The following is a 60,948-nucleotide window of genomic DNA, read 5'->3' on the forward strand; positions in this document are numbered from 1 at the left end:
AAATCCTTTTGCAATGGCCTTTGTGAGGAGGTGGAATGTCCAAACAAACAGTTTCCCAGGGTTTGGGTAATTCAGAGAGGGATCCCAATAGGCTGTTGAACTCTGCAACTCATTACTGACTGAGCTGAGCTGATTTACAATCACTGCACAATATGATTTGTGGTTAACTGGCATTTTATGACCTTTTGGAGTTGAAGTGAGCTACACCTAAATTTGCTCAGCGTAAAACTAATTACTCTATCTAATGAGTCTTGAAAAAACAAATACAGTATCCAAGTAAAGATGATAGTGAAGATCATTTAATTATTTTATAAATACTTCTTTCTTTATTTCAGTATACAAAATAACAGTATGTACATCCACACAAAAGTGGTTTACAAAAATCCATGAGTTCAGCTCATATGCTCTGAAAAATAGAATATATTTGGAATTGCCTGCATGTCAGACAAAAATGAGATAATGCACCATTTCAGAAAGTCCTCTCAATCCACAGGGATGCATCCATGTCACGATCCACACGGGATACATGCCGTGAGTCCAAAACATCAACTGCAGATATGTTCCGTGAATGAAAAATGCTCAAGTTCCCTTTATGTTGCTTTTCTTCCTCTATAGTCCATTGCTGAAGAGGAAAAAAGTTGGAAAAGTACCTAAAAAAAAGGATGGATCCACGGGAACCCTTCGATTTCTGTGGATTAAAGCCAAACGTAAGCCTTTGTCTAGTCGGGAGAGAAGGCGACGTTCTCTCCTCCAGCATCGAATCCAATATTGTTTCTTTTTATTAGAGATAGAATGAAATAGACTTGGACCCAGTAGCCCTGTTTGGGGGATTTATAATCATTAATAAGAGAAAGAAATTACCCAGGAGGACGGCGGTCTACGCATGAACTGACTGGCACTGTCTCCACACTCCAGGTTTGTGAAGCGCAAAAGCTCAGAAGCCCAGTTGGTAGTTCGGGGATTTTGGTGGGAAACAAAAATGACACTGACACAAGAAGGGACCGCTTCTCACTGAGAGACGCGTGCTAAAGCTTAAGACAGAAGTAAGCCTTCTCTGTATTTTTAGTGCTTTGGTTAATCGGAAGCCTCGGCCGGCTGGCTGCTGGTCGGGCCGGCAGGTTGGTGGACTCATTTGCAGACGTATCTCTCCACGTTGCGCTCGCACATCTTGCAGGTTACGTAGCAGCACCAGTGATACTTGCAGTGGCAACGCTCCACCAGCTTCTCTGTGTACGCGTTGTAGCCACGGCCGCAGCACATCAGGTCACAGCTGTCACTGCCTGACGAGGTTTTGTTGCACTGCCTGACAGACATGAAAAACATGCAGTTAGACTGTGACTTTAATTTTCCGTTGCAATAGCTGATTTCTGTAGCCGAGGCAAGGACAAAGGAGGCGCATTTTGGAGCGAGCAATCAGCCGTGAAAGCTAAAATATTTCCAGTTCCTGCCCGAGACAATTAAGCTAACAGCTCCATTCTAAAACGTTTTGCACAATCTCGCAGCCTGTCGAGAGTCAACAATAGTCCTTTAAAATGGTTTGACCGAACTCTGCGCTTTAACCTTTGCGCTCTCCTTCTCCCAAACATTTTTTTCTTCCATTTTTTCTTTTTGTTTCCTTGTCTTTGGCCGGTGGATGCTCTGGAGCCTCTCGTTTAGAAGCCCGGGGCATCTTTTAGAATGAGCAGAGAATAGCCCCGCCATAAATCACACCGAGTACACAGGCCTGCCCTCCCTCTCTTTATCTGGCCCTCTTCACATTATTGCTTTGTTTTATGATGGCAAAGTGTTAATGACCAGCAGGGTGAGAGAGCTACCGAGCTAATGGCTGCTGCGCTGCGAGTGAAAGAAGGGGAGGAAGAGGGACAAGAGTCATTGAGAATGCAAGACAGGTTTATGACATCGGTGGGAGCTGCCACCCCGGACAGTTATGTTTTGTCAGAAGTATCTTCTGTGGTTTCACATCTGCTGGTTTAAAGTCATTTGAGACAAAAGCCCAGCCTCTTTCTGGGGACGTGACTCTTTTGCACCGGTGATCACGCTTTATCCATTATTTTACAGAGTGCGGCTCACATTAACTTTGCCTGTCCCAGATTGTCTCAGAGAAAAACTGGCAAACCGTTGCTGCTGCTTTAGTCCAAAGACATGCATGTCAGGTGACTCGAAATTGGCCCTAGATGTAAGTAAAGTCTATAAAATAAAGAATGCAAGTAAATGTGGCTTGTAATGCAAATCATGTTGAGGGTCACAAAGACTAGAAAAGTGCCTTTAAATGCTCTTTCATTATATATACCTGACCACAGAGCAGCCATGAGGACTCAAGCACAAAAACGCTTAAAGTCAAGCAGCTAAAACGATAAAGAACAAAACAGCTCCTCGACTATGAAGCCGGGAAGCAGGAAAAATCTGCCTACATACTAACAGAAATGATTAATAGGCACACAGGAATGCTTAACAGTTAGCATCAGATCAACACTTAAATTAATAACAACAGCAAAACAGCTGTCTGGTGACTTTGCAGGAGCGCTAATGCTGCACTGTGAGGCTGCTGCAGTTATCAGCCTGCCAAAAGGATGCAGCAAGCACAGTGAGTGTCCTTGACATGAAGCATGTCCATGTTTATCTGTACAGTGACATCAGGCTGAAGGACGCATGATTTGCTAGTCACATGCTATATGTGCACACATGTCTGGTGGTCTTATTTATATATTTATATCCTCCATAGCTCATACAGCCAGGATTGTATTCTGGTATAATGGAAGTATTCCAGTCCACAAAACTACATGTGTTCCTGTAAACCAGTGCGCATCTCGTCTCACATACCATAAAAGAGAGGCATGGCACTCCTGAAACCCTGAAATCTGCTGGGGAATTGTGCAACAACAAACATTTTAAAACCTTAAAACAAAAAAAGTCTTTTTGAGAGGCTTTTATAAGCATTCAATGGTCATTGTTCTTTTATCAGTTTAGCTTAAACGACACTTCTGAAAGGACTTGAAGTGAATCTGTGTAAGATCAGGTCTTTACAGCAGGAACTTTATCCTCCTGTACTGTAATTCACAAAGAAATAATGGACCTGAACGGTCTCCAGCAACATACACTAGAGAAATTAAATAAACTTATGTGTGTCTTATTATTCTGGCATCTCTTAGCCCAACCTCTCCCTTTAACTTCTAACAAAGGAGCACCCTCCCTGTCAAATACTGAAGGTGAGCAGTCAAAGTAAATCTTTATCTGTGTGGCGCAATGAAAGATTTCCCTGTTTGTGTGGCCCTCTCAAATCAATATCAGCTATAGTGCCCTCGGCCCTAAGAATAACCACATTCGTATTCATTTCAGATAGCGGGACAAGGACTCCAGTCACAGTGGGCCTTTCAGTGGCACATGCTCAGACACACCACAGACGAGGCTCTCTCAGGGGCAGGCACTTGTTATCAGCCAGCCTGTAAATCAAACACTGCCACCAAGCAGGACAGCACTTGAGTCAACATCCTGGATGAGCGGACATTCAGAGCTGATCATTTCCTCTTTGTCAGCTACATAGCTGTGGTGTTCATTTGACTCATGCTCAGAGAGCTATAATAATCCCCCCCCCCCCACACACACACACACACATACGCACAAACTGGTGCATCGTGGCTGTCTTACCTGCCCTGCGTTCCAACAGAGCCCTGTTTTTCATTCCTGGAGCAGAAGTCCGGAGAGCTCTGCAGGTAGACGAGCTCATTGTCCCTCACTGGCCTGATGTCAATGTCTTTGGGCACCAGCTGCTTACGTGTCCCCATGGGCCGGTGAACCACTTTGGTGGCAGACAGGTACTTGGTCTTAAGGTCCATGGCGATATCCCTAAGGTCTTGCAGTCCTTTCCAGCAGGTCCTTATAGAGCAGGATCCAGACACACCGTGGCACTTACACTTCATCACTACTGACTCTCTCAGTACCTAGACATGAAGATGGAGGGAGTTAAACCACGACATACGGGACAGGCAAATATGGAAACGAGTCTGCATTTTTTTCACTCTTCTACTCTGTACCTGTCTGCCAACTTCACTGTTGTGTAGGTGCATCAGTTTGTTGGCGTGAGAGCTTGAGCGCTTCATCTTCATGGGAGCATCAGAGAATTTGGAGCCCATAATCAAACCGTAGTGCAGGTTGTCACCACAGCCGCCCCAGCGATAGCCGGGCTCTGGAATCTCAGCCGGGACGGGACCACACGAGCAAAGCCGCAGATCTCCAGTGGTGCACGCCCGCGCTATGGTGTGGCTGATGGTAGCCGCAGACAGGGCGTAGACGAACGCAGCCTCCCTTGTTCCTGATGGAAACAGAAACAGCAAAGGTGAAAAGGCAAAATATGCCACGTAAAATAGCAGCGCTGACATTCAAAGCAGTTCAAAAGACAACTTTTGCTCTCAAATCAAGTGTTTGGAAATCAGTAACCCTTGTTAGTATGAAACCAGTGATTACACTCCCTATCATCGTCACCAGGCTAAAGACTAGTGCGATGTCATCGGACAGCTTCTTCTTCTCCAAGAGTTTACAAACAAGAAAAATGAAAGTAATAAAACTTAGTGATACTATAATCAAAGAAGTAACCACGAGGTTTTAGGCCTGTGCTTCAGGCTTTCCTTTTAGTAAAGCTAATAGGACATACTGGGTCAGGTGACCCTGACCCTTTATTTTGTTATTCTGCTATAAAGCTCAGGCTGCTGGGGGATTCCCACGAGTTTATAAGCCTTTACTGCTTGTTAACTTTTCTCTCTGTGTTTTGCCGTTTTCTTCTTGTCCTATTTTTGCCATCTCTTGTAAATAACTCCGAGATAGCTGCTCCTTCCTCACCATATCCCAACAAACTAAATGTGGAGCGCAGAGTATACTTATTTAGAGCAATGTATCACCAAATCTAAGGGTGAGTCTGAAATTTCGATATATCTTCGTGATAATGTGAGCTTCACATGTACTGTGTCGTGCTATCCTCCTGTGAAATTCAAAATAACTGAAAAAAGTAATAAATAAAACCAGAGAATCGCCTTCCACCCACTTCCCCTCATCTCAGTAGTTTTTGTTGTAGCTGGATTTAATTTTCTCTGTGGTAGTGGCCATCGCATTTATGCAGAAATCTGCATACATTCTGACTTTGTGGTGACTTGTGATTTTCTTTTGCACATAGCCAATGAAAATGTGGAGTCTTCTCTCATTATGTGGAACCTCACAAGAAAAAGTACCTTAAAGTCTATTTACACAGACATATAACGCTCAAATTTTCCGTATAATCGTTGCAAGATTATATATGTAAAATGATTCTTTTAAACAAGACAAAAGAAAAAGACTCATCAGGTTTCTTCTGCATGGCCACCTTCTCTACAGTCTGTGTTCAAGCTCTCTATCTCTCTCTGTCTCAAACATCGGTGGTCATGCTCTAACACAGAGTGAGCGCTGATGTAATTGGTGGTGATGTGCGCACATGGGAAGCACACATGCTATAGGATGGGGGGCAATTGCAAATAAGGGGAAGAAATCACGTATGAGCGTGGGCTGTTAGATCAAAGACAGAGATGAGCCATTTCCTGTTCATTTGGCAAATGGCAGCCATGGCTACCCCTCTCGCCCCATCCAATCCCATCCACACCTGTTGCTGGTTCAAAAATACTTTTAGCAAAATAAAACTGTCACACTGTAAGCAATAGTGCAGCATGAATTTCTTTTTAGGAGATTTCAGAAATAGCGACATAATTTATATATCGCTGAACGTACAGCTCTGCAGGAACACATGCTGGCAGGAAAAGAAAGTCTTTAAACTAAAAATTGTTTACAAAAGGCCAAAATCTGTGTCAGGGGTTATTTTTAGACAGGAACCACATATGCAGCAGACATGTGTATACCTCCCCCGAGCCCGGACGCTTCCTCCTGTTAAAAAGGGAGTTTTTCCTTCCCACTGTCGCCAAGTGCTTGCTCATACGGCACGGCCTGATTGTTGGGGTTTCTCTGTATTATCGTGGGGTCTTTACCTTATAACATAGAGCAGCTTGAGGCAACTGTTGTTGTGATTTGGCTCTCTGTATCAAACTATATAGAATCGTGGGCATAAAACACGAGGAGCATGTTTTTAAAGGCAACAGCCCCTTCTGCCCCGTTCTTCTGTTCGGTTTATAAAGCGTACCTCGGTCGAGGTCTGGTCGGTACTTCGGGGCATCGATGGGTATGTCAATGGAGGAGCAGTTCCAGCGCATGTCGGCGAAAGTCTTCTGACACGTCTTCTTGACTTCTCGAGCAGCTTGGATGATGGTCTGCATGAGTTCCAGGTTGCTGCGACACAGCTGAGCTTGGGAGGACACCATGCCGGGCAGTTGCTTACAGTGCTGGGTCTGGTTGATGTGTAATGATGCGGGAGTATGAGACAGCGCTCTGCGTGGAGTGGAAAGAAGCAGAAACAAAAGCTTTTGTGTCAGCATACATTATTTAGTACTTATTCTTTTCATTGCCATGGTGACGGCAACAAAGGCTTGTTTTATGACTTGTTAAATTATCGCGTTTGTGGAAATGCAGGCACGCCGTGAGTTTTATTTGGAATGGTGTGTAAGCAATTTGAATTCCATGCGCAGGCACAATTCAAGCCCACAGTGAGACACGTTGGCTGTTAACAAACAATTGGAAAACTGCAGCAGATAACGCTCCGGGCAGGGAAACGTTTTTGGCATGCGTTGCAGCAGAAAACCATCTTATCACGGTGAGAATTCCAGAGGAAAGTCAGCTGCAGATTCATAAAATACACGTGACACGTTCTTGGTCTTTGGTTAAAGTGCACGAGAGGCCTCGAGGATATGCCAAAAAATCTAGAAGCCAGATAGAAAATTGTAGATCCCCTTATCGTCTGAGTGTTTCTGCAGGAAGCATTGCCCTCTGTGGCCTCGGTTTGACATAAATCACTATCAAAGGGAGCACATATTTGATTTGAACAATTTACTGGGAATGAATGTGACAGAGGAAGCACAGGTGGAGCAGGTTAGATCTGTGGGATCTGTCCCTTTGCACACTGCTGATTGGTTTGTGAGAACCGAGCAGGGCAGCCTGCACCATGGCCTGTTTTGCATTAGGAGGCCGAGGAGCCGCCGCTCTGTGCCCCATGAAAAGCTGTGACTCCACTGGGCTCGCAGTAACCTGGTGTTGTGCCGGTGTTGTGCCAAAAAGTGATCGTCTGCCAAAAACTGATTTCCGGTATTTGCCAAAAACTGATTGCTCGTATTTAAACTGCTATAAGTAACTTGTTGGACTATAATATGTGAAACATATGTCAAATGCATCCCTCATGGATGATATAAAGTTATCTTGAGCCACAAACAACATTCGTGTAACAAGGTAGAAGCTGCTATCAGTTTTTGGCAGTGACTTTTATATAACCTTTATTTATGCAGTTAAAAAAATCTCATTAACATTAAAAATGTCTTTTGTAAGAGTAAGTTGGCCAAGAGGAAATATTACAATAGTTCAGTAAAAATATTGTAAGTGGGGATGAAGGACCGGATTGGTTATAATGTAAGTACAATAACACAGAGTTATAAAGATACTTGAAACACAGATAATGTTTTAATTCTATAAGCCCCCTTTGTAAACCCTGTTCACCAAGTCTATTTACCAACATAAAGATATTACACAGAAAAAAATGACACAGAAACATTGGAAATCAGTTTTTGGCACCCACAGGTGTTTACAGCCGCATCCGTTTGGCATTGCACCTCCGTCCTTATGAAGACTGTAAGACTTCTCACTGGGACTTGGTGCGTGCCATCCCACCGCTCGTTGGCACATCTGCTCAAGCGCTCCCACTATGAGCATTGCAACTTTTCATTCTGATAGGAAGTCACAGATATTTTTGCTACAGCTAAATGCAGACTTTTCCCAGAAGGTCAGAGAAACAAGACAAACACCAAAAAAAGACGGAAAATGTTAACACACAAAGCGACATGAAAACGGTGAAGAAAACCTTCCAGGGTTCGTAAGATTGACGAACATAAATAAAACCTGGATGTCTGTGGACTTGTTCGTTGGGAAGTTATTGTTTGCATGTACCAGAAAGTAGTTGCAATGGTCCTTTCTTTCAGCTTGCACTGCGTCTTTCTGCAGCGAGCTGTTTTTTATGATTTGAGGAAAAAACTGGACAACACGCAGAAAGCAGTGACATCACTGTCTGCGCCACCATGAGGCCTCGCCAGCCCGATTTTATTTCCTGCTCTCTGCCTTTGAATACTGTGGATGGTAAATTAAAACTGAAATATTCATGCAGTCTTTTCTTCTTTTTTCTTACTTAGGCCACATTACAATCAATAACACAAAATAGTTGCTGGCATGGTTTCATACGCTGGAGCACTCATCACCACACATGGACAGAGCTCCCCACCACCACCAGCAGAAACAGTGCAGGAATGCTGGGGCCCATTTCAAAGCTGCCATGAGCCCTCCCCTCTATGAAACATGCAGCAAAGAGCAGTGTGGTGTATCTTCATGATGTCATCTGTTTTGACGCTCCTTGAAAGCAAAGCGTTGTGTAAAAATGGCAAAACGACAGAATACTTACAGCCATTTGATGCCAGAGCAGACCTGAGACAGCATCAGAGCCGCGATCACACCAAGAGGCAGGACATGAGAGCTGCCCCTCATGGTTGGACAGTAGCTCCGGCTTACGCAGGACACAAAACACAAAAGACTCGATGAACTTCTCGGCTCAGACTCAAAGGTCAGCGCTCACGGCACGATGCCCCTTCTTCTAAACCCTGTGATAAATCACAAAGAAAACATCAGTGACTTAGAGCTGCCGTGATGCGCCAAGCTGAAGCATTTCCAGACTTTTTGTGAAGAGGGAGATGAAAACACTGCGTGTTTGAGTTTTGAAGCAATGATCATAAAAAGGGATGAGATGAGTTTTCTGACAGCAGTCTCACACACGCACAATACCAAAGACAGACAAAATGGAAATGAGTAAGCCTGCGCTTCTTAAGAAAACAGTTTGGCATCAATGTAAGCACTCAAGGACAGGACAGATAAAATCCATTCAGCTTAAATATGCAGATACACACACTAGAAACTAAAGAAGTCAAAATTATTTCTTGCCTACTTTTGGTTATTTTGGAAAAACCTGGAAAAGACAGTTAATCATTGATACTAACCACAAAGCGCAGGATCATTCCTGATGTGATGTTTAGGGAGATATTTTTTTTTTGGTTCGAGGCAGAAGGAGAACCTTTAATTAAACGCTCTGGAGAAAGTAATATTTTTAATTTTTATATTTAAGATTTTTTAGTTTTTTTGCTCTCTTCGGCTGTAAAAATTGCGGAAAAATCTCAACAATTTAGACTGGCATTAGGAGAACACCAGCGAGGATCAAGGCAGAGATGGAGGGCCAGCGGACAGGGAGCGCGTCACAGGCGTTTATCTGCCCGCTGATTTGAAAGCTCTTTGAAGGCAGCCTAAAGTGAGCGCGTTATCGCTGCAGGTAATAAACGGCTGATAAACGGCGCTCTGTGAAGGCACAGTTCCGCTCCTCGCCGCTCACTGGCCCCTTCAAAATTACACATATTAATTAGCGGTGTGACTAATAACCTTTCAAACGCCTACTTTATGCTCTAAGATTTTTTTTTAAATCGAATAAAAAAAGTTTCCAGAACAGCGTCGGCCCTTGTTTGCAGTTTGGCGTCAAATGCGTAATTCCCTCTGTCCAGATTTACTTCTGCGGGCCCTGCTGGTTAAAGCGGTCTAAGGGGCAGCTCGTGTTTCTCTCTACGGCTGATAACCTTTTTTTTTTTTTAACTCTCTCTCTCTCTCTCTCTCTCTCTCTCTCACACACACACACACACACACACACACACACACACACACACACACACACACACACACACACACACACACACACACACACACACACACACACACGAGCCCCTCATCACGCCGAGATAGGCTAAGCGAGCCAGGGCGCATCGTGGATTATTTAGTCCTTCTTTTCCCCCTCGAACGACTGTGGCCTCTGAAGCTTGGCTACTAACACTCAATGCAAAACAATCATATTTTAATGTAATTAAATCTAATGTCATCTTATCATCAGTCTGTAACGCTGTTAGTCAAATCTCACGACGCACGCTGATGTCGACGTTTTTATATTTTAAACACCAAATTTAAATTTTAATCTGTGCCAGCAAACCAAAGTAACAGGGTTCAATAGTCTTCATATATTTTTAGTAAAAATTCCTCCTGCCGTTTTTTCCCAGCAAAAACTCCCTTCCTCTATTTCTATCCTAAACTTTTACGCACTGAGTTCTCAGACAGCCCGTGGGGCTTTTTCTGCAGCCAAACTGGGGCTCACCTTTGCCGTCGATCTCGGCTTTCCCGTTCAATAAATCAACAGAAGCGGAGAAAAGTCCAGTCCCAGTCTCAGTATCCTTTCAACAGAGCTGTCCGTGGCGCAGTCAGCCAGACGCTTTAGTAAAATCCAGCACGGGGTGGCAGAATAGCTCCGGGCAGGTACGCATGGTGTGTACCACAGCCGTGTCGGTCAGTGAGTGCGAGCGGGACAGAGCAAGGTTGGGCTAGAGGAGAATGAGTGAGTGAGCCTGAATGAGGGCAGACTCAGCTCTAAAGTACCCCTGCCCCACTTTGATCTCACTGCTGATGTCAGACCTGCATTAGCATAAGAAAGCAGTCCAGAGCCGAGCATGCAGGGCTACTGGGAAATGTTGCTGGACTGAAAGTGCTCCGGAACAGGGAGCTGGACTGACTTACAGCGTGTCACTGATGATGAATGGTCCACGCGCTGATCTTATTTTAAAAGCATTTACAGTGTCTCAGGCTTGTCATGCTCCCGCGACATCCCGGTATTCCTGAAGCTTTTTAAACACAGCCTGTGGCTGCTCATCAAGACCCGCGGAAATATTCTCACCTCAAATATTAGACTTCATATGAACAGATTGTTTGTGGATTCTTATTCTCATGCCAAAATCCTGCTCTGTTCTCATGTTTTAAAGTAATAACGTATTTTATTATGACTTATTTATTATATTAAATGTGGTTAAAAATAGAAAGAAATTCAAAAACTGTGTCAAACTGGTGTGTGGACACTTTTATTTTCTATACTTGTCTCATGCTTTGCATCAAAGTCAAGTCACCAACTATACAACAGGGGCATGGCAGGAGAATATCTCTGTTTGGTCCTTCTCTCTTTTTTGTGTTTGTAGTAAATCTTGGAAATAATGGAATAAAGGAAATGTCCTAGCGGTGGACACGCCCTGACGTGAAATATAAATCTTCACTAAAACTTTTAAATTGGAACCAGTGCGAAAGGTAAACGATGCTCTGAATTCACAGTGACAGCTTTTATTTATTAAGAGTGGATCCCATAAAAATGTTACAATATATATACTATAATACAGTGTGACATGATATTGTGGTACTCACACACACACACATATGCACACAGACAGAAATGCGCTCCAGCTTATATTATTTGAGAAAAAAAAATCAAATAAAAGCCTCCTAAAGTTACAGCAAGCTTTCCCTCACTGGCTGATTTCCTTAAATCTTAACCACACTGAAAGTGATACGTCGCCGAGCCAGCTGTGGGAAAGTAATGTATAGTTTCCCTGAGACTCTCCTGCACCTCCAACGCCCAGACAAGAAGCCAGTACTGAGCTGTTGTCCAGACCTTGACCTTGCAACTGGTGCAGCTAAGCACGGCTGGCCTGGTGCACTGCAGGGAGCAGCAGGCCAGGTGCTGTCATGCTGTCCTCTGGAGCATTTACAGACCACAACGAGCCCTCTGCCTCTGCTCTCTGTAAAAATTTGTTTGCCAAACAGATCAAGGCATACGATAGCGTTGCATGTATGTATCTTTTTCACGGGACAAAGGTATGCGATCCTCGGTTCCAAGAGAGATTCGATGTGTTTTACATGGCAGTCAACTGTGAATGGGCACGGCGTCGGGGTGTGTGTGGGAGTCGTGGAGCTTCCAGCAGGACCGGGCCCGTCTACAGAGACATTTTACACACAGGCTCTCCATTCCTGAGTTTAAGATCAACACGCCGGCCCTTGATCTCCACATCTTGTCTTCCAAGCAACTCTTCTGACTACAGAAGAGAGCCACTGGAGTTCATGATAGCGAAATAACTCATGTCATATACCAGCAGAGGAATGACAGATAATCTACATCTCAGATGAAAACCAGCTTTACGCAGATAGGGTTACACTTACACGCTCTTTTTTTTAACTGTCACTGTAATCAGCTTTAGACATGCTGGGATCACTGGTGAGCACCAGTGTCTATGGAAATACCTTCTATAATTACAGTTCCCAAAACCGGCATTTGTATGGCACTGTTGTTTAACCCAGTGGTTTGAGCCTGAGCTTGGGAGTTTATTTTCAAATGAGCCAAGCAGCAAATGAGATAAATCCCCTCAGATTACAGTGAAATACTTCAAAAAACCAAAACATGTAAAATGTGCATAAATAGAAAGGGTCATTTATCAGCCGCGGAGAAATATTGTATGTGCAAATTGCACATCGCAGTTTTTGTTTTGCAAAACTTTCACCACAGTGTAAATGTTTGAGTTTTTTCTTTCTTGTTTTTGCTCTGTCGCGGAGTGGCCCGACTCCGGCTCAATAAAGTATTAATGTCTGATGAAGAATGAGTCTCACAGCGCTGGGCCATTGTCTCGTGGATCTCAAGAGGATCGAGCCAATATCGTGAGTCAGGAGGCTCACTGGGGGAAGTGGAATAAGGACACTCGACTTTCACCCAGGAGGATCAGGGGCTGAATGGGTGCAGAGCTGCTATTATGCCTGGGGAAAATATTCCCATGCTGCTGCTGAGTTGCAAAACTAAACCTTCGACCAAGGGCGCAGTGCAAAAGAAAAAAGTTTCATGTTAAAATAAAGCGCAGAATTAAATCACGCGTTCTTAATGTTTCAAGATGATGTAAAATAAGATGAGATCTCTTTGATTTTAGTACAAATGAAAAAGCTCAGTCATGTTTTTATTTTTTAAATCTGGTCCCTTTCATTTTGTCTGTTTGCTAAAATGACAGAAATATGCAAAGCGCTGTGATAAAAACGATAAAGGTTTAACTGATGAGGTGGCCCTATACACATCTGCCTGTTCACCAGTGTAATTGCTCTCACAACAGATAGCATTCCATATTCAAATTCAAACCAGGAGTCTGATTAACAGCATTCATGATGAATGCAATAAAGCCAAAAACTTGAAAGGGAACGTTCAAATGGAAACAGTGAACCGTATCGTTTAGTTTTCATTTTGCCTCTCATCACCAACCAAACACTGAACAGCGCAGGGCTCTGCTCTGACTGACTGTCGACGAATAACGAGAACGGGATGTCAAAGCCTCCTCGGAGGGGTGAAAATCATCCAATCTGACGTGGCGAGAGACCGTGACAGCTTCACATCAGTCAGGTGAAAATCCCATCACTCTGTGGTGTCCCCGCTGTGAAGGCCTGCCAGAGCTCACAGTGGGGCTCACCTCAGAAACGGCGACCTTTGTAAAGTCTGTGCCTCGCAGCACAAACCTGGGCCCACATCTTTCGTTTGCCATGTGTTTACAACCCTGGTCTGTAGTGGGCTTTGAAGACGGGGCCCTTTCATCAAGCGACAGATGGGATGCACTTTTTGAAACATGTCATGTGGTCCTCCAGGAGCGCTCGGACTGCGCTTCAACCACGATGAGCTATGTGTTCGCGAAGCCACCGCACGATCATTCCCGAAATAAATACCATCACTATGGATGCGGTGACCTGAGCTTGGGGCATAAAACTCGCCTACATTATGGGTTAACCATCCAAAGGAGGAGTGGATTCCAGTAATGCAGCTAATCAAACGCATTGCAGGCCTGCCATATCATCAGAACATCATAAATATCAGAGCTAAACGAGTCCAGTTGTGGCACGGAAAAGAGCAAACACGCTCAAATACTTCTTTTTCTCTGCAGTGAGCACAAAACACTGTCACCAAAGATGGAAATGAGAAGATCAGGACAATTAACGATTTCATCACAAATGCCTTTTTTATCCTCTCCCGCTTCACGTTATCCGAGCTATACTTGAACACAGAGCCGCAACCTACAGCTGCGAATTACAATATGTGTCTATAATCCATTAAAACGTCTCAGGGTCTGTTCTGTTATTTACCGTCTACAGAGCAGCTGCAGGATTTGTCTCCTGACATCACCGCTACAGTCTGACTCGTCCCTGCTCGGCCAGTTCGAGCCATCAATTAAAACGGAGCTCGAAAACGAACAAATGTGGATTCTGTTTTTTGGGGCTTGGGGGGATTGAGTTCCCCCTTTAGAAAAAGAGACATTTTTCCCCGTGTCGAGGACAGCAGCGCCGCCTCGCACGGATCCTTAATCACTGCGTGTGTGACGCCATCTCAGTGTGTCTGCAGAGGTGCTGCTGAAGAGCAGCAAAAGGTGCTGAGGGCAGAGGGGATTGAAGTGAACCCTGTGGGTGGGGAGATGACTTCAGCAGCTTGGGACGCGCCGTCTCTCCGCCCGCACCCCTCCTGGTAAACAGAAAACCCAAGAGCGATAGAAGAATCACTAGGACAGGCACCAGCCTGGCTGCAGGCCTCCAAACAGCACAATAGATAAATTGTGCAGATACATCTGGTTCTTATGAATATACCCCTTTAGATTGTGGTTGATGGAGGCGTGAGAGCACCAGAGCATCCTTATAAATGATCAAAGCCAACTTCTTCAAGGAATACAAAAGAATTTGAAATTGCGAGCTGTGTGCCCGTTGCTCTGCGGAAACGGTTCAGGGCAAACACCAAGTCGCGCTTTGCGCAGGTTCAGGAAGCGAGCCGACCTGACACGGGTCACTTCAGAGACACAAATGAAGCTTGTGAGCATAGAATCATTATTCATGATCAGAGGATGTCTTCTACAACTTGCTGGTAAAGGAGCACACTCAAGTACAATCCTCCACATATTACTTACTGTCTCAAACAATATAGTTTTACAATGGCAAGTACAGATGAAGTGTTCTTGAAAAATAAAATCAATAAGCTGACATCTGAATAATTCAAACCAAAAGTTTTGCTCTTAGTACAAGAAGGATCTGAATTCTTGCCCCTGCTGCCAATTTTCCCTGAAAGGGAACCTTGAAATAAAATCCACTTAAGCCCTCTGTCTTTCCCCCCAGAGTGCAGTTAAATCCTTGCTGTGTATGGACATAATTACAGAGTGTCACGGATCTTACATCAGCGCAGAACCCTGACTTCCAGCAGGAAACTCGGTCCACGGGTCAATTAAGGCAATAGGATGTGCTCTTTATGCTCAAACGTACGGGCCACACCTGAGAGTAACAGCGTCCAGCTCCACATCCAGCATGTAAATAAATAAAGCGCAGCTTGTAGGAGGTGTACAGCTCACAGGGGAGTGTGGAGAGTTATTGCAAAACAGCATATATGCGTGCTGCTGCAGCGAGGCCCTCAAACCCTGTGGCTGGTGGCCCACAGCAGAGGCAGAATCAGCAGCTGAGAGGGGACAGAGAGCCTCCTTACACACCGAGCTGGGCACCGACAATTGGGCCATTGTCAGGGAGACGTGCTGTTCCTGCTCATAGGAAGAATACATGACTATTTAAAAAAAATGTTAGATGATAGAAGCTTTTCATGTCAGCAAACGTGTTTCAATAAGTCACGAAACCTGGAAATGTAGCCACTTTGTCACAGAAACAATCAGACACAGAAGTAATTTAGTCAAATCAAAACACAAACTGAAAATCTGATCAGATCTGAAACAAGCTCTGGTGTTTGTCGGTATAGATTCTGTCAGTAAATAAGCAGGTTCCCAGGAAGACTTGGAATAACCCAGAGGAAATTAAAATATTGTGCAACGCCACTTTAAATTTAGTTTATAATGTGGAGCAACAATATTGCCATTGTTCCAACAGCCAGACAGAAAGTATTAACCTCCTGCTCAAACAAAGTCTTAAATGCTAACAGCTACATAACCTTGTTTCTCCAATTTCCAGCGCGGCAGGGTTTTTTTTTTGAAATTTTTGCTTCTTCACCATGTTGGAATTAATAGCAAATAATTGACAAGAAAGTCAGACAATGCCCTGCAGCAGACCTACACAATGCATCTACACTGAAAGCATCACACATTAACCAAAGCGTAGTTGTAACAATGCAGGCAAAGAGCGCCGATTTGCATCACTAGCGGAAAGTAGCCGGCAGTCTCTTACATGCCGAGCGTTGCAGTGCTTTTACTCATAGCTGGAGGACAAACAGAAATTGTGTAACACACATTTACCTGCTGTCCACAGATAACTTAGTGGTTGTATGACCTTAATAACAAACCTCCCTTTAAACCCACATCCTTGTTGATCAGTAAGTGAATCATGCAAGTCACGCTCCACTGAATACAACAGTCTGACCAGCATTTAGCAATCATGGATGTATCATCAAGTAGCTTCAGGAAGAACGCATAGTTATTATAAAACCTGGCTCAGAAGAAAACATACACATTATAACCAACCCCACACATCCCAGCATTCATCAGTCACTTCATACCAGTCAAGTATTTCTGATGGCCCCATTGCGCCATCTTGTGTTAACACACTGATATGGCAACAGGCTTAAAGCAGTTCTTACCTCATGTACAAAGACAGGAAACCACAAGTCCAAGACCCAAAGCATCTTTTTGGAGCATTTTATTACTTTTTTGACAAATATATATGAAGGTTTTCCTATTAAGGAAACATTCTTTCAAAGATAAGTTTACAGCAAATTCATTCCTGCAAAGAGACAGGAAACAGATATGATGGAGCTAACCATTTCTATTTGTGCCCAGTAAAATGCAAGGGTGCAATTTAATCATTAGAATCAACTGATAACAGTGACACAAAAATCAGTATAGTCATTTCTGATAATGAAAAACAAACAAACCCAAAAAACAAGTATTTTTGAATGCCAATGGGACGTCTTTAAACATCCGTGTTATGATTTGGTGGGGTGAATTATTAGTTTTGCATCAAGGCACACAAGCATTGATAACTGTCAGTGGAGCATCATTTGTTTTCTTGATTTTTTTGCCAAGACACTGGTCCCACTTGGCAGTACAGCTGTACAAACTACAGAATAAAAACAAACCAAAAAAGCATAAGATAGGACATTGCATGATTATAACCAAAGGGAATCTCAAAGAATTCGGATCGATAAATGTACACAGCAATATTGAGTTCAGATCTTGGGACCTCCACCTGTGTCGAGTTCTTCAGTATGGTAGGGGGTGACATCGCACTGACTCTCACTGCTCAAATGTGCTAGCCGCTACAGAGGATGCAGCTCAGCGAGGGATCTCTTTTCCTGTTCACAAAACTCCTGTAAACTCCTCCTTCCCTGCCTGAAGTTGCTCTCCCTCCTTGAAAACGGTAAGATGACCTGAAGTCGGAGGAGAGTTTCAATGTTGCTGAAACTTCTAATGTGTGACGTCTTGAGTGTGTCGAGCACAGTAGTTGGAAGATAGCCTGCCAGAGGATCCAGCCATTTCTCCTTCCATGACTTCATCTCAGAGTGAAGGGAGGCCTGATCTGGCAGGTCCTCCTTGTACAGGCGGAACACAAGACCACTAAGAATGCTGGTTTCTACTTTGGACATTGCGTAAGGCACAATCTCCAGACACCTTAAGGTATCCAACACCTTTTCTGCAAAGAGGTCATCGATTTCTGCTATTGAATGCTCTACAATTTTCATGCTTAAAGATTCTTTGTAAAACTCGCTCAACGGCTCGAGGAGCGCTGAATGCAACATCGTAACGTGGAGTTTAGACGCCAGGGCAACAGCTTCCTCAAACCACACTTTGTGATGGCTGTCAAGATCACTCTTCAGTTTACTGAGGGATGCTTTGACATCAGGCAAGTTGTTCACGGCGAGCAACATATCTAAGGGTTTGCCCTGAAGCGACTGGCTTAGCTTTTTTGTAACAACCAAGACGTTCTTCTGCACCACCGTTGACAGAATGAACTCAAAGTTTCTGATTGTGTCAAAGAACTGAGATGCTTGTTGCTGGTTTGAAGTACTGCCCTCCACTTTCAGCTCATTCAAGCACAGCATGATTGCTTCTAGGATATCTACAATCACCTCGTGCATGTCGTGACTCTTCTCCCAGTTCTTCATGAGCCTGTCCCTCAACTCGTTGCCCTTTCCCTCATCGCGCCGGAACACTTGAATGATCACGTCTTCCAGCTTGTTCTGGCGTTTCGCGTCTTCTGTGAGCCAATGCAACAGCTTACCGATGAGAACCGCTCCATCGGCTGCCTCTTCGGCGGGACAAGACCTAGCGAGCCACACGTTGAGAGACAAAGCAGAGCTGACAGTTCTAATGGCATGCGGGTATTTCTTAGCTATCGCTAAACTTACAGCCCTCATCTGAGCTCCCACTTCACCAACACTCAGCGAGGCCTGACCTCTACAGTACTCCATGTTGAGCCCCCACTTCTCCGACAGGGCGTTTTCGATAGCATTCGCAAGGGTGGCTGGGTCTTCGCTAAAGGGGATAAAGGCCAGCGTTTCCTCACACTGGATGTCCTCTTTGTTCAAGTACCTGATGCACAACGGGACATAGAGCTCACCGTCAATTGCAACTGATTGCTCAGTTATAACTGTGAAGAACTGAGAGTCCCAGAGTTCCTTGAGGATTTCTTCACGTAGCTGGGGTTCGTAGAAGGACACGGCTGTTCTCGGTCCTGGAACCATCTCCGGTATCACGTCATCCTCGGCGGATTTCACCTCACCGTCTTTGGCTTTCTCTGCTACACTGGAGCCATCTGACTCTGTTGGGGCTGCTGGTTTTCTTTCAATGGCGGCTATTTAAAAGATAACAAATGTATTCAAATATTAATTAACACACACACACAAATTTCTACTCTTGGTGTCTGTTAGAACTACTCTACCGATATTTTGTTGCCAATAAAGCACTTACCGCTGTCCAGCCTGTGTTTTTGCAGAAATTCCATTACCTGAAAATAAATGTACAACCATGTGAGTTGTTTGTTGTTTGCAGTTTGTTTGTTTGACTAATGCAGCTATGGCTGCATTAGTCGTTTGAGCTATAAAATAGCAGCTTTTTCCAAACTGGCAAAGAGTCTTGACTTGAACACTTGGTGGGATGAATTAACGGCAGAGCTAGTTAATCAAAATGAAGAGTGTATTAAAGTTACCTGGGACAGGCATGGGCTGCTCTCTGGATCAACCTCCACGCACTTCTCAATGACCTCTGGCAGCCTCGTTAGTGTTGTGCAGTGAGAGAGGAGCATCACATGATCTGTTTTGCTTCCTTTGCATACAGTGTTTCTCAACAGGTCCCTCATCGAATTCAGGGTGGTCTTCATCAGATCACACTCCATACTGACACTAGGCAGGACAGCTACTAGCCTAAGCAGTAAGGTAACAGTTGGATGGCTCTTGGACTCGGGGTGGACTAGCGTTTCAGCGATGGATGTTGGAAGAGCAACATCTTGGTAGTTCTCCCTCCACATGGCTGCCCAGGTGTTGAGCTCTTGTTCGGCAACTTCGGGCTCGGGTAGATCTGTAAGGTAGAGACTGAAAGGCTTGTATGTGGACTCGGACAATACAGGCTGTGGATTGCAAGAAGGCAGCAACGACAGGACTGACAGAGCCTTTAGGTGGCTGTCTGAGAAGCTGTACTTCATTTCATCAATTAGACTTTGCAGAAGAGGGATGCTGAGATTTTCTCTGTAATATATTTCCGGTGATTCATAGCTGTTGGCTTCCTCTGAGAAGCACACTTGCTCCGGAGCGACCCTGGTCGCCAGCTGGAATGCTTGCTCAAACCAAGTGGAGTGCATAGCGCTAACATTTTCTAACATTTTGTTGAGAATCTCTATGACGGAGGGGATTTTTTCCACTTCACAGAGAATATCAGCAGGGTTTCCACAGCGAAAAACAGTGCTACAGTTACGAAGAGGAGCGCACGCGTTCTTCAGTATTACAAGGGTGACGATGTAATCCATATTTCTCAGAGCAGTAGACAAAACTTGCGCATGCATTGATTTGGCACCTGTGGCAGTAGAGCTCACAGCGTCTAGGCAGCTAAGAACACCCTCTAATGTGTCAGCGAGTATGTCAAAGAAGTCCTCCCTCTTTTTCCACCTCGAACAACAGGTTTCTGGAATTTCCTCCAGGGCCTCCCTCGGCATATTTAAAAGCCCGTCGATAGCCTGTGCCAACTGTCTTTCCAAACTCGGAGACTCGTCAAAGAACAGCAGCAGGTCTTCTGTAACATCCAGCATTTTTGCAACCGATGAGCAAGGCACACTTCTCGCCAGCCAATGGGCAAGGCCACAAGACTCACTGGGTGTCACAACACAAAGCGGGTAGCTCCTGAGGAATTCCAAAGACATTTTCTTCAAGCTTTGATAACCTGGGCCCAGCTGCATGAATGCCTGCCCCCGGCACTGCGACATAGGCAAGCTCCAGTCTTCCGTGAGAATCTTTGCAAGGTTGTTCGCTTGTCTATCAACATGGCAGTTTTCATCGAACGGCAGAAAGCCCAGGAGCTCGACTTTTGGAGCCGACTCTCCAACGTACCTCACAAAAACAGGTAGATGGGTCTTGTCACCAATTTTAACAGCCTTGTCTGTGATGAGCGAGAAGAAAGGAGACTCCTGTATTTCTTTCAGTATGACGTCTCTGATTCCATTCATGAGGAGCTTCACCATTTCGTCACTGCCTATAGAAGATGTGTTTTTTCCCTCACATCCAAACCAGTGACACATCCTTAATTCCTGGACAAAAAGTTCTTGGTCTTCTTCTGAGAGCTCACAAAGAGTGCTATTCTTTTTCCCCAGTAGTGCAGCCAGCCGGAAAAGTGTTGCCAGACTCTGACGATTATCACCTTTGCTCCCATTCTCATCTGCCAGTTTCAGCTCGGGCTCCTCCATCTTGTCTGGAGATTGGGGGATTTGGAGCTCCTCAGCCTCCACCTTTATGTATTCAACTAATAAACGAGAAAAAAACAACAACACAGTGACTTTGACAAGTATTAGAAACATGGCAAAAAAAACCCATAATGTCTCACAGCAACCGTACCTTCCATATTATTTTCAGTGTTCTTGTTGAAGCTCTTGGATTCCTTATCCTGTAAGAATACCGAGGTATATTATTCCAGTGTTCATTAAAGAAACCCAAAATAAAACAAACTCTATTAAAAAAAAACAGAAGCACATACCAGACAGATACCCTCCAAGGCTTGTGGCGTAACCTTCAAACACTGGGTCACCATGCGGTCCAAGTCTCTGCTGAAGTCCGTGCCCACCTGCAGCAGAGCCAAGCACGGCGACCTATCTTTGGGATTCGTATCCCTCAGGTACTCTTGGAACTTCTTGTGGCGCATTACAACGCCGCAGTCCTCCAGCGCTGTGCTGGGCAGCACCGACATAATCCTCAGCAGTGTGTTGATGTTCCCAAAGTACTGCATGAGCGGCAGGCGTAACGTGTGAAATATGGAGCTCGGGATGGTCACGGACGCCACTTTGGTCTTCCACGTCACTCTCCAACAGCACAGCTCGGTGAAGAAGTTGTCAGCGTCGGGCAGATCGCTGCTGTAGAGGGGCGGCTTTGATTTCAAGCTCTCAAACACGTAACTCACTGTGACCGAGCACGGGACCAGGGACAGGAAGTTCAGAGCTTCTTTGTGGTCTTCTGAGAAATGATCCTTCACAGTATTGATCAGGTTGTCTACCAGTGGCACGCTTAGGCCATCTTTATAATAACCGACCGGCTTTATCATGCTGTCCCGTGGTAAAGAGTTCTCAGGCACTTCAATCTGCACTCTCAGACTCTGTGCCATCGCACAGGCCTCGTCGAACCAGTTCTGGTGAAACACCTTCATGTTTGTTTTCACTCGGTTCAGAGTGGCCACAATACCGCTGATCTGACAAAGCTGGGATGCAGCAGTGAACTGGTCCTTCTGGATACCAGCACTCAGCTCTCTGGTAAAAGAGGACGCGTTCTTCAGCACCACCATGGCGATGATGAAATCAAACTCCATGACCTTGTGGAGAAGTGCTCCAGCTAGTTCCGATACAGACGCTTTCCATCTCTGTGGGTTGTTTTTGACTTTCTCCAGACATTCGACCAGAGGCTCCAGCATCTGCACAAACACCTCGTAAGAGTCGTGCTTCTCTTGCCAACAGGAACAGAACTTGCCCTGCAACTCCTGGACTTTTTCGTAGCTCTCTCTGAGACCAAAGTCTATCACGTGGTCGAGCTGCTTTTCTAGAGCAACGCTACTGCCAAAAAACATCAACACCTCTTCAAATGTATCCAGGGCTCTTTTAACAGCAGGCACTGGGATGGATTTTGACCACCACGTGTTGAAAGAATAGCAGGAGCAGTGTGTGCTTATAGCCAGAGGATACTTCTCTTGCACTTTGCAAGCAAAGGCTTTCAGCTTGTAGGAAACATCACCAGAGCCCAGGTACGCTTGACCTCTGCAATTTTTCAAATCGAGATGCCACTCCATGGTGACTATTCCCATAAGACGCTGTACCATGACATCGCATTCCAGATCCGCCTCGAGGAATCCCATCAGCTCTAAGCGCATGACATCGAAACTGTCCACAAACCGCAGAAAGAGCGGAAGATAGTCTCTCTCGCCCAGCTTCACAACGCGGTCAATAAACAAGGAAAAGAACGAGCTCCCCACCTCCATGATGATTCCCTCCCTGACAACGTTCTCGCACACACTGAGAACTTCTTTCATTTCAGACTTGGTCACGTACTCGACTTCTCCATCCTGAGGAGGACAGGCGTCACCGTGGAGCCTGCTTTGGCTGCTGTATGCAGAGGTCACTGCAGCCTGTAGCGCCGACTTCAGAGCTTCTCTGTCGGTTTCTGCACATTTCATCTCCACAAGCCTGTCTGGATCCATCTCCAGGTTTATGAGCTGCAGTTCTTCCTCAGTGTCCTTCTCTGCGTGGTTTCCAAAGGAAGTCACTGAAACAACAGGAACAATGTTTCTGATTTGATTTTGAAAATTTGAATTTGAAATATAAATGAATGTAATCGGAGTAAAGTTTTACACTTCAACCTCATTGAGTTAGTTTGGAGTTAGGGCTGTGCGATATGACCTAATTTTTTACATCCTGATATAAGACATTTGTCGTCCCACTTTACACTCGACTTGCATGAAGTGTTTTCAGCTGGGCATCATGTACCTGGCGTCGAGCATACAAACTTATGTCTGAAAAAGCATAGTTTTAACAGCCATTTTCTTTGTGAGTCTTTATTACACGGCATGCTGCGGGGAAAAAGCGTGCTCTAACGTTTGAGTCTGAGGTTATCTGGAGCACCTGACGGCTCTTTTTTTTGCTTCTCGTCCGTAAACTCTCTCCACACTCTTTCACGTGATTCCTGCATAGGTGGTTGAAGAGGTTTGCTGTGTTTGAGTCTGAGGTGGGGGCCGGCTTCCTGCATAATTTGCAGAGTACAGTTTTCTGGTCCGTGTCAGACTTTTCATAACCAACCCATGTCCGTGCTACAGAGGCAGCCCCTCGTTTAGGAATAAGGTCCTGGTTTGTTTTGACTGGTTTTTCCGTTTGTCATCATTTTAGTTTATTTTGAAAAGACTCAACAGGATCTTCAGCTTTATTGTGAAAGGTTTATGTGGAAAATAAACAAGGGGACGGCAGAGCCACACGCTGGGTTTATCGTCGTTGTTGCTAACGACAACACATAAAAACAGTCGCTTGTCCGTCCGTAGTGTGGTTATTTTAAATATAAGAGAAAGAGAGAACTTTAAGAAATTAATATAGCTGCTGCAGTGACCATCAAAACGATAAAATATTGCCATAAATAGTTTATTTTGTGACACCATGAAACAAACGATAGCGTGATATGAAACGATGTTTTTATATCGTCATCAGATACATATCATCATATCGAACAGGCCTATTTGGAGTCACCAAAGTTAAATAGCAAACAGTTGATTTAATGTGGTTAATTTGTTTTATTACATAATGAGATTACTCTATACTCTAAACCAGCAACCTTTCTTTGTGCTACGGACCAGTTTAATGTCGGTCAATATTTTCACGGACCGGCCTTTAAGGTGTCGCGGATAAATACAACAAAATAAAATGATACAACAAGACAAAAACGCTGGTATTTTGTAAATATAATAATAAATGCGAATTCAGTGTGTAATTGTGTAACTTTATTAGCAGCGCCCTCCTGAAATGCACCAACAACACTGAGAGTAACGTCCTCCTCTCTGCCCCTTAATGCTCTCTGGACGCTATGGTAACGTGTAAATATTTCTTAAATAAGACAACTACACCAGGGGAAAAGACCCAGGGAAAGCGAGTTAATGATAAAAACCCTGAAAACCATAAATTTCACACCTGAGCCACAACTCTCGCAGCCCGGTACCGGTCCGTGACCCGGTGGTTAGGGACCGCTTCTCTAAATGATGGTGTGCATATTTGGCTTACATTGTTGAGTCAGTGACTCGTGTACGTTGCAGTAGTTTCTTGGAGGAGGCCGAGCATGGAGCTGGTTCAAGTGCAGAGGCCAACCATGCTGACCGTATTTTGTTGTGAATAAAGTTCTGTTTAGTTGACTTCTGTTACAGGACCACTTACTTACTTACATTGTGCACAATGAGCACTTTTCCTATATACAGCTGCATTTAACTATATTCAATGGCTGATAAATAATGTGTGAACAACAAGCAGAAAATTATTTCATGATTTGCTTTTTCATAATCTCACCTTGTGGAGGCTTCTCTTTTGTATCATCATCCTGTAACACAAACAGGCACCAATGTGACGTCATGTCAGGATAAATAAACGATCACCACTGATTAAAGTCAGATATGAAATTTGCTCAGCTTATCAACTCACCATTTTCAGCATCAGTAGGATGTCTGGGTGCTTCTGGACATACGAATCCACCATTTGTTCAACACTGAAGTGCACGTCCTGGTTAACGTAGACGTACGCCATGCTGCACTGTCTTTGATCATCTGGCGTGGCTGTCAGGTACGAGTGGCAGCGCTCCAGCACCATGTGGTATTGACCATACACGTCTGCCTCCGCGTTTACGCAGGGAACAGTTCCCAAGACCCTCAGCAAGCTCTGCACGTTCGGGTAAAATCCGATATCTGGAATCTTGAGGGTAGCAAAGACCGTGGTTGGAAGAATCCTGCGCTTGCTCGCGTGCCTCCACTTCACTTCCCAGCAGCCGAGCTCTTCGTAGAACGTGTCGGGCCGCGCGAGGTTGTTCAAGTTGGCGTCTGCTACTTTATCCCTGCGGATGCTGAAATTATGGTCGGCCATGTAAGACGGCACCAACGAGAGCCATCTGAGAATCCTCACCATCTCTGTGCTGAACACTCTCTTCACCTCTGCGACGAGGTACTGCAAGATGGGCCGGCTCAGAGTTTCTCTGTAAAAGTCTTCCAGCGGCGTCTCGGTGGCGTCCCCTTGAGCCATCTCCGGTTTGGTGACCTCCACTCCCAGCTTCTTCGCTCGACCGACTGCGTCTGAAAACCATTTCCTGTGGAATATTGCAAGCTCTTGTTGGTATTTGCTTACCAACTTTAAGGCATTGGAAATTGTGTACTGCAAAGTACTGCTGATGCTAATTATTCCCCTGAGACTTGAGTTGAGTATGCTCACACAGCAGAGGGTGTTCTTCAGAACAACGAGTGTCATAATGAAATTGAAATTCTTCAAAATGGGCTTGAGCTTGGCCATCTGCTCAGCAGTGTCTTCATCTACCTTTGAAATGATCTCATTGATGCAGTTCAGGAATGGCTCAAGAATATCTAGCATGGTCTGGAAGCCATCAGTGCCGTATTCCCAGTTCCCACTAATAGCTGCCTTGATCCTGTCCACTTCCCCTTTTATGTGCCCGTATGTCATCTGGATCTTTCCCTCCAGTCGCTTGCACAGCTCTGGTGTTCTCCTGAGTAACGAGGCCACTTCCTCTACAGTGTCTGCAACCGTCTGGATGGAGGGCACGGGCATGCAGCGAATGATCCATATGTTGAAAGCGTACGGGTCGCTTGGCGACAGCACGACTTGTGGAAACTCCTGCAGAATTCGGCAAGTGAGATCTCGCATTTTCTGACACATGCTACCTGTAACGAGATAAGTGAGTCCTCTGCAGTGCTCCATTCTGAGCCCCCACTTGTTTCGCAGCTCAGACAGGAGCATGTAAAACAGATTCTCTCCATCCATGTCGCACGGCAAGAACCCGACGAGGTGCTTTTGTGGAAACCCAGCTACTGTGACGGACCTGATGAACACCGGGATCTGCTCCTTTCCTTCTATCTTGGTCACATCCTGAAGCAGAATGGAGAAGAACCTTGCCAGCCTGAGGCTGTTCTGGATCTCCTCTCGCATCAGACCTTCGCTGAACTGCAGGATCTCTTTCTTGTCGATCTTTTCCAAACAGACCTGACTGAGCGCCCGCTGACCCCTCGCGCCTCCGATCGGCTCGTCGGCATTGATGTTTGCACCGTTGATGCTGAATCCCGTCAATGCCAGGATTTCCTTAAAGTAGACTTTCAGAGTCTCTTTTGCTTTGGAGGTGGCTGCATCCTCTTGGGTTTGGTTTTCTTTTTGCAGTTCACTTGCTGCGCTGTTCTCTCCACATCCGCTCTCTTCTTTCGTCTCCTCCGTTACTTCTGCGGCTGTGTTTTCTTAAGCATGAGAAGACATACTGATTTCAAAAACACTTATTCAGTCCGTCAGCGTTTACAACACGAGCACATTCGTTAAAATACACGAAAAAATGAATCGAAGCAGTTACTGTACCTTTTGTCTTTTTCACAGCAGTATCATCCTCTTCTGACTAGTTTGGTGAAATGGATAATTAAACATTTTTAGGATGTTAATGTTTGATTTAAAAAACATTCCAACAAGAGCAATTCAAAGACCTGGACAGACACTTACAGGATCTCTGGCTCGCTTCCTGCTGTAGGTCGACTGATTGTTCGCAGGCCTTGTGACGTCAAATATTGTTGGAACAGCATCTTCCTTTAACACACAACTGGATGAACTCTGACAAAACAAACATGCACACAAACAAAAATATGAAGCATCACACTGATGCATTTCTCTACTATCAAAATGTCAATACAGGGGATTATAACAAAGAAATCAAAATGATCTGACATTTGTAAACAAAGCAGATTTTTGCACTTATAGTTTGAGTGGTGTTGATAAAACTGAAGAATCTTTTATAGTTTTATTAAGTTGCATTATGCTGATTGCACAGATGTGCTTGCAAAAAAGCACTTGTGTTTGACATCAATAAGCTGCACAAACATGGGGATTTTTAATCTCCTGTTGTATGATATCAGGCTGCCCACGTGTACCTAATGAACTGGAATTCTCTACTAGCACCTACTCGCCCCACACCGAGTGTCACCTCAGTGTGGGTGGGGCTGAAAGCCCTGTGACATCATTTGCATACTACATCCTTACAATCCCTCTGGATTCTGTCGGTGGCACAAAAACCTCTGCTTGCTTGGAACCCCGGCTGTGTAGGTACTAAAACAGTACCCGGTACCAGGTTCTACCACCTAATGGAAAAGTCTAAAAACCGAGTAGGTGTTACTGCAAAAGAGCCTTTTGTTTAGTTCGTTGATCTTAACTGAGAGCAATGAGCAGCAGACCCGCTTCTCACCTGGTGAGAGATCATAGACGGCTCAAAGTGCTTTGCACAAAGTCTGTAAAGCTTATGCAGCTGTTCAGGAGGTTCTGAAGCCAAATCTGGACGAAGACAGTTCTCCAACCATTGGTTGCAGCTGCAAAACACAAGAGGACAAAGGTGTCAGTTGTTGGAGGCACAAACAAATACAGAGTAAAACGGACACCAGCGAAACACCGAGCAGAAACAAAAAACCCATAAAAGCCCCCAAACATCATTTGGGTTCTCAAAGCATTGAAATGTCTTAGGATGTACTTAATTATGCGCTGTATCCAAGCACGGCCGTCACCCACCCAACTCCCCTGATGAACTTCACTCACAGTGAGCATAATGAACAGTTTGTCACAGCGCCCAAACCCGCCTCTCTCTCTCACACACACACACACACACACACACACACACACACACACACACGTATTTGGAAAGCTCTCTTAAGGGGCACAATGAGGTTCATGATTTTATGCATTGTGGTTTAACTGAGGCCATTTCTGGAAGCAGTGGCACACACACACACACACACACACACACACACACACACACACACACACACACACACACACACACGTCGCATAGATTAATGAATTACTTAACGCAGGACAGCAGCTGCTGAAGAGCATTTGGAGTGTAGTGTTTGGGCGCTGTTCCCGTGCTATGCTCAGGCTCACCTAGCTGCTAGGTGATCACAAATAAACTGGGGTCCACCTTGTAGATGTGGCACAGTTCAGATCACCTGGCCTAAGCAGCTCCTGTTTACTTTCACTTCAACGCTGTTCACTGTGAAGCAGAACTATGACTGCACTGCTTGTGTTTTTATGAACACTGAAACTTACAGCCAATGCAGTTTTATTCTTTATTTCTTCAGAGCGCATAATTGCACTTTGCCTCACTGGTGGCACTACTGGAACAAATTAAATGAATTAAGTGTGAATGACTGCCGTGGCTGATTCACATGCGCTCGTTTCCCTCTGACACAGCCTTATTATTATTCATCTCTACTAAATTGCTTTAGTAGTGCATTATTAGCTGTTTTGACATCAGATGGGCGCTTATTTACACTTAAGCCAAAGCTGAAGGCAAACTCCTTTAAATATGTCTTAGACCTCATGATCTGCTAGTAGGCAGTATTTCCTCTGGCATGGAGGACTTCCTGTCCACAGACACTGTACCTTGATTCAGTCAGCTAGCGTGCATCTGTCACTCAGCCACAGTCCTTATTAATTCTCGAATTTATTTGTAAGTCGGTCAACAGAGCCAGTTATGATTCACGACAACAAAAAGCTAAAAGGACGGACGAGATAACTATTAATTCACAGGGCGATCACGTGGACACTGCTTAAATATTGTAATATTTATACGCTACACAATGAGCTGCGATGGAAAATTACTATGGAACTGCGCAGCTTTGTGAGCAACAACCAAAACACCACCAAAAGCATTATTAATTACAGGTGTTTTAATTGTGCTAAGCTAACGCGAGTCATTCTCATATTGCCGCACCGCTGGGATGGTAAGTGCTGTGCACTGATGGTGATTTAAATAGAGCACAAAAAAAAGTTTTTAACTAAGGCTTCTCAGCGTGTGTGAAATGACTGAACTTAAAGGAAATTCCCAAAAGGCCGTTTTTCACGTCGGTGTCCGTTTCTGAGGCTGAACGAGTGACCGGAGTGTTATTTCACACGGACTTTTCTTTCAGGAGTAACGTTAAGTCTGCGCCATTTTCCACCGAGTTGTGTCACTATTAGCCAACATGATGTTAGGCTAACGCCAGTGCTAACAGCCTGTAGCCAACACATTTATTCTGCATGCTCAGCGACTCGTTTCTCTAGCTGCATCTCAATGAAATAAGCATAAGTCTTACCGCTCCGGATCCAATGGAAAGCTAAAAAGTGGAGTGGTCTTTTCGGATCCCCGCTGCTGGTAATCACAGTTCGCTGCGGCGCAGCAGTCAGTCATTTTGGATTGCAATGAAGCTAGCAAGCAAGTTAGCTAGCTTAGCTGGCGGTTGCAAGCTGGCAAGCCTACTGTGAGCAAACCTGTAGGACAGTCTACAGAGTCATGCCTTGGGCAAAACCTGCAACCAACACAGTTGACTTTCACTGTTATTCTCGCTTATTGCCTCTTTGCCAGACTAAGAACCTACTAATTCCATGCTTTCAAAAGTTGATGCTGCGTGCTGAGCCAAAGTCGCCAAAAGCGTGTTATCCCATCAACCAGGAACTGAGTGCTGCAATAAAAATATTCACCAGCAGAGGGCAGAATACCATGACCAAAGAGCCTTATTGTCAAGATGATTTACTCCCTATTCTGATGTAGCCTGAAAATGCGCGCAGGAATTAAATAAAAGTAAGGTTTGTTTTGTTGGGATATACAAATAAACGAGGTTTAAATTCACAACTTTTGGCATGGCGTCGTTAAAATCCTCCGTATGCATCAGCTACTGGTACAGTTCAATAAAATGGCATTACACAAACATCAAGCACAGGTGTCGTACTTTTCTTGTTCTAACTGAACACTCTTTGAATTTGACTTGGCGCTTCCTTTTCTTTGAGCACATTTGATTGTTTCTTTCATTTCAGTGAAATACCTCCTGTCTGTGAAACGCCAGACAATTCATTAAATAAAATGTGGAAATAAATCATTTATGAATAGTTTTCCAAAATAAGAATTAATACAAATTTGACATATCTAATAATTTACATTTTTAATTACTCAATTGTTTCTGTGCTGCATCATGAATTAATTCTATCCTTCGACCTTAGCCATCAAAGTAATCAGCCTTTGAATTGGCCGGGAGTTGTTTTTTTCAGTCGGCGTTTGTCAGTTTAAAGTGCAGAGTTTGTCCTTGCATACTCACTAGTTCCTCTTTGGCAAGTACACTCAAGAGTCCAGACTTCTGAGGACACAGCAGCAGGTTTGATGACTATGGCTCACCTTAAGTATACTTTACTGGCTTTTTACCCTTATAAGTAATATTTACAATGAACATAGCATGTAATTGACCTAATTGTCTTCTTTTAGGTTATATATACAATTCTACAGGCACTCCAGCAAGTTGTTTGGCTATAAAAGAGTCCATCCATCCATCCATTTGCTTCCGCTTACCCTTTTCAGGGTCGCGGGGGGTGCTGGAGCCTAACCCAGCTGTCATAGGGCGAGAGGCGGGGTACACCCTGGACAGGTCGCCAGTCTGTCGCAGGGCCAACACACAGGGACAGACAATCATTCACACTCACTCGCACATTCACACCTAGTGCCTATTTGGATTTTCCAATTAACCTATCCGCCCATAAAAGAGTCACTGATGTTAAATTATTATGGAGTGAACACTGGGTTTATTTAGAAGAAGGCGATAAAGAACTATGCCAAAATTCTTCTTCTGCTGTTTTAAATGTCCACAGTAAAAGGGGATATGTTCAAGCAAGAAATCACTCGTCTGAATAATTTTATGGCTTTATTTTTTTTAACAAAGAAAATGCATCCAAATTATGGAAACCTGTGTAAGAAAACAAAAACAAAACCTGAACAGCGTTCAGGGCTGCACTCAACGTTCACCAAGCAGCCACGCTGCAGCACAGGAGGCCGTTTTCCTGTAAAGGGAGGGCCGTCATCGGCAAAACAAGATGGTGAACTTGTCATTTTTTCTTCAGTTTCTGGAGCCAGCACAGCGACGCTTGTATGTGTTAGGAAGTATCTAACACCTGTCTCTGCTCCGCTGAGCGTGATTCCCGACTACGACTCCTGCTGTACCTCAAGGTATGTCTTCACGTAGGTATCAGCCAATGAATCCAGATCAAACCTAACATCATAGTTAATGTTCAAAAGAGCAAGGCTTTTGGACTTAAATCTGTCAGGCGTGCTCTCCATGTACATTGTGAAGCGCTTGTATGCCACGTTGCAGTTGTCCTCTAAAGCCAAGGCAGGCAGGACACCGATCAGTCTGAAGACCGCCAGCATGTTTGGGAAGAACTTGACGTCAGCCAGCTGCAGTGTTTCATGGAGACTGGAGGGAAAAGTCTCACCTTTCCCCTTTTTGTTCCATTTAACCCACCAACAGTGCAACTCTGCAGAAAGGGTTCCTGCATTTGGGATGTCATTATTAAATGCCTGCACATTCACCTCTTCGGGCTCTGTGGATTTGTGCTGCTCTATGACAGCAGGGATCAGCGACAGACACCTGAGAAGCTTCAGGTGGTCTTCACAGAAGAGTCGATTCATTTCTCGGATGGTGTGATTCACCACAGGAACAGACAGGTGTTCCTTGTAGTAACTCTCTGGCCGCATGGATCCACATTCTGCCTGATGCTTCCTCAAGAACGACCGAGGAAGCTTCGCTGAAATTTCCATGGTTGCAGCTATGGTAAGAGCCTCATCGTTCCAGAATTCGTGATACACGTCGATGTTGTCAGACACCTCTTTCAGAGAATGCAACACAGCTTTTAAACTGGCTGCAGCTAAATGGGTTTCTGTTGCGTTCCCTTGTATATTTTTCCCAAAGGCTTGGGTGAGCGTCATCACGTTTTTCAGAACAACCAACGCTATCACGAACTCAAAGTCGGTCAGTGCTTTTGAAATCTCTAAAGCATTTTGTGAGACTTGATCACTCCATTTCATATCTTCATTGTCATGCACGCTGTCTATACAGAGTAGCAGTGCCTCCAGGATATCCACTGCCACTTCAAACGCATCATTTCTTCTGGTCCATCCGGTGCGACAGATCTCTTTCAGTTCGTTGGCTTTCTCCTCGTTGTCAGGGTAGAAAATCGAAATTGCGTTCTCGAGCTCCAGCTGCAGTAACGCTGACTGACCGAAAAAAGACTCAATCTTCTTAAAGGTAAACATGACAAGCTGAACCCCTGACTGAGCCATCCCACTGGCCAGCGACATGTTCAAGGACTGACTGGAGCTCAGTGTGAGCACAGCCCTCGGATGCATCTCCATTAGTTTGGCAGCCAATATTTTTATTTGATTAAAATGCGTCCCTGAGCAGGAGTGAGCTTGTCCTCTACACTTTTCCATATCTAACCCCCATTTGTCAGTCATTTCAGACAGCAGTTTCTCTGCAAGGATATCTCTATCTCCTTCGAAGTTCAAGAATCCGACAAACCTTTCCCTCTGAAAGTTAGACTCGTCCACGTAGCGAACAAAGACAGGGAGCTGCCATTCTCCCGAGATCTTCACTGGATCACCAGTGAGTAAAGAGAAAAAACTGCTTTGTTTAATTTCCTCCACAAGCTTACTGCGGACGAATTTCTCACACACCTCAATCAGCTGATTCAGCTGTTCGGTGGAGCAGCACTCCTTGTTGTCATTGTACCTCTTCTTTAGGACTTCATCTCCACACATGATGCGATTATCTAGCAATGCCTGAAAGCTGCTGGACCCAAGGCCTTGGTCCTTATTATTGGCAGGCCCCATAGGAGGAATGCTTTGCTCTCCCAGCAGGAGAAGGACTTCAAATAATGACTTCAGATACTCTTTGTATTCTTCTTCCTCTGATAACGTCGGGATGTCTTCCTTAGCTGTTGCTGCTTGAGACTTTTTCATTTCTGAAAAAGAAAAGGAAACGCTTGAAGGAAAACTCAACAACTCCTCTGTAACAAATGAGCCTGTGGGATGTTTATAGTGCCATTTTTCATTAATAAATATCTGTGTGTGTGTTGATGTTTCTACTTACTCTTCCTTCCCTTGCTTTCCATTTCATTGTCTTTGGTCTACCAAAAAAGATATAAAAAAAGAGTTAATATATTCCACTTAAAATGCCACTGAGATACAATCATAATATACACATGTGGTCAGAAGTTTACAAACATGCATGATTGTTATGGTAATTTTAGGCCTTTAATAATTCTTTTAAAGTGTCCTTTTCCTAAGATGAATAACAGAGTACTTAACTGACTGCCCAGCTTGAGGAGCTTGTGCTAAATAAAAAGCAGTGCCTGTTATTCAGACACGTTTTTAGCTTTAGTGAAGATAACACCAAACAAAAAGAAGGAAACAAAACACTTGCAGCACAATTATATTACAGAAGTCTCCCAGCTTTAGTAGAGTAAGCTATTCACAGTAGAAACCCAGTGAACTAAAGGAAAGAGAGTGTGCATGTTGATGTGTTGATGATATTGCACTGTGGTGTGGCTAAACAGAGTACGATCAACAGCACAGTGATTCCTGACACACATGAGAATGTCTTCCTTCGTGGATAAAAGCAAGGCCCAAAGCCCAGAACTGAACCCTCCTGAATATTTGTGGACTATAGTAGTAAAAAACAGCTCCATGCCAGGAAGCCAACCAGTTCTGCCAAGAGTGATCAAATATTCTACCAGAACTATCCTAGATGCTTGTTAATGACTACCAAAGGCATGTGGTCAAGGTGAAACTTGCTATTTAATCAAATATGTCCAATTTCAAACCTGTGTGAATTAAAGAAAATTCAAAAGAAATTCAAAGTTCTGCACCAAATTCTTGTATTTTCGGAATTCATTACAGATGTATGCTGTAATGAGATGCTTTTTTTTTTTTTTAATATGAAATAAAAAACTATACAGAAACATGATATCTCATGTTTCTGTATAGTTTTTTATTTCATATTTATATCCTGTTCATAGCTTGTACTCACTACAGCCTGTACATACTTATAGTTATAGAATATTCACAACATACTTCATACCGTGTACATTATAACATACCATAATAGACCCATTTCTGTAATATACTTACATATCTATATTATTGCTAATATATATTGTAATATGTCTATATCATGGCTAAAGCACTTCTGGATGGATGCAAACTGCATTTCGTTGCCCTCTACCTGTGACATGTGCAATGACAATAAAGTTGAATTCTATTCTATTCTATTACTACAAGATCCAGATGTTTAATTATGAATAAAGGTATGTGTCCTTTCTCAGCTGTCTTTGTAATGAATATTAAAATCTTTCCTCAATTTTAAAGACATAATGTTAAACATGAATAAAGTCTTCATTTGTGTAATGCTGGTATACATTTTTTGTGATATAAAAAAAGTCATTTTTCGACTTCATTGCTATAACACAGCCATGCGTTTACATTTCATACTGTGCAACCATGAGACAAGCGCAGACATGTCTGAGAGCTGCGTGTCAGCCTCTGTTGATCATTCACTACAAACAAAGCACATTACTTAAAAACACACCATCATATACAAATGACTCCACCGAGCACTGCTGGAGCACAAGAGAGTTACACTCCATAGGACAGGAAGACCAAAAGGCTCATGGAAACTACTGTTGCAGTTAAATGGTGGACATGCAGGGCTTTAAGCAGCTGGTTAAAAAGCTCAGCCCAAGATACAGCATCCTAATCCCAATATTTTCCAGTTTTATTGTGTTACAATATTGTTCAGGCTCCTGAAGAGTTAGACGTTTACTTTAGTTACTGTTTAAGTGTCACGCAGTTATTTTCTACTTAAAATGTGCAGCAAAAAAACTGCCTACGCTTACATTTGTCACTGGATATACTCCTGTGTCTTTATTATTGCACTATAACGGTGCTGTTGGGGCCGTGTGTCAGTAGACTCACATTACAAATTAGGCAGTCTGTCATAACTGACAGTAGTTCAGTGGAAAAGAAGGATGGAAATATCGTGGCTCAAGAGTTGGGAGTTCGCCTTGTAATCGGAAGGTTGCCGGTTCGAGCCCCGGCTCGGACAGTCTCGGTCGTTGTGTCCTTGGGCAAGACACTTCACCCGTTGCCTACTGGTGGTGGTCAGAGGGCCCGGTGGCGCCAGTGTCCGGCAGCCTCGCCTCTGTCAGTGCGCCCCAGGGTGGCTGTGGCTACAATGTAGCTGCCATCACCAGTGTGTGAATGTGTGCGTGAATGGGTGGCTGACTGGATATGTAAAGCGCTTTGGGGTCCTTAGGGACTAGTAAAGCGCTATATAAATACAGGCCATTTACCATTTACCATATAATTTTGGAGCTGTATTGCTCACTCTTATTGCTCCATACAAGAACTGTTGACTATCTTTTGAACCACGTTGTGTTAAAAATACAGTAGTTATTCATTCTTTTTGGTTTGTATAACATGCAACGGCTACTATTATCTTCACCCCTTATATGCAAACACAAAATGCCTCTCTCACTTTGTGAGAGCACAGAATGACTGCTTTTCCTCTTCCTCTCTTTTTGTGCTGACACACACTAAATGTCACGTGCCCCATGTAACTGCATTTATCTCATTTTGCTTTTGGTAGGCATTTCTGTCACAAATATTCCTCTATTTATCCTCCCATCCACCAAGATGGTTTGCTCGTTTAGTTTTTGGTATGCTCTATATCAAATATATTTTCATGTATATTTATTCTTTTAACTTTGGTGCATTAAAGCCTGAGTATACTGCAAAACCAGAATAGATCATCAATAATTAAAAATGTCTGACTTTATCAGGGATTCGCATCCCTGATGGGAATCCCTGAACACTTCTGATTAATTTAACCCACCGTCGGTTTAGTGCGCTTCGCCTGTCCATTCTGAGGTTGGCTTGACATATCAAAAGCAGTTGGTATGGAATCATCCTTCAGCACTGTACTCTGAGCATCCTGTAACCAAAACACATACGATGACCTCGTTAATGAGGTAAAACCTGAACTACAACAAAAATAAACTGAAACCCCAATTTATTTTTTCAGATTTTATATAAGGACTGAAAACTCCATTGTTTCTTGTAATACGGACAATTTGGACCAATAGTACTTACACTGTCAATCAAAGACGTTTCAAAATGTTTCCCACAAACTCTGTAGTATCTGTACAGGTGCTCTGGTGATCTGTCAATCAGGTCTTGCCTCTGGCATTTTTCAGCCCACTTCTTGGACCTGAAACAAGGAACCAAACTGTGGACAAACTTCAACAGTACTGTATACTAATTAAACAAGATCCTTTATTGCACATTTGCAGATATTAAAATGATACAGAGACTGACTGAATATACAATGTTGAAAAACAGATTTTTATTGAATTTGGAAACAATTGCTAGGTTGGGTTAGAAGTATAGTGACTGTCTTACAAGAGATGCTTTTACAATGTTTTGAATATGAAAGCTATGAATGCACACAGAAGCTTCAGTGCATATAGATCACACAAGGCAATTTTCAAAAGCTTCCAGTAACAAATTCAACGTTATAGCTTTGTGTATTCTCGAGGAACGATGCAGGAGATCGGCAATTAGTTCTTTATTGTATACTAAGTGAACCAACATGCTCTACACAGGATACTGCACATGATACTTCTTTGTGAGACTATATGTCTCACAAACTATAGAAGCTGCTGGTAGAATTCAGACACTAATTAAAGTTTTACAAGGATTGGCCGGTGAGTTTGAACACCTAACTGCCATTGACTCGTTGATATTTACATTTTTAAAACTTTATTTCCTACCCTGCTTAAATCTTGTAACACTGCTTTTACCAAACTGTTATGACAAACCGTGATCTTCCAGATGTGCTTAGCAATATGCAAAAAAGCAAACCTACGAACATTTTTACTACCAAATGCTTTTGAATAAAAACGGTAGTAAACAGTTAAATGCAAAGGTTGCAAAAAGCGTGCCATAGTTTCCTCTATAACAAAGTCTCACTTCTTGCTAGCTTGGGGTTACTGTTTGCGATGCTAACATCAGTTACCTTTCTGCATCATTCGGGAACCGGAAGAGGGGCTGAGGGTCAGATTTGCCACTGGGACAGTTCGGCACAGCGCAGTGATTTTGCATTCTATATATTTTACGAAAGAAACCCTTTTTATAAAAATCGTTTTATTTTCAGAGGGTAGCAAAAGAACTGCTAACGTCAATAGCGGAAGCTTAAAAGAGCTTCCGAGTTGTGCTTTCAAAATAAAATACTTTGGGCTAACTGGGTAATAATTTTATATAATTTTATAAAATACTTTTAGTATTTTTAAGAAAAAGATTTTTGTTCCTTATCAACTCAAAAACTACTGTACTTCTTTACAGTTTTCAAGGCTTTTTTAAAACTACTCTATATTTCTAGCTTACGCACAAAAAAGGTTTATGAATTTAAATAGACCTAATGAAAATGCCTAGAACGCGACACATATAAGCAAACAAATAACAAATGCATGGATAAAATTATAAATTGCCGCCTCGGTATGCAATATATGCCATTATGTGCTCATACGACTTTATTCTGAAGGCTGTTATTGAGTAGCTTGACTTGGAAAATAACGTGCATCAAATGAGCGCGCGTTTCTTTTCTGTCCCATAATCCTCAGCGGTCTTTTCAAACTCTGAAAACATGCCGAGGCATAATCCCAAATGTATCTTGTGTTTGTGCTGAGGCGTGGGATCCGTAATACTAATATATCACACACAGTCATTGACTGTTATGCTTATTTTAAAAAGATAATTAGCTTTTATGTACTTGTGCAGAAAACAAAGTTAAAGGCTTGTGAAGACTGACATAAAAGCACCGCTTAATACAGTAGAGGCTTTCATAAGTCACACTCTCGTGTATTCGTTTGTTCCAACTCTATTTCCTGGCAGCTGGTGTTTAACTGTCTCGACTTCTTTTTTTAAGGGCAACATTGGGTGTGTATCGGTCAGCACGGACCGGTATTACAGGAATTTTATTTGGGTTCAAACATTTAAACAGAAGGAGGGATAAAAACCTAAGGGCTGGAAGAATAACGTTATCTGTTGTTCTCGCGCTTAGTTTGGAGATATTTTATTGGTTGGTTTTGGTTTCTCGCGATACAGAGGTGGCCAATTGGAGCGCTGCAGCGCCAAGTCAAATCCTGAAGAAGCAAAACGAGGCGTGTTTTTCCCTCAGATTGAGCTGTGGGGCTGAGGTGGAGGGGTTTCTTGGAAGATTATAACGAAGGGGTAAGTCAGTGTTTCATATATAAGCATTACTTTAGCCCACTATCGGAGACTAACGGCAAATTTTCATTATGTCCAACTTGTATTCTTTAAGGTTATATTAGCTAGCTAACGTTAATTTACGACAGAGTACTGCATATGCGTATTCAACACGTAAAGTGAAGTTTAAGTTCGTCGGTTTTACTAAATTATTGAGTTTCGAGCACTTCGCGTGCAAGATGATGTTAATAACTAATCACGCAGTGTATTCCTTGCTTTGCTCACATTCCAGCATTCCTGACTAATTTAAGCAGTTTTGAGGGGCTACACAATGGAAGTTGCAGTTTCAAGACGGAACCACATCAGTAAGAAAGTAAGCTGACATAACATGAAATTTTTTTGAAAGCCCATCTTGAATTTAGAAGATATCATGATGTAATGTTGTTGTTGTTTTTGTAACAGGAAAACAAGGAAAATGCCCAGCCTGCACATGAAAGAAAGTTAATTATAAAAGGAGAGAAAACATCTGTTGTGCCATTCCAACTGAAAAATGGCCCAAAACAGCAGACCCTACCAAAGAGTCAGCCCCTTAGAGCTAAGGCTAAACAAACTGACACTAGGTCAGTGCCTGAGGCCCAGAAACTGGCACCAGCTGCTGTGTCGTTATCAAGGAATGCTCTAGGAATGTATAAAGGAAAGATTGTCCAGTCAAAAATTGGGTCTATTTGGAAGGCAAGTGCAGGTATGATGGATCCTAACCCATCAGCACTGAAAATGGAGAACCAAAGGCCTGGAAAAATGGCAAGAAGAAGGTCCAAATCTGCTGCTGAGATGCAGAGACATGGTACTCAAAAACCTGCACCAGTGAGGTCCAAGTCTGTGTCTGATGGACCTGCTCAGGTTTCCAAGCCTGCTGCCAGCAGTCGTCGTCCTGCTGGATTCTCCTCTGCTCGCCCGCCTGCAAGAATCGTCCCAGCAACACTAACCACTGCTGGCTCTAGAAACACTACTGTGGCTCCCACCAAGGCAGGTGGGACTCACAACCCAAAGACACAGATTTCAGAACCTGACAAGAAGGTCAGCAAGCCTCTTGCCTCAAACACTATCAGTCAATACAGATTTACTATGGAGACTGCAGAAGAGAGAAAGTAAGATGTTCCACACATACATGCGATGTTTGCTATATAACAATTTAAAAAATAAAAAAAAAAGGTAATTTATTTATGTGCTTTCTACAGAGCAAAACTGGCTGAGTGGCTGGCTTCAAAGGGTAAGGCTCTCAAGAGACCAGCCATGTCGACAGCAAAGCCCTCCAAAACCAACGTTTCTACAAAACCTGTCGTCAAACTTCAATCTCAGCCTGCTGCACGCCACATGCCTGAGCCAAGACTGGAAATGTACAATGCTGACACTGCTGTAGGCACTGTTTCCTGTGGAGATACTCAGAGGGCAGGACCAACAGCATCCAGCCAAACTCCAGTGATCATGAACACTACACTAGACCTAGAAACTTCTGATGGGGATCTGTCTGCTGAGTCACAAGACAGAGTGGATGATGTAAGCAGAAATGGAGCATGGTTTCATCCTCTAATTAGCTCGATTAAAATGTATAATATTGAACATCAAAGATCTCCCTTTGTTTTATAGATTGTTGTGAATCTCTGTGATGCCTTGGAGGCCATGGAAACGCCATCGAGATGTAGCAATGGTAAAATAATCAGCATTATGCAGTTCTTTAAATATCTGATGCCTTTGTTTACATATTTGTCATTTGTGTTGATAAGAACTCACAGGTTTGACAGATAAATGCAACAGTGAAATGGAGGACAGCATAAATGAATGTAAAGCGGAGGAACTGAAGATTGACGTGCCTGAGGATGCTGGTAAGCAGGTGAAGGATGAAGCAGAAGAAAGCGATGATCAGAAAGTGGAGATGGATTATGTAGAAAGTGATGATGACGACGTGATAGAGACGACTCCAGAGATGGAGGATGCATCAGTGATCAAATACAGCGTGAAAACAACGCCATACTTGCAAAGGTGAGCCGGTCAACTTTGTCTTAGCAAATCTATTCAGTTGAGTATTTGAGCCACTTCGTTCTTAACTCTTACAAAATGATTCTCTCAACATTTCAGTGTCAGAAAAACAATTGAAGGCGAGGTCGGCACGAGTGCATCCAGGAGAAAGAGCAACATTAATGATCTCAAGTTTCTGACACCTGTGCGCCGCTCCTCCCGCATCCACAACAAATCCAGCCAGCTGCCCAAGATGCTCGTCGATCACGATCCCTGCGTGTCATCGCTGGCTGAGCTGGTGAAGCTGGATGATAATCCTAACGCCTACATCTACAGAAAGAACACTGCACTCGTCGCGGATCTCCCGGACAAGTCCAGCCTCTAAAGAAACCTATATTTGTACTATTTCTAAGGGGGGGTGTATTCAGCAATGCTTGGTACTCAACCTAATTGACACTTTAAAGATGATTTTAATATTGAATTGTCCTAATATGAAATATTTTACTGTATTTATGTTCATGCTGTCCTGCTTTGTTTCCTTGAATACTAACTTTTCTAAAGTTAACACTTTACGACAATTAAACACTTTTCTGAAGTTGTCTTTAAAAAATGAAGTCTTGAGTGCATCCTTTTTATAGAACCTATGTAATGAATTGAAACTGTCTTCCATCTATAAAGTGAGCAAGAGTTAAAATTATGATAAGTAACCCTACATTCTGGCAGCTAATTGGCTGTTGTTCACTGATGTCGGACCATCACATTTCAGAGCTTCCAGAGTAGCTCATGGATAATTTGTTCCCTGGCAGAAAATGAGTGGGGAGACTAAATCCAATCATTTTCTTGCTTTCCATATGAACCATTACCTGCTCAAGCGTGGTTGGTCAGCAGTAAACTCTACAAACATTTTTGCTCCTAGCCTACTGTTCAAAGCGTGAGAAACAAGAGGATCGGGCAGCCAACAAAACTGATCCAACTGAATATCAACAGCTGACTACAGCCTACACTGCATTTCATTTCAGTGACGGGGAAGGAAAAAAAAAAAAGACACTCAGTTGTATTCCGATTTAATCCCACTTTAATTGACCACATTGTAAAAATTCAACCGCTCACAAATGACCACCTCTTGGCAAAATACACTTCCTAGATCAAACTGGACGTTTTGACATCATCTCCCTCTGATCCCAGATGAGATGTTTCATTATAAACAAAATTTAAAAAATGAAAATCATCTATAAAGAAAAAGGAGACATGTGTGATGCCATTTTCTTCCCCCAAACAAAAGGCATATAAAAAAGGTACTCTTTTCCCGCTCGACTGCTGACCACAGAGGAAGGCGTTCAGTGCGCTTAAAGGCCGTTTTCACTGCTGTCTGTGCGCCTTATGTCCTTGAAAGACCCCGATTGTCCAGATCTTTCACCTAAAGAACAGGAGAACACTTAGCTTAGAAAGTTCTGTTCTGAAACTGATTTTAGATGTTTACACAGTTTAACTTTAAACTGTGGAAAGGTCACTTTATTAAAAAGACAAAAAACAAAAAAAGCCCGTCCACAAACAAACTAATCTTTGAGTGATTTAAAAGGTAAAATCACAAGAATTTGCATTAATCAGTAAACTTAAGCTTTTATAGTTTAGTCATATAACATTTCATTAAATTAAAAACAATGTTTACTATAATGTAAGATAAGCATGTGAGAAGCTTGATTCAGTTTTAAGCAATAATTCCCCTCATATTCTAATAATCAGAAAAACAAAGTGATAAAAACTGAAATGAGTAAACCTACAATGGAAACAATCTGGAACCAAACACTCAACATGAAAATACAGAACTATAACAACTGTTATAGAGACAAAGTTAGCTTGTTTACCTTGTATATCCTAACCAGCCAGTGCTCTGTTGTGTAAGCCTCCTCCAGTACATCCAGTTCAAAGTCTTTGTTCCCAATCTCGGCATTCCTCACTCTGTCATAACCAGGTGGGCGCTCTGCAAAAGAGGGAACCAGAATTAATCAGAAAAACCACTGGCTGTGTATTTGTTTTGTTTTTTTAATTTCTGAATCACATTCCTCCAGTTGGAATTTAGGAGGCTCATATAAAGTGATAAATAGATCAGACTAGGGGTAGAAGGTACTAGAAGCACTCACTGGCCTCTGTGTAGACCTGGCCAAAGCGGTAGTAACACATCTTGTACATGAGGCAGTTAAGCAGGACTGGCGAGCCCTCGCGGTCCACCCTGAACTCTCCGGTGGGAGTGTAGTAGTCGTGCTCCTTGATATGCTTGCCGGTGTCTGTACTTCCTCCAATACGGACCATCCACAGAAACTTGTTGATGTCTGTCATGCAAACACATACACCAATTAGAAAGGTGCTCATAACCGTCCAAACAGCAATGTCTTACTTCATGTGCTGAATGTTTAATGAGTTGACAAAAAATGGAACTCCTAAAATTCAATTTCACTTATTTAGAAGCTTAAAAACACAACACCTTACATGCTGCACTAGTTATAAAGTATTAGGCGGCGTACCATCTGAAGAGTAGCCCGTCAGCCCTCCAAAGATGACCAGAACATAACTGACGTCGAGCTCTCTCATAATCTCGTAGGCCCTTTCCTCTGTCGATGCCATGGCCTGCAAAAGAAACGGCAGCATGGTCAGCACAGCAGCATTTCATAGACAATTTCACCTTAAAGGTCACCCAGCTCACCTGTCCAACTCTGGAGATGTGAGTATTGTTCCATGTGTTGTTGTCCACTAGAATGGTTCGATTAGCCATGGCAGTTATCTGATATCCGTAATCCCACCATGACATGACTTTGGCATCCTGGATAGGAAAAATAACACTCAGACACGTAGATGGGAAATCTGATCAAACGGCTGTGACTGCTGATCACTCATGACAACGATCTATAGTTTAATGATCAACCTTTTCTTCCTCACGTGGGATTAACTGACCTCAGGTGTGTTGTGGCGGAGCCAGTAGTAGGCCTCTCTGAAGTCATCAAAGATGATGCGGCTGCCGTCACCTCCACGGGCTGACAGGACAATCGATGGAGAGGAGTAGGCTTCGCTGGTCACCCAGGTAGAGTGGAACGTGTACGTGATGAGGAAGAAAGCCATTACCAGAATCATCCCACTGGCAACCTGGTAGGTTTACACAGACCATGTCAACATGCTTTTATATTCATTATTACTACACTTTATTTGGGATCAGGTAGTTTAAAACCAGGAACTGGGCCACTTAACGGGTAATGGAATAAATTGAGGGAGTGTGAAATAAAGAATGGGAGGAGATTTCTCTGATCTTTGAGTTTTGTCTCAAAGGTGAAAACAGCCAAATACTCAAGTGAGAAAGTGTAGAGAGAACCTTCTAAAGTCTCATTTGTGTGTTTAATTCCCTCTAGTGAGTAACGTTGTTGTTGCACTTATAATTTTTGTGGGAGTGTCTGCATTGCTCTGCAGGCACAAGTAAAATGGAGTGCTTATGTTGACTTGGAGCAAACAAATTTTGAACAACATTTACTGACACTGAGACGCACGAAGGAGGAAACACTGAGTCTATACATTTTGTCAACAGCACATCAAGACTGCCAGGATACTAACATTAGCACAAACTAGATGCAATTGCAGCAAATTCCATTTTGTTTTATAGAGGTCTCATCTTTGTGCTGTCAACACACTGAGGTCACACTGCATATTACCATCAAGCAGATCTATCATAGCTGTTGAGATCTGTGTAAATGCATAGTTATATTTCTTGGCAGGTGCAGGTCAGACTGGTGTAGCTTTGCACCCATCGCTACACTGAAAAATCATCTAAATCATGAGGAAGAATCTCAACTAAACACATTTATTTGGTCATGGTTGTGAACCTTCAACAATGCAGTGTACCTATCCCACAATTGTTTGTAAACCTAACAGTAATTATACAACAATTCACCTTTAAGTGTAGTATCTGTTTCAAGTTGCATGAAATATCAAATACAAGAAGAGAAGAAAAGGTTTGTGTTCTCTTGGACAAGATTTTAAACATGAAAATCAAGACTATAAAACACTGAGCTGAGAGCTTGACAATGATGGATTATTTAAAATAATCAGTAGTTCTTTTTTTTTGTACAGGTTCAACCTGTCCGAATGCACAGATTTCATGTCACAACACGACCATGGCATAACAAAAGTCACTGTCACCACCTTACACAGCAAGCTTATCCTGTCAGCCAACTCACCTCATTTTTGATTGGGTAGGTGGAATCCTGCTGCTTCTTGCTCTTTTTGTCTGGCCGGCTGACGTCCAAATTCTTCATGTAAGTGGTTAGAACCTGGGACACGCCGATGCCTGACAGGATGCACATGACCGGAGCGAGTACCAGCATCAGACGCACCTGAGGAGGAAACAAGCAGTGCAGTTAAAAAAAACAAAAACAACCAACATATGACACAGACGGGGCGCATACAACATCCTAGACACCATTTCTTGTTTGCTTCGGTTACATTTAATGGTGTAAAAGTGATGCTATCAGGTTGCTTTTAAAATCCCAGAAGCAAACAACTGTCTCAGATGGCATGTGTAACACACACACACACATTTACAGAAAATAAAAGAAGGGCATTTAGGCAGCAGTACCATGACAGCTGAGAAGTACATGCTGGTGACGCCGTACATGATGATGAAGATCCTGGCATCCGACAGGTTGTTAAAACAGTAGTACAGACCGACTGTAAGAAGAGAAAGGTAAACTGGAATGAAATATAGAGTGATTACAGAATATTAAGCCAGTGCTACGCTGTGCTTTTGCTGCCTTGCCTGGGAACATGAAGACTAGGAGCTGCAGATCAAAGTAGTATGAGGACCAGGTGGTAGGCTGGTGCTCGGACACAGAGGCGATGATGGGAATATTGTTCTTGGCATAGGAAGGGTCCAGCAAGGAGTAGAAACGCCCGGTCCACGGAGAGATTTTACCTGACAGAAACGTGCTTATCATGTCACGTCAAAAGCTTTTAGAAAGGTTTTCCCATTCATTACTGTTATTGTTAATCCTCTTACCTGTCAGCATGAGAACAGCACCTACAGACAACAGGATAAAGCCCACCAGAGAGATGACGCTCTTGAACAGCACCTCAAATTGCTGAGCATTGAGTTTGCTGCGCAGGTAGTCCACAAAAGCATGGATCTGGCACAGACCAAACACGCCAAAGGCTGCCATGTGCTCCGATGACTGCACCGGCTGGTAAATGAAAAAAGGGAGACAAGGAACTGAACAGTGTGATACAAAGCAAAGTGAAACTTCTCATCATGAGAATATCACTACTTTTTAATCTTTAACAAAAAACCGTCCTGGAAGGAGGGTGTGTCAGGTGATGAAATGAGATTGTTCTTTTTACCTGGAAACCAACAAAAGAGATTTGCATGGAGAGGATGGTGCCCAGGCAGTAGACTGTGCAGTAAGCCACATATATGCGGTGTGAGAATCGGCCTGTGAGCATCAGAACCAGGACGTGGAGGGGAATAAGGTTGATGAGGAACACGTAGCCACCCCAGGAGGAAACCTAAATGCACACAGAGACCATTTCATGACCAAAGTCACCTCGTAATGCACTCAGTACAACATGCAGATCAGCTGCATCTCCTCACCATGTAGAAGTAAGCCAGCGCACACATGGACGACCAATACACTGAGCCTGTTTTCACAGCCTTGATCCACATGTAGTAGGTCAACAGCATGCAGAAGATGGCAATACCTGAGCAGGGAGGATCATTTTCTTATTATACTGTTTTGCACTTTCGGTGTATATCCTCTAATGCTACAGCTTTACTTTCATTATTGACTGAATATATAACATAGTTTACCAGGGAAAAAGCACTTTCTGACTGATGAATAAAATGAGCAGCCACTGAGTTTCTGTTACCTTCATTATCGTAGGAGCCAGCAACAGAACGAGAGATGTAACCAGGTACCACTGCAATCATGGCAGCTGCCAGGAGCCCAGCACCTGCATCCTGAAGAGACAAAAACACACTTAGTTAAAACTAGTGTAGGTTAACACCACAGTCCTGCAATAAAGAGTCTTTACCATGTTCAGTTTTGTTCTAACAGTCTTAAGCCACTTTCACACACTTTCATTTAAGCTCTGTGGGAGCTTAAGTCTGAGAGGGAGAATGGACCCCCTAATGGTCCTCTACCTAATCACATGAGCCAAGGTGTGAAAATGGGTGTGGGTCACAATCAGCCAAGGTTTTGGGTGAGCTCATTGGGAAACCTGGCCCCACCCTATCATGCGATTTCCTGAGGTCAGATGGCCCAGGATGTGAGTAGGAGTTAAGGCGTCTGGGAAGGATCTCAAAACTGGATTATAGATGGCAGACAGTTGGTGTCGTAAACCACCGCCTCTGTTTTCCTGTAACATGATTCTTAATGAACAATGTGTCTGTGTTATAGGGTGATTTTCTTTTTACCTTCAGCTCCTTGGTTAAGTGGTACGTGACTATGGCGGTGAATGAGGAGAACAGGGGAGCCAGGAAGACGCAGACATTACGGATGTCAATTGTGATGTGGAAAAAATGTAGGACATGGTACAGGACAGCAGACGTGATCATCAGTCCTGGAGAAAGAAAACAGAAGCACACCATCATAATTTGACGTGAGCCTTCAAAAACTCACGTAACACACAAACTGCTCCACACGACAGGAGAATCTTACGACAATTTATGGTCTTACCCGGATAAATGGTGCCACCAATGATCCTCCCCAGAGGATACCAAGCCCTGTCATCAAACCAGTTGTGAAACTTATAAAATCCTTCTTCTGCCAAGAAGCGGGTGGTACGGTAGTTGAAGTACCTGGTTGTGACATTAAGGTGAAGGTGAGACAGGACTCTTCAGGAGGAAAAACTATTAATGTAATGAATGATGATGCAGACAGTACTTACGGATCAAACTCATGGATGACACTTTCAAACCTCAACACGGAGAAGAGCCTGGTGGAGAATGCTGAGGAGGGAAAAGAAAGATTACATGGATCATTGTGATGTGTGTGTTGTATAGTGTTGTCCATGCTATCATATTCAGCGAGCAGAGGACTCACAGAGGACAGCGGCCATAGACAGGATCAGTAGCTTCAGCAGCGTGTCCTGTTTCTCATAGGACAAACGCAGGAAGCCCAGCTTGGTCATCTTGGCGAGGTTAGGGAAAGCTACCCGTACTACCTAATGGGAGAAAGACAATGGTTCTAAGCACAATAGAAAAGGCACTACAAATGCACTTTTAGACATATGTTTATGCATGTATAAAAATCCCGCGGAATATGTTTCCAAGTCAGGTTCTAAGAAACAGAATCAGCAATCCAGATGTCAGGAGTTAACTTCCACGTCCAGCCCAACCACATAAGGCCACGCACTAACGTGTGGCGTCACAAAGCAGGAAGTAGACACTCTGGAAACCGTTTGCATGGATTTGTGCCCGTCTATTTCACATGTGCATTAAAAAGGTTTTACGAAAAGTGTCGAACCACTAAGCTCCAACGAGCCCTCATGCTTTCAAGACAGCACCACTATCAGAACGAGCCTCAAGTGCTGACAGCTAACCCACATCACCGAAAGAGCAAATGAACGGCAGCTAATACGGTTAAACCAGATCTCAACAACTGCACATATAAAGTGCATTCAGGCATAGTTGTAGTTTGTGCAGCGTCTTATTGCTAGTTAGCGTCAGGCCGGCTTGCATCCACTTCAAAGTGTGTTAGTTGCTAGGCTAACCTGCTAGCCTCTTTTTAATGAAAACCACAGTCACGCGCCAACTCCCTGGCTTATTTTTTAAAAAGAAGTATCTGCATCTCCTTCATATATAGCAACAGAAAATAAAAACTGGTAGTCCTGGAAAAGCTAACGCTTTTTAATATGTAATCTTCAGACACTTACCCGCTCCGCTCCTGCTACTCACTTTTCACACACAACCCTCACCAAGAGCTAATCCCGCCCCGACTAGAACATACTGCGTGCTTATTGGTTATGTGTCATTCAACGTTTTATTTTCTCGTATCTTATTGGTTCTTTGGATGTCAATCAGATTTTGTTCCTTACCCCGCCGCTGTAGTGTAGTGACGTGTCCTTACCGAGAAAAGAACACAGCCCCCTGTTGGTTGAAAATACTTTCACCTCATTTCGTTGGTGTAGATTCATTCTCATTATTTTTCACGTTGTTTCCTCTTACAAATCAACGTGTTACTTTTGAGTAAAGTTTTTCTTTCTCTCTCTATTAAAATAAAACTGCCCAAAAATAATTAATCCTCCCACTGTATCTTTTGGTGATCAGTTAATCACAGGTCTTTTTTAGCTCAATCAAGTACAAAAGTCCATCTGCATCTGTGTTAAGCCAGTTTTCAAAACATCTCTGATACCTTTCTGTTAGATGCCTGAAACATTTTTTTTTTATCAACCATGAACAATTTGGAGTGTAACCCAAGGACCTAATCTGATTTTCAGTGATATAAATCCTTTATCTATCCTTATCTTTGCAATGCTGAGTTTGAAATGTCGTAGAGAAACAAAAAACACAGAAACACAAGAGCTCAAATATTGAATACTGACCAATTTTATTCAAATTAGAAGTATTACTTTTACAAAACCTCACTCACAAATATCAGTCTGCACAAACACTATGCTCTTCTTACAATAATTGCACACTGTTTAAAATCATGGCCCCGCTCCACATCCACGAGCTCTGATGAGACAAAGGTTGGGGTGGGGTCACTGTGTGGCGCTGGGCTTCTGACTGAACATTCAGGAGGTATTAACATTATGTACAGCACAAATAACCAAACAGCCAATGATATTTGGGGATCAGTTATATTTGCATCAAGCTCTCTTTAAGGTGCAAGGGGCACTACAGCAAGCGAGTCGAGGCTGATCACCCGTCTGTTGTAAAGCTACGAGCTACATGACTCCTTTGTGACAGAGCTTAGCGTTGAAGTGGTCAAAGTAAAGTTAAAGATGCAGCGGTTTGGCAGTGTCGTCTCATCTATCAATACACTAAAAGCTCTAATGAAGCTTGCCCTTTGCCGGTGTAGCCGTGTGTATTGTGACGTTAGACAGCAGAATCCAGACTTTTTATTTTTGGGATGGGACGCAGAGGAACAGTTATGTCAATGCACACAAGTGAATTTCTGGTTGATTTCCGTTACAAAAAGGTCACTCTGCCTTTTAATAGCAGCTCCTGAAACGATGCTTGTACTCTACTGAAAACAAAGCTGTGGGGATTTCAAACTAAAAAGCCTCCCTTTATAACTGTACAAGGTTGCAGACGGGACTGTGAGGAGAGCAGAATTTAATAGAGAAACACGTCCGTGTGCAAGAAAGTGTTGGATCTGTGAGGGAGGAATGTGACTTTTAAGAAAACACACCTGTGCTTTGCTTCTGAACACAAAAAAGCCCCTTCAAAGAGAAAAATATCCTTCTTTAGTCACGTTTGGTTAAAGAAATTAAAACTTTGTGATGTCTTGTGCTGTAATTTTTTAAAAGGAGAGTCACTCAAATGGCACTTATGCAAAGAAAGAAAGAAAAGTAAAAAGAAGTCTGGATCTTAGTATTTAAAGTGTTTTGAGTGTGAGGCACAGGTCAGTCGATTTTTGTGTCACACAGAAAAGGTGGATAAAAATGAGTAACTGAGGCGGCACAGATTACACAAAAACATGTAAACCCTTTGTCCTGAACCACATGAACCAGCTGAACTCATCTTCATTAAGGGCGATCCTTCTAGAAAAAGAAAAAAAAAATTTTTTTCAGTGAAACCGCTTGTTGGTGACTATCCTATCTCCTTCACTGGGTGGGCAGCAGCCTCTGGCGGGTCGGGGAGGTGTGAGGTGTTGACAGCCTCTCTGTGGAGGCAGATGACGTCAGTGATGACTGCAGGTGGACAGTCTTGTGGAAAAGCTTGTTGCTGATCAGCACGACCAGGGAGAAGAGACGCAGTTGGAAGTGGCTGGAAGAGTGAAATCGACATCAGTCACTTGTGAAATAGATCCTTTTATTTATTGTTCTTACAGTGTGTTGTTGGACACTCACTACAGCTTTGTTGGTGTCTTTGCCTCATTAGCACTGATGATGAACAGAGGGAAAAGGATGGAGAACAAGCAACCGCTGCATAGGAAACAAAGATAGCATTTAAAAACCATTAAAAACAGAGCAGAAGGTCCAAATTCCAGATTCCTCTCTATTAGAAAGTTCTGACATGTTTGTGACCATTCACTATATTTATTTATAACTAATTACTCCTTTGTAATATATTGTAATTATAAATAGTGGAGTTCCTCTCCTTCTCAAAGTGAAGGGGATGAGCAGACTGTTTCCTGATGAAGCTCAGGAAGCTTTAATGAGTGCAGCAGGATGGTGGAGATCTACCAGTCTGTGGTAGCGAGTTACATCTGTTTTGCTGTTATATGCTGGGGAGAAGGGTCAGCAACAGACCCAGAGATGCTGGAACCATCACTGACCAGAATCTGGAGGCGTTTGAGTCAGTGAGGTTTAGGAGGTCGCTGAACAAACTGCTCTCCATCATGGACAGCCCATCTCTATTGCGCACTTCTGAGGCAGCACAGCTCCATCTCCCTCAGAATAATTCAACAGCGTTGCCATAAAGAACACTTCAGGAAATCATTCCTATCATTATCTATAAAACTGTACAGTAACTCCTCCTTGTTACGTGTGAACACACCTGCCAGGCATCAGTGTGGACTCTGATGTTTGCTATTTGTCACTGCCATACTCTGATGGAGATGAGACAGCATAAAGGGTGGAGGTAGAAAACTTGTCCCGGTGGTGCTCAAGAAATAACCCAAAGCTGAACGTCCTTAAAACATAAGAACTCATAATGAACTTCAGGAGACACAGACAGGTCCACCTCTCATTATAAACGCAGAACAGGCGGAATCTGTCTCCACCTTCAGTTTTCTGGGCACGCCACATTTCCGCTGATCTGATCTGGACCCACAACACCAACGCGCTGGTAAAGAAGGCCCAACAGCAGCTGCACTTCCTCCTGTCCTGAGGAAGAATAACCTGGACCAGAAGCTGCTGCTGGCCTTCACCGCTCCTCAGTGGAGAGCGTGCTCTCCTACTGCCTGGGTGTTTGGTACACAGGGGACAATAATGAGAACAGGACGGCTGTACTGAGGGTAATTAACACTGCCCTAAAAATCACTGGCTGCCCTCAGCCACCCCTGGAGGCCATCACCAGATCCTCCTGTCTCAGGAAAACCAGGGCCATCCCACGTGACCCCTTGCACCCCGCCCAACAACTGTTTGACTCGCTGGTCGGCACCTCAGGTCAATCAGGTCCCACACCTCCACTCTCACAAACAGCTTCTTCCCCTGAGCCATTCGGACTGTTAACAAACACTATCCCCCCACCCTCTTCACCAGTCGGAGCCATGGTCTTAGTAACCCCCATCACTCAGGCCACTCACATACGGACTCTCTACTCAGACCAAGTCCTTTGCACCTACTTCTGAGCACTTTGTTCTCCAATATGTGCCTTTCATTAGCTTTGAATATATTTCTGTAGTTTGTGTGTGTGTGTGTGTGTGTGTGTGTGTGTGTGTGTGTGTGTGTGTGTGTGTGTGTGTGTGTGTATATATATACATACACACACACACACACACACACACACACACACACACACACACATACAGTGGGGCAAAAAAGTATTTAGTCAGCCACCGATTGTGCAAGTTCCCCCACCTAAAATGATGACAGAGGTCAGTAATTTGCACCAGAGGTACACTTCAACTGTGAGAGACAGAATGTGAAAAAAAAAATCCATGAATCCACATGGTAGGATTTGTAAAGAATTTATTGGTAAATCAGGGTGGAAAATAAGTATTTGGTCAATAACAAAAATACAACTCAATACTTTGTAACATAACCTTTGTTGGCAATAACAGAGGTCAAACGTTTACTATAGGTCTTTACCAGGTTTGCACACACAGTAGCTGGTATTTTGGCCCATTCCTCCATGCAGATCTTCTCGAGAGCAGTGATGTTTTGGGGCTGTCGCCGAGCAACACGGACTTTCAACTCCCGCCACAGATTTTCTATGGGGTTGAGGTCTGGAGACTGGCTAGGCCACTCCAGGACTTTCAAATGCTTCTTACGGAGCCACTCCTTTGTTGCCCGGGCGGTGTGTTTTGGATCATTGTCATGTTGGAAGACCCAGCCTGGTTTCATCTTCAAAGTTCTCACTGATGGAAGGAGGTTTTGGCTCAAAATCTCACGATACATGGCCCCATTCATTCTGTCCTTAACACGGATCAGTCGTCCTGTCCCCTTGGCAGAAAAACAGCCCCATAGCATGATGTTTCCACCCCCATGCTTCACAGTAGGTATGGTGTTCTTGGGATGCAACTCAGTATTCTTCTTCCTCCAAACACGACGAGTTGAGTTTATACCAAAAAGTTCTACTTTGGTTTCATCTGACCACATGACATTCTCCCAATCCTCTGCTGTATCATCCATGTGCTCTCTGGCAAACTTCAGACGGGCCTGGACATGCACTGGCTTCAGCAGCGGAACACGTCTGGCACTGCGGGATTTGATTCCCTGCCGTTGTAGTGTGTTACTGATGGTGACCTTTGTTACTTTGGTCCCAGCTCTCTGCAGGTCATTCACCAGGTCCCCCCGTGTGGTTCTGGGATCTTTGCTCACCGTTCTCATGATCATTTTGACCCCACGGGATGAGATCTTACGTGGAGCCCCAGATCGAGGGAGATTATCAGTGGTCTTGTATGTCTTCCATTTTCTGATGATTGCTCCCACAGTTGATTTTTTCACACCAAGCTGCTTGCCTATTGTAGATTCACTCTTCCCAGTCTGGTGCAGGTCTACAATACTTTTCCTGGTGTCCTTCGAAAGCTCTTTGGTCTTGGCCATGGCGGAGTTTGGAGTCTGACTGTTTGAGGCTGTGGACAGGTGTCTTTTATACAGATGATGAGTTCAAACAGGTGCCATTCATACAGGTAACGAGTGGGGGACAGAAAAGCTTCTTACAGAAGACGTTACAGGTCTGTGAGAGCCAGAGATTTTCCTTGTTTGAGGTGACCAAATACTTATTTTCCACCCTAATTTACGAATAAATTCTTTACAAATCCTACCATGTGGATTCATGGATTTTTTTTTTTTTCACATTCTGTCTCTCACAGTTGAAGTGTGCCTCTGGTGCAAATTACTGACCTCTGTCATCATTTTAGGTGGGGGAACTTGCACAATCGGTGGCTGACTAAATACTTTTTTGCCCCACTGTATATATAAAGTGTAATAAAAAAAACATGACTGGAAAATGGACCACAAACAAAATAATACTTGTAATAATGATCACAAAAAAATCACGCAGTGTTAACCTGATGATGTATGATGAGGGCATGGCAGTCAGCAGAGCCATGGGTAAGCCGAAGCCAAAGTAATATGGCCAGTTCCTCTCAATGTTGGACAGCCGCTGGTGCATCTCGATGCCTTAGACAAACACAAAAAAACACATCGTTTAGAGCATAGGTGTCAAACTCTGGCCCGCGGGCCAAATTTGGCCCACAGCCTAATTACATTTGGCCCGCGAAGCCATACCAAATTACTATTAGAGCTGGCCTACTGGTATTATACAGCTAATATATATATTGTTTAGTATTAAGCTTTGCTTGTTCCATATTCAGTTTTTCAGCAAAACTTGTTTGAGTACATAAGAAAAGATTCATTCTTACATCTGGAGGAAGATTTTTTTTTTCAATAAATATTAATGTTAGCCTGCGACTTTGTTCCATTTTGAATTTTGGCCCACTGTGTATTTGAGTTTGACACCCCTGGTTTAGAGGTTCCCATTGAATTCAGATGAGTCTGTGTCTGTATAGAAGCTGACAGAGGACTCACCATGGTTGAACCAGCGATACTCAAAGCAGTACAGGGAGTAGAGCAGAGACATGTGGAGGAGGCTAACCATCTGTCCAATAGCATCGATGGGGAAGAGACTAACGATCATACCCTGGAGGACCACAAAAATGCACACAGCGACACTCGTTGGAATAAAGTGAGAAACACAGGCAGCTATGCAGATTTATTTTAAAGAAAGGATAAAATGTACCTGAATGAGGAAGAGCGCCTGGAGGAGGAGGTTAAAAAGCATGTCTGCGATGATCTTACTGACGCTGGGGAATGGCTGAGCTTTACAGCCAGACACTTCAAATGCAAGGTCAGCTATGTCCTATAACACAGAGCAACGTAATGATATCAGTGTCACTGCAGCCAAACAGGACGTATAACTGCTTTTAACTCTGTAATGGACATCTGACCCTGCTGGGGAAATGTTTTCCAGTTCTTATTTTCGAATATCATCCTCTCAAAATAACCACAACAACAAATGTTTGTCAGAAGTTCATCGACAGGTCTGAGGTTTTGTGCTTTGGCATTATCGTGCTGAAAACAGCCCGGTCTTGTTTGACAAAGATGCCCTTTTTTAAGATCTTAATAGAATGCTCATTTCACATTGATTTTCAGCCTTGTATATTGTGCACAAAGACTTGAATTAATAGAGGGAATATTTGAATAATATTATGTGCCATATTATTTTACATCCCATAGTGCTTCTGCTTTCTCCTGTCTCTTCATGTATCACCCTTTCTGCAGCTCTGTGATTGAGCACAGTTGGTTTCCACTTGCTCATCAGAGTCAGGAGTATGAGACCGATGAGAGTCGCCGGCAGCACCAGTGGGCCATTTCTCTGACAGTGTGTGGCACTGTGCTTGTTCCATCAGCCAGAAGAAGGGTGTGTGATTAGCCCTTTCTTGTGGAGGCAGGGTGATTAATCTGTTTTAACCATTAAAAAATACTTTACAATATTTTCGGTTTTCTGTTGTTAGTGTGGTAGTCACAAATTGATTCATATTCAGTTAGATCAAAGACATGATGCACACATGCCACTAGGTTCTGCTGAATCGGTGAGTGCTCTGGAGACCTCTTTCCTTTCCCTGGCTCATCTGCTCCTACGTGTGGAAATCACACCTGATGATGAGCTGGTAGTCTCCTCTGGTGGTCAGCAGTGTGGTGTGTTGGATGTGCTACTTCTGGTGTTGGGTTGATTAAAGTTATTTTTTTAAGCTGTGGGACCCTAGCATAAACCAATCACGACTTTCTTTACTGTGAGAAACATTATTCTGTAACCGTATGGTTGAGTTATTAAAAATCACGACCCCATTCTAACTTACCAGGATGCTCTGTTACACTTACTTATCTCTTGCTAAAGAACATAGTTATGAGGTGCACACAGCATTGCATAACTTCAGGGGTTTTTTATTACAACATTTTTTAGTTTGTAATAGTTGCTTTTATAATTTGCAAATAATCATATTTAGCTTTTATTTCCATTTTACACAATATCCAAATTTGTATTAAAAATAGTTGTACAGGAAGGACACCAAAAATTTAACCTTAGACTGTTTCTGTATAATTAAACGTCACATATGGCCTCATCCATGAATAGAAGCAACATCTGTGTCTACAGCTTCTTTATTAATAAAGCGCTGCAATACCATCTAACAGCTGACTTTATTAAACACCAATGTTCCCTCTAATTTTTCATGTGTCTGAGCGAACACACAAACTCCCTGAGCGGACACTTGGACCACTGTGAGCAACAGCAGACGTGTGCACTTTTTCCGTCAGTTGTTCCGTCTGTCCTGCTCACATCTCCAATGGTTGTACACGTTGTTATTAACGTGGCTTCACTCCACATCAGCCACTTTGCTAAAACACCGGCGTCGGCACATAAGGACGCTGTCATAGCCTGTCAACCACGTTGATTAGCTGCGTATATACGAATGTGAATCGCATTATTGGCTGGATTATGGGATAAGGTGGCATCGTTGTAATCCCATACGGGAGCAGCCAGTCACTCACTGACTAACACTGCAAAACAGAATTGTTAAAGTTTTAATTTTAATTTCAATTCAGGTTAGATTTTTTTTTGTGTGCAACGCAGATTTTCTGTGCGCAGAGACCGTGCCAGCAGTGCGCAATTGTGCACACGCGCAGTTTAGAGGGAACATTATTAAACACCCCTTCTTCTCTGTATCCTCTGTCTTTCTTTACATTTTGGGGCTATTTCTGATGAGAGAGCAGTCTGAACTATTGCAAAGGAAGAGTCAGCAGCCCTTGAGGCAGCGCTGGCTTTATAAATCTCAGCAGCTGACACTGATTCAGTATAGTCTACTGCGCTGTGAGCTAAAGTGGAATGCTACTACAGAAAATCGTACACCAGAAGTAATAACAGTCTCCGATGCCTGAAGGGGACAAAAAAAGTTACCATCTCGTGTGCATGGCGTGGAAGTCTGATTTTAAAGAAGGGCCTGACCTGGAACCAGATGGCATTGACGATCTTGCTGAGGACAAACAAGGGGAGGACCCAGAGAGCACTGAAGACGGACGTCAGGATGAACTCTAACCAGGACCACACACTGCCATGGAGGGAGGGGTCACCTGGAGTAAAAACAGCTTTGTTAATTATCTGCTTCCCGTAACACACCGGAAAACTTGGTCCAGATTGAGCAGCAGCCATACATACCAATGATTTTTGCCGTGAGAGCCTGCAGGAGTGGAATAAACACCCGGTAAAAGAGAAACAGACTGAGCTGAGAAGAGAAAGAGAAATACCTTTGTTATTCTTTAACTTGTGCTTCCCTGCATAGCGTGGTTGTTTAACTTTGGTATTCAGCTTTGATACTTTAGTGGATAATGATGTTTCACATTTGAGGCAGTAACAGTTTAAGCTTACCCAGAACACTCCTCCATTCCAGGCACAGCATTGAAAAATCCTGCTGGCTACTTTGGGATCACTAGAAGAAAAATGAACAACACTAATGTTTCACTTTCGCATGACTTGATTTCATTGCTTCTAAACAAACTCCTGAGAACTGTCAGCGTGCTGCAGTTTGCAGGGTGGATATGATGATGGCCCCAACTAGATAACATATTGTAATTCACACATTATTATATTTACTAGTGAAGAAAACAAAATGCGACCAAAATGTGTTCGGGTGCTTACTTGTCCGGTTTGCGCTCCTCACTCTGTGCCCGTCTCTGTGCCAGGGCCCCGCTGGCCCTTCTCCTCCGCTGCTCTTCCCTTTTCTGCTGGATACGAGCATCCAGCTTGGAGATTGTTCCAATCCCCAATATGGAGTCCTTGATCCCCTGTAGAGCATAAATACAAAAAGAGACAGTCGGAGCATTTCTACAAGTCTTAAATCTTCTCTGTAATGAATGATGCCCGTGAGGTCAGTAAAGAACATTTGACATTATTTCAAAGACAAATATTATTTCTGGAGGCTCTTGAAGTAACCCGGACACGTTCAGGCTGCACAGGTTCAAAGTATGGCTTAATAACACCGTCACTGGAGCCCAGCTGTAGTTACAGTAGTGCCAACTGTGCTTTGCATGGTCATGGCCACACATCTTAATCTTTGAAGTCAAACACTGTCAGTCTCATGGCCATGCAGTCTGGTTTTACCAACATTTGTAAAAGAATGAGTCATTCTAAAGACCTTACTGAATAATGCCTAAACATTGCCAATGATCTGCTGAATCAGTAACTGCAGAGCAACATCCACCTCTGGCATTAACATCAGCTCAAACTGTGTGATGCAAGCTTCATTGCATGCATTTCCATGGGTGAGCTGATGATGTCCTGATTTGACCAATGCCTGGGGTTTTAGGTTTTGTGAAGCCAGCTAATCCACAGAAAACCTGGCTATGATGAACTTGCTTCACAGTAAAGCTCTTTAGAGAAACATATGCAAACATTATTGTGTCTTTGGAGGTTTTGTCTGGTTGAGTTTCTCTTCTTCTTACACTTCAGTCACAGATTCAATTTCTGATGAGTATTTCTATGCACTCAGTGAGTGCTGAAACTGGAAACAACCTCGTGTTTGCACAGATGCATGGACACAGCGGAGGTTTCAACACAGTTTCTGCTGCATGGAGGCACCTCTCTCTGCTCGTTATGTCCCTACTGTGGATCCACATTGTGAATTAGCATGACATTTGTTGAGTAGAGAAGCTGTTCATTTTGGCTCTGCACTGGACCGTTACTGAAGCATTAATGATGTTAAACAGTGTAACTTAAGAGGCAAAAAAGCTCTTTAAACTTAGAGCAAAGTTTCCAAACTTGTGAAATTGTTTTTATTGAATATGACTTGTGTTTCTGTACAAGCAGTTTTTCTGTCCCAGTGACCACTGAAATGATCGCTCGACTTTTATTTAGAAAGAGACTTAAAAATGAGAGTCTGGGCTTATTCCAAGATGTCGGCTGCCAAGTTTCAAAACTGGCTACTCGCAGAACTTTAACATCCAAAACTCTGACACCAAATGGATGGAACATACTATCTACATTAAGATTGCTAAATCATGTGTATGTCACAGAAATCAGTCAGAATTACGATCTTCAGCTCGCTCTTTCTACTGTTTCAACCAGCAGGGCTGAATGGGTCCATTGTTTTGAATGTTTCTGTTTCAGTTTGCATACACTACATACTTGCACATTATGTCATAAATTATTTATGAGTGCAGTGTCTTTGTGTTTGCTAACCGTCGCAACATCGCGGAGGAAAGCCCTGACGCTGTCTGTCATCTCTGCACCAGCTGCAGATCCATCAACTGCAGAAGGAGGGGGGGCTGGTGACCTGGTGGTCCGCTCTCATGGCAGGGAGGGGCTCACCCAGTAACCTGCAACAAACCAAAACCCAAGGAAACAAAGTGAGGGGCTGAATGGAAAACCTTCAACCTTTGAAATGCAGATGCTAACAGCTCTTGCTACTTGCTTTGCTAAGACACACAACTGCTTGAAGACCTATTTTCTTGTGATTTTTGTTAACTCAACTGTCACATAATATTTAATGTTTTTACCTCTTCAATGAATCAGCTACCTGTATAACAAGCTTATCATTTGGCTTTTACAAACAGTAGCCTTTCTAAACCTGGTAGTTTTCCATGCACATCCATAAAAATAAACCTCCATTAGTTTGTGTTTTACATACATCAGAAAAAGCCTTCTAATACTAAGAAAGTTCAACAATACAATGTTTGGCAAATTCTCTCAGAGTTTTGATATTTGGTCACCGTTTTTAGTGTTTCACAAGCTGATGATGATGTAAGTCTTTATTTTAAAAACCATTATCAGCAACATTTGACATATAGATATCTATATCTATATAGATATAGATATATATCTTTCTAAAAATACTTGTCCGCACACTAAACACGTGCTCTTACAGAATACCTAACGAGTTTCATATAGATCACAACTTAATAACTTCTGGACAAAATCTATCAGCATCTAATGCCTTGCTAAGAGAAGCAAAGCTTATGTGCGTTTCATAAACGCTGCTATCGTCTTATTTGTTGCATGGTGACATTATACACCAGCGATGTCCTCTCCTTTGTCTTAAGATGCAAACGTTTGTCCACCTATTGTCTCTTTGCGATACTGTTTTATTCAACGCTAGCAAGCTGACTCAGTGGGTTAGCGCAAAAAAGATGATAACACACACTCAGGCTAACTGGCTCATTGTGGTCTGCTTAAAAATCCTCTAAAACTGGCATAATCTCATATATAGAGTTCAGCATGTTGACTATGGCCCTGTAATCGATGACTTTCGCTTCTTTAGTGTTCAACTAGCTTGTCTGTTTGTGATGCTAGCTAAATTATCGCTCAACAACTAATTTAACTGTAGACTTTTTCTTCCTGATAACGTCCATACAAATGATTAACAGACAGATAGAGCACACATTTAACAAAGGTCTGGTGCTTACCTCATGCGACAGCCACGGTGTTACAATAGCTTGGGAAATTCTTTCTTTCTCTTCCTTAATGTAAACACAACAAACAGCATACAGCCACTGCCAGCAGCTAGGGCCGTGGAAAACAAATTGCGCAAGCTCCAACCTCGAAGGAGCATGGGAAGCGTAGTCCTCAATACTGGAAGGCGAAGACAGAAAGTGGAGTAAAAGCTCATTAAAATGCTAAGGGGTGTGTCCACTTTATGACGCATGTGTCGAGCATTCATTACGTATTTATAATAAGTTATTAAGACGACAGCGATATTTTATTTTCTATATCTCTGATGTTATATGATTGTGAGAGAAGCTAGATAGCTTTGTTAGCTTTGTTATAAGGTTGCAGAATTAAGTTTTGCTGTGTTGCTATCGGCTCACGATGGAATAAAAGGAAATAAATTTAGAACATATCCACATGCAACTGCAGCAGGTAGTGAATAAAGCAACGATTAGCATGACAAGATAAATGGAATTTTTAAATCTCACACGCAAAGTACGTG

At 43.2% G+C, this 60,948-nt stretch overlaps 6 protein-coding genes across 8 annotated transcripts; 1 reads left to right on the top strand and 5 right to left on the bottom strand.

Moving 5' to 3' along the window:
• Positions 1-298: 298 nt before the first annotated feature.
• Positions 299-10,708, bottom strand: wnt11 (wingless-type MMTV integration site family, member 11). Of its 2 annotated transcripts, none has more exons than XM_026183045.1 (6): positions 10,346-10,708; positions 8,567-8,762; positions 6,155-6,399; positions 4,032-4,309; positions 3,646-3,938; positions 299-1,303 (listed from the first exon to the last, which is right to left on the bottom strand). In XM_026183045.1, exons 2-6 carry the CDS (start codon positions 8,647-8,649, stop codon positions 1,129-1,131), a joined length of 1,074 nt encoding a protein of 357 aa, XP_026038830.1. In that variant the 5' UTR covers positions 8,650-8,762; positions 10,346-10,708; the 3' UTR covers positions 299-1,128. The 2 variants fall into 2 exon arrangements, with proteins under 2 accessions (XP_026038830.1, XP_026038831.1); XM_026183046.1 differs by lacking the exon at positions 10,346-10,708 and adding an exon at positions 9,156-9,755.
• Positions 10,709-16,686: 5,978 nt separating this feature from the next.
• On the bottom strand, positions 16,687-30,216 carry LOC113030498 (uncharacterized). Its single transcript, XM_026182004.1, has 11 exons — positions 29,592-30,216; positions 27,710-27,830; positions 26,974-27,081; positions 26,836-26,872; positions 24,916-26,720; positions 24,784-24,814; positions 21,240-23,008; positions 21,101-21,149; positions 19,210-21,008; positions 18,972-19,008; positions 16,687-18,855 (listed from the first exon to the last, which is right to left on the bottom strand). Exons 1-11 carry the CDS (start codon positions 29,684-29,686, stop codon positions 17,321-17,323), a joined length of 7,386 nt encoding a protein of 2,461 aa, XP_026037789.1. The 5' UTR covers positions 29,687-30,216; the 3' UTR covers positions 16,687-17,320.
• A 955-nt stretch (positions 30,217-31,171) lies between these two features.
• Positions 31,172-37,571, bottom strand: thap12a (THAP domain containing 12a). The gene is made up of 5 exons (XM_026181758.1): positions 37,392-37,571; positions 36,467-36,584; positions 36,210-36,308; positions 33,408-33,444; positions 31,172-33,279 (listed from the first exon to the last, which is right to left on the bottom strand). Exons 1-5 carry the CDS (start codon positions 37,475-37,477, stop codon positions 31,463-31,465), a joined length of 2,157 nt encoding a protein of 718 aa, XP_026037543.1. The 5' UTR covers positions 37,478-37,571; the 3' UTR covers positions 31,172-31,462.
• A 948-nt stretch (positions 37,572-38,519) lies between these two features.
• LOC113030361 (cytoskeleton-associated protein 2) lies at positions 38,520-41,192 on the top strand. The gene is made up of 7 exons (XM_026181761.1): positions 38,520-38,605; positions 38,874-38,954; positions 39,044-39,729; positions 39,820-40,138; positions 40,229-40,289; positions 40,366-40,621; positions 40,718-41,192. The coding sequence occupies exons 2-7, from the start codon at positions 38,913-38,915 to the stop codon at positions 40,980-40,982; spliced, it is 1,629 nt and encodes a 542-aa protein (XP_026037546.1). The 5' UTR covers positions 38,520-38,605; positions 38,874-38,912; the 3' UTR covers positions 40,983-41,192.
• A 457-nt stretch (positions 41,193-41,649) lies between these two features.
• stt3a (STT3 oligosaccharyltransferase complex catalytic subunit A) lies at positions 41,650-48,583 on the bottom strand. Of its 2 annotated transcripts, none has more exons than XM_026181759.1 (18): positions 48,506-48,583; positions 47,674-47,794; positions 47,519-47,579; positions 47,308-47,429; positions 47,046-47,191; positions 46,499-46,589; positions 46,224-46,330; positions 45,974-46,138; positions 45,636-45,816; positions 45,396-45,551; positions 45,216-45,307; positions 44,818-44,973; positions 43,547-43,735; positions 43,299-43,415; positions 43,120-43,222; positions 42,739-42,927; positions 42,463-42,578; positions 41,650-42,014 (listed from the first exon to the last, which is right to left on the bottom strand). In XM_026181759.1, the coding sequence occupies exons 2-18, from the start codon at positions 47,759-47,761 to the stop codon at positions 41,976-41,978; spliced, it is 2,118 nt and encodes a 705-aa protein (XP_026037544.1). In that variant the 5' UTR covers positions 47,762-47,794; positions 48,506-48,583; the 3' UTR covers positions 41,650-41,975. The 2 variants fall into 2 exon arrangements, with proteins under 2 accessions (XP_026037544.1, XP_026037545.1); XM_026181760.1 differs by lacking the exon at positions 48,506-48,583 and adding an exon at positions 48,344-48,477.
• Positions 48,584-49,160: 577 nt separating this feature from the next.
• ei24 (EI24 autophagy associated transmembrane protein) lies at positions 49,161-60,606 on the bottom strand. Its single transcript, XM_026182450.1, is given in 12 exon segments — positions 49,161-50,431; positions 50,434-50,564; positions 50,648-50,722; positions 53,977-54,088; positions 54,497-54,608; positions 54,708-54,827; positions 56,973-57,097; positions 57,183-57,249; positions 57,393-57,453; positions 57,663-57,808; positions 59,202-59,338; positions 60,425-60,606. Coding segments are annotated over 11 exon segments (1,035 nt in total). The 5' UTR covers positions 59,244-59,338; positions 60,425-60,606; the 3' UTR covers positions 49,161-50,387.
• Positions 60,607-60,948: the final 342 nt, after the last annotated feature.

The sequence above is a fragment of the Astatotilapia calliptera genome, chromosome 10 (genome assembly GCF_900246225.1).
Source record: "Astatotilapia calliptera chromosome 10, fAstCal1.2, whole genome shotgun sequence".
In the NCBI taxonomy this organism is placed as follows: Eukaryota; Metazoa; Chordata; class Actinopteri; order Cichliformes; family Cichlidae; genus Astatotilapia; species Astatotilapia calliptera.

What these genes read in the sequence shown, in the direction of transcription:
- wnt11 (XM_026183045.1), bottom strand. Translation starts at nt 8,649, where the DNA reads ATGAGGGGCAGCTCTCATGTCCTGCCTCTTGGTGTGATCGCGGCTCTG. An exon ending in TGCTCTGGCATCAAATGGCT is followed by an intron (nt 6,400 to 8,566) that starts GTAAGTATTCTG and finishes CACTCCACGCAG; the next exon opens with AGCGCTGTCTCATACTCCCG. An exon ending in TCTGTTGGAACGCAGGGCAG is followed by an intron (nt 1,304 to 3,645) that starts GTAAGACAGCCA and finishes CATGTCTGTCAG; the next exon opens with GCAGTGCAACAAAACCTCGT.
- LOC113030361 (XM_026181761.1), top strand. Translation starts at nt 38,913, where the DNA reads ATGGAAGTTGCAGTTTCAAGACGGAACCACATCAGTAAGAAA. An exon ending in GGAACCACATCAGTAAGAAA is followed by an intron (nt 38,955 to 39,043) that starts GTAAGCTGACAT and finishes TTTTTGTAACAG; the next exon opens with GAAAACAAGGAAAATGCCCA. An exon ending in GAGACTGCAGAAGAGAGAAA is followed by an intron (nt 39,730 to 39,819) that starts GTAAGATGTTCC and finishes TGCTTTCTACAG; the next exon opens with AGCAAAACTGGCTGAGTGGC.
- stt3a (XM_026181759.1), bottom strand. Translation starts at nt 47,761, where the DNA reads ATGACCAAGCTGGGCTTCCTGCGTTTGTCCTATGAGAAACAGGACACG. An exon ending in TGGTGGCACCATTTATCCGG is followed by an intron (nt 47,192 to 47,307) that starts GTAAGACCATAA and finishes TTCTTTCTCCAG; the next exon opens with GACTGATGATCACGTCTGCT. An exon ending in TGTACTTCTCAGCTGTCATG is followed by an intron (nt 44,974 to 45,215) that starts GTACTGCTGCCT and finishes TTTCCTCCTCAG; the next exon opens with GTGCGTCTGATGCTGGTACT.
- thap12a (XM_026181758.1), bottom strand. Translation starts at nt 37,477, where the DNA reads ATGCAAAATCACTGCGCTGTGCCGAACTGTCCCAGTGGCAAATCTGAC. An exon ending in TTCCCGAATGATGCAGAAAG is followed by an intron (nt 36,585 to 37,391) that starts GTAACTGATGTT and finishes TCCTTGTTTCAG; the next exon opens with GTCCAAGAAGTGGGCTGAAA. An exon ending in GGAAAGCAAGGGAAGGAAGA is followed by an intron (nt 33,280 to 33,407) that starts GTAAGTAGAAAC and finishes TTTCTTTTTCAG; the next exon opens with AAATGAAAAAGTCTCAAGCA.
- LOC113030498 (XM_026182004.1), bottom strand. Translation starts at nt 29,686, where the DNA reads ATGACTGACTGCTGCGCCGCAGCGAACTGTGATTACCAGCAGCGGGGA. An exon ending in TGCTGTGAAAAAGACAAAAG is followed by an intron (nt 26,721 to 26,835) that starts GTACAGTAACTG and finishes CTCATGCTTAAG; the next exon opens with AAAACACAGCCGCAGAAGTA. An exon ending in CACTGAAAATAATATGGAAG is followed by an intron (nt 21,009 to 21,100) that starts GTACGGTTGCTG and finishes CTCGTTTATTAG; the next exon opens with TTGAATACATAAAGGTGGAG.